At 40.6% G+C, this 72,089-nt stretch overlaps 2 protein-coding genes across 6 annotated transcripts; both read left to right on the top strand.

Annotated features, from left to right (window-relative positions):
* Positions 1-27,398: 27,398 nt before the first annotated feature.
* On the top strand, positions 27,399-29,960 carry LOC147638027 (protein FLX-like 1). Of its 2 annotated transcripts, none has more exons than XM_086797613.1 (6): positions 27,399-27,538; positions 28,288-28,849; positions 28,972-29,111; positions 29,189-29,274; positions 29,352-29,462; positions 29,558-29,960. In XM_086797613.1, exons 2-5 carry the CDS (start codon positions 28,296-28,298, stop codon positions 29,445-29,447), a joined length of 876 nt encoding a protein of 291 aa, XP_086653739.1. In that variant the 5' UTR covers positions 27,399-27,538; positions 28,288-28,295; the 3' UTR covers positions 29,448-29,462; positions 29,558-29,960. The 2 variants fall into 2 exon arrangements, with proteins under 2 accessions (XP_086653739.1, XP_086653733.1); XM_086797607.1 differs by having other exon boundaries at positions 27,409-27,538; positions 29,555-29,960.
* Positions 29,561-44,317, top strand: LOC147638026 (uncharacterized). Of its 4 annotated transcripts, none has more exons than XM_086797647.1 (3): positions 29,561-29,626; positions 43,178-43,253; positions 43,341-44,317. In XM_086797647.1, the coding sequence occupies exons 1-3, from the start codon at positions 29,564-29,566 to the stop codon at positions 43,493-43,495; spliced, it is 294 nt and encodes a 97-aa protein (XP_086653773.1). In that variant the 5' UTR covers positions 29,561-29,563; the 3' UTR covers positions 43,496-44,317. The 4 variants fall into 4 exon arrangements, with proteins under 4 accessions (XP_086653773.1, XP_086653764.1, XP_086653784.1 ...); XM_086797638.1 differs by lacking the exon at positions 29,561-29,626 and adding an exon at positions 30,304-37,233; XM_086797658.1 differs by lacking the exon at positions 29,561-29,626 and adding an exon at positions 33,083-38,042.
* Positions 44,318-72,089: the final 27,772 nt, after the last annotated feature.

The following is a 72,089-nucleotide window of genomic DNA, read 5'->3' as shown; positions in this document are numbered from 1 at the left end:
AAGCATACATATCCCTCATAAGAGTGAAATCTGTATGATAGACTATGGAGGTAGCATGTATCTGGGGTCTTCTTGATAGGCATCAGGTGCCTTATTTCTTTACCAGGTGTGTGCATAATTTGAAAACAAAATTGTGCTAAATACTTGGCCCATCTAAGATGCTTTTCAAAGATCTTAGGCTGAGATAGAAAATACCTGAGACTTTGATGGTCTGTTTTGATAATAAACTCACCACCTAAGAGGTAATGCTTCCAAATATTCAAAGCATGGATGATGGTCATTAACTCCTTTTCATAGGTGGGAGCATTCTTTTTTGAATTCTGTAATCTTTTTCTTTCATAAGCAACTGCATGCCCTTCTTGGTTTAAGGCTGCACCAATACAATCTCTTGAAGCATCACATTCTACAATAAACAGCTTTGACAAATCTAGAACAATCAATACCAGTGTTTTATTGACATAAAACTTCAAGGCCTCAAAAGCTTCTTTCTCCATCTTGACCCACCTAAACCCCATTGCTTTCTTTGTCAGATCATGCAATGGTCCTACAACCAGTGCAAACCACTTGATCAACCTTCTGTAGTAAGAGCATAGTCCCAAAAAGCTTCTAACTTTATGCACACTCGTTAACTCTAGCCATTTCATTATAGCCTTGACCTTGTCTCGATCCATCCGAATCCCATCTTTTAACACTATATGGCCCAAATAATGAATTTCTGACAACTCTTCTTGCCATTTGCATAAAGCTTCTACTTTCCCAATTCTTGGAAAGCAATATCCACATGCTTGTCATGTTCTTTCTCATCATTAAAATGTACTAAGATATCATCAAAGAAAGCACCTGTGAATTTTCGATACGCTTTGAAGATTCTATCCATCATCGTGTTAAATATAGCACGGGCATTGGTGAGACCAAAGGGTAACACAAGAAATTCGTATAGCCCAAAGGTAGCCTTGAACATTGTTTTGTGAACATCCTCTGGAGCAATCCTTATTTGATGATAGCCACTCTTCAAGTCTATCTTGTTGAACACTTCGGATCCATCCAACCGATCTAGGATATCATCAATCATAGAGTTATGGCTCACCCTAATCCCCCTTGAAACACAGCTAGCAAGAGATGACCTAGTGAACCGCAACTGTCGTGAGGATCTTTCCAATGGCCAAGCTTGTAACCCTTGAGGTCTCCAAGCTCTACAACTCCTTGAGAAGCAATTCCATCGCACCTCCGGTGAGCGTTGTCACACCGTCGCGTTGCACTACTGGTACTCGTCCCTCCTCTCACCTCACTTCACTCACACACTGACTAGCATGCATTAGGGAGAGAGATTAGCAAGAGGATTAGCAAGAGCAAGACTCAATTGCACAATGGGAGAGTATGTTGTATTAGGAGAGAAATTCACTTATATACATGGCCATAAGTGTTCACACTAACTTAAACTGTTGGCCTGTTGGCCGACCAGGTATTTTAGGCTCATAAGAGATCTAATGCTATTATAATGACTACTCTTATAATATATCCATGAAGTACATCACTTGGGACTTCATCCTAACTTGCTACCACACGCTCTTGAAGCGGGAATCGCCTTAAATACTCTATCACACCATTACGGGCGCCCGTCCAAATTATAGATTTGGACACCATTGCTTCATATCTTGAATGTATGACCTTTTGGTATATGTACCTTGACTACATCACAATGGCTTACATTTCCATTTCTCATGATTTACATACTCCCCTATCTCAATCCTAAATTTCTCGAGGATAGGGGTGATCTGAGATTGCATCCCTTCAAAGGCAACACTTGACGTTTCTGGAGTGCCAAACCTCTCCTTAGGTAGTTTGAGAGCTTTAATGATCCGAGAATGGATATAATGATGAGAGTAGCACCATTATCAAAGTGGATAAGAACAGGCTGATTGGCAACCTTGCCCCAAGCCATAAACAGCTTCCTCTTCTCTGAGGGACTATCATCCAGTTGCAAGAGTTCATCAGGGAGAGCATTCATCTGAGGTGATTTTTGCGGCTGATTATCCTTCTTTGGCTTGTTGGGGCACTCTCCAGCCATACATCCTAGTTGAAGCATTTTTCTTCCTCCTTGATATACTCTGCCAACTGTTGATACGTCAGCTTCCTTCTGGATGGCAAAGGTGGTTTACCACCATTCTTTGGGTTCTGCTCTTGTTGTTCTAAATTCTTTTGGTCAAACACCTTGGCCTTCTTCTTTTGGGACTCTTCTTTGTAAGACTTCCCAATTTCCAAGGCATATGCAGTCCTTCTGTTTCTATGGCTGTATCTTGAGCTGCTTTCAAGGTGTCTGATTTTGTCATTCATGACTTCCCATTGAAGCGCTTGATGTAAGCCATTGATAAACTTCCTCATCTCCATATTTGAGGGAATTTCATTGAGAGATGTAAATTTGAGAGAGGTTTGCAGTAAACTTATTGATATAAGTTTCAACATTCTCCCCTTGATTATGCTTCAATTCATCCCATTCTTGCTGCACATCAGCTTTCAAAAGATGAACCTAAAAACTTCTTATTGAACATCTCCTTGAAGTCCTTCCATGTCTTCGGTTCTTTCTCTTCATGGACAATCCCGAGCCACCAACATCCTTTAAGTGCATTCTCGCCATCGTTCACTACCAAAATTAGCATCGAATTGCCTAATGAAATGTTACATGCACCGAAGTTGATCGTGGTAACGCGCAACAGGGCCTTCTTTATACATTTATGTGTTGAGAATATGTAGCATCAATCTTGAGAGAATGGGGAGAGAGTAGAGAATTTATAATTTAGAAGACGACACCAGATTGGGTCCCAATACCCACTGAAGGGGCCCCCCTGCAACAAGCAGAAGTATTTGCTTATATTATTCTTTGGAGAAATGTTGTAGAATGTTGAGTACAAATGATATGAATGCCCAATGCAAGGACGAGGAGGCCCAAACATCAGCGGAGTATCCAACTAGCCCGAGGCTCTGCTGAAGACTTTCCTTGGCCACCACTGATGCAAGTCCATATGACTAAAGGACTACACATATGCTAGCTCAAATATAGAGTGACTTCCTTGCTATACCTGGAGATGAGGAGGATGCTGCAAACTGTAGTCGCTTTCTGCTGAATACCTTAATGTTGAAATGGGAAATAACTATATGCTTTTATACCCCCCTCAAACAACAGTCGGTTGGTGCAAAAAGCCTCCACGATTAGGTATATACCTAGTTGGTTGTTGTAATTATATCCCACAGCTGATGAAAATACCCTCATGCTACTGAACAGCCAGTCGGCCAGCATTGAATGTTGGTCGGGTACTGTACCTTCAATCGGTTGGCTCATAAATGCCCACGACTGCCCTATGCACAGTCTGCTGCCCACCATACCTGGTCGGGCATTGCCCGACTGTGAGGCAAGGCCATGGTTGCCTTGGGACTGGCCTTAGGGTTAGCCCCCTTCTATGTGAATGCACCTAAAATGATTTATATGCAACTACTGCTAAGGTTGACACCTACATGCTCTTGAATGATGCTTTTCCCAAGTGGGTTAAGAGGACTGACCTACGTAGCTCGTGCCTGACTGTCCCTGGACTGAGGGCTCACAATGGGGTCACAATGTATGACAAATAATCCTAGAAAAGGTTCTACTTCTGTACAAATGCTACACTAAAGATCACGCCAGTGTGTCATTGTGTACCCCAGTGCAGGGTGCACGTGACATTCCTTCCTGCTTAACTTGGTGGTAGGTTTAGAGCTTCCAAGTAGTCCGCCACAACAACTTGGGGTACTCCTGAAAGAACTCTTCATCGAGCCAAACTGCTTCATGGGTTCTGCGGTCTTTAAACTTTGTATAGAATTGTCGTATTCTTCAACTGGATCCATGCTTCCATCTGTGGAGGAGAATCTGTTCTGGTGCTATAACTTCAACTTCGTCAATCATATCTGGTTGTTGCTCTTCTAAGATATCCTGCAATGCTGGACCTACATATGGCTTCAACCAAGAAACTTGAAAGACATTGTGCATAGTCCAACTTTCCAACAACTTTAACTTTAAAGAGACGTCACTTTAACTTCTGAACGACTGGAAATGGGCTGAAACTTCGGAATGAGAGTTTGGGACAATGCTTGCCCACTTGCTTTAGCCATTGTTTCATGATGCAAAGATATACCCAATCCCCTTCCTTAAAGTGGACATCTCGCCTGGATTTGTTGGCTTGGCGAGTATATGCTTCCGGAGCCTTGGCAAAGCGTTCCTTAATGGACTCCATGATTTCTGAGAATGTCTCTTTGGTTTTATTGGCCTCAAGAGATGGTGACACATGTCTCGTCAAAAGAGATGAGAAACGGCGTCCAAATGTTGCCTCATATGGCATCCGGCCAATACTCAATGAGTGAGTATCATTTAGGATTGCCTATACCACCAAAGGAAGATATTGTTTCCATTTCGACTGTGCTGGTCATGGTAGTATGATTTGAGAATGTCAAAGGCTAATTGATTGTAAATTTCTATTTGGCCATCTGTTTGAGGATGGAATGCATTGGACAACTGCAACCTAGTCCTAAAATTGTCAAACAATGCTCTTCAAAAGTGGGATGTAAATTTTGGATCTCTATTTGATGTGATAGTCTGTGTGGTGAACCTGTGTGTGGTGAACCACCAATGGGGTACCAAAACCGAATGAACAAGCACGCTATGTCCTCATGAGCTGTCTGCTTACATGGAATGAGCATGCAAAACTTACTGAATCTATCAATAATGGTCATACACTGTGTTTCTAGATCCAGCTAAGGTGGGAAGAGGGCCTACGAAGTCCATACTGATGTCATGAAAGGGTCCCTTAGGAATAGGCAAAGGCTATAGCAACCCTGCTTGTTTGGTATGAGGTACTTTCACTTTTTGACATATCTGGCATGATTGGACATGTTGGTAGACATCCCGGCGCATCTTAGGTCAATAAAATGACCTCTGTAACTTCTCCAAGGTACTGTTAGATACCCCTATGACCCCCCCCAACCAGAGAATCATGGGCATCATGGAGAAGGACTTGACGCTTGTCTTTGAGTACACAAAGGCGGTTTTTGAAAAACAACCAACCATCCTGTATACTGTAATGGCCTGGATTGGAGTTGAGGGCCAACTAATATTGAGTCCCGAACTCTGCCGAATCTGGATATTGTGCCTTCATACTGTCTAAGTCTTTGCCTTGAATTTCAAGCATAGTGGACTCCTGCAATGTCTAAGTAGTGCCCTTACGACTAAGAGCATTGGCAATGGGGTTATGCTTGCCCAGAACGTATTCAATCATTCCCCCAAACTGTTGGATCAATTGACTCCATCGGGATTGCCTGTCACTCCATTGAGCACTAGGCATGGTTTGCAACCATTTAAGTGCTTGGTGATCTGTCTTAACTGTGAAGTCCCTCCCGTAAAGGAAGTGCTTTCAATGCTTAAGAGCGGTCATCACCCCCAAGAGCTCTTTGTCATACACTAAATAATTCTTCTCAGCATTATTCAACTTGCGGCTATAATAAACCACCAGCCTACCATCTTGCTGTAAAATAGCTCCAATGGCAAGATTACTGGCATCGGTAATCACCTCGAAAGGATCATCCCATGATGCCAACTTCAAAATAAGCCACCAGCCTACCATCTTGCTGTAAAATAGCTCCAATGGCAAGATTATTGGCATCGGTAATCACCTCGAAAGGATCATCCCATGATGCCAACTTTCTTCATGGCCTGGAATGCCTCTAGAGCCTTGCCTGGACGGACACTTTTTGACGACGATGAGTCTTCACGCCTTGAGCAAGTCAGTAAGAGGTGCTGCAAGGTCAAAAAACTTGTCCATATGTGTGTTGTAGGCCTAACAAAGGCCCACAAATGAGTGGATTTCTTGGGCTGTAGTGGGGACATCCCAACTGAGAATGGCCTGTACCTTTTCAGAGTCAAGGCTAATACCTAAAGAACTGATGATGTATCCTAGGTAATGGATTTCTTGTACTCCAAACTCACTCTTCTTGGCATTGATAAACAACTCATTGTCCTGCAAGAGTTGCAAAACCTGTGCCAAATCTCGCTCATGGTGCTCTGCAATCCCTGAGAAGATAAGAATGTCATCTAAGAAGATGAAGACGCATTTGCCAATGAGATCCCAAAAAACCCGAGACATCATTTTGTTGAACGTTGCTGGTGCATTGGTGAGACTAAAAGGCATCACCACAAATTCATAGTGGCCATGCTCGGTCCTAAAGGCCGTTTTTGAAATTACAGCCTTGAAGATGTGAACCTGATGGTAGCCACTCTTAAGATCTATCTTAGAAAAAATCTTTGCACCATTGAGTCATTCTAGGATGTACTCTATTATGGGCATGGGAACCTATTCCTGACTGTTAGCTTGTTGAGCGCCCTGTAATCCACACATAATCGTGCAGACTTATCTTTCTTTTGGACAAAGAGAATGGGAGCAGCAAATGGTGAGGAGGATGCTTGGATAAAACCGGATCGGAGTAACTGAGCTAACTGCTATTCCAGCTTGCTCTCCAATGCCTTAGAAAGGCAGTAGGGAAACTTGCTGGGAGGTTCTGAACCAGGAACCAACTCTATGCAATAGTCCTCAGGTCTACTGGGTGGGAGAGTGGGCGGGAATTCGTCTCACAACATGATGTTGCTGTATTGAGACAAAAGACCAGCCATCCGCTGCTCCCTTGCGGGTGCTACTTGAACTGCATTAGACTGAGAGCGGATGTACAGTAACGCACACTTTGTTCCTTTTCTGATCGCTCTTTGGGCCTGAATGTGGGAAATGAGTGGAATGCCAAGAATGCTCTGATCCTCGCGAATCATGAGAGGCTCAAGAAGGCCTTCAATGATGGTGAAAGTGTCTTGCCTCCAATCAGGAATGGGTGTATACTGTCTAAACCACTGGATCTCGAGGATCATCTCACACCCTAAGAGAGGGGAGATAGTGAAATCCCGCTGAAATGTGGCCTGCTGAACCTAAAACTCAAATTGTAGGAGCTATATGGTAATTACCAACTCACATATGGAACAGTTTTGAGGAAGACAGTGATCAATTTGAAGAACAAAGTAGGAGGCTAGTTACATTTATTATGCTTATTCCTAACATGACTGTTGAAGATGTTGCTAGGTTGTTTATCCGGCATTGGTACCCCATAGGTGGCATACCTATGACCATTATATCAAATCGAGATGCCAAGTTTACAAGTCATTTGTGGAGGGCATTATTTGATAACTTTGGAACTAAGTTGAATTTTTCCATTGCATTCCACCCAGATGGACAGCCAGACAAAGATTTACAATCAATTGACATTCGACGTGCTAAAATGTTATGTTCACAACCAGCAAAGTAAGTGGGAATAATTTTTGCCTTTAGTTCAAGTTGTGTTGAATGACTCTTTTTCTTCAACTATTGGTAGGACTCCATACGAGGCAGCATTTGGAAGACCATTCCAGTCTTTTCTGACCAGGACGTGGTCCTTAATGCCTGAAGTTAATAAATTGACGAAGTCTTACACCAGGAGATTTTGGAGTATGTAAAAGATAGGTTTGCTTAAGTGCAGGGGACATACACTCGATAGGCCAACAAGGACAGAAGAGATGCAATCTTTTTAGAAGGAGATTGGGTATATCTCAAGATAATGAAGTAAAGGTTGAAACATGTGGGCAAGCGATGCCAAAAGTTGTCATTTCGGAGCTTCAGACCCTTTCCCACTCTAAAGAAGATCAATGAGGTTTCCATGAAGTTGAAGCTACCTCCTAGTTCGACCATGCATGATGTGTTCATGTCAGTTAGTTTAAGCCTTATATTGGGCCTCCTCTCTAAACAGTGAATAGAGCTCAAGGGGTGACTAAGTACTAACCTTGCTACCTCGGTCTTGTCCTAATAGGAGAGACTACCATTGCATGAGAGGTGCAAATGGGGAGTCTACTCTAAGGCAGTAGAGATGGGATGGGTGGTAGCAACTTCTTTATGTTGGGCTCTCACCGCACCCCACCCACCCCTTATTTCTTTATATTGTCATAGGCTAGGCTTTAACTCTATTATCATGGGTTCATCCACCAATCCCTCTAATAATACGATGTTTGCAATCATCTTAAGTAAAGCTCTTGCATCTTTTATGCACCTCAAAGAAAAAGAACCAAGATCATATGCCCTTATGGAAGCATGGACAACATCTGAAGTCCAAGAGCTCTACAAGAAGCCCACAACAGAGAACGTGGTAGACCTTGTAGACAAGAACATACTAGAGGTGAAAGAGGCAACAGCCATTGGGATGTGGAGAGCCTTTGGCATCATTGAAAAGGCAAAAGAAGATCCTCTTCAAGGGGAAGTTGCCACCTTCATTGCAAATTTAGGGTAGATGGAGAAGGTCAAGATGATAGTTGAGGTCCCACATGCTTTTATGTATTGTTGCTTGTGTACAACATCTCACAGGTGTTTATCATAATATGTTGTATTATTGTACTTTTGCTTTAGAATATAATGGAAGTTTTATCTCTCTATGGTGTCTTTGTAAAAAAGTAGCAATGATAATAGCCCATGTGTACATGCTTTCATGTATTGTTACTTATGTTCAATATCTCGTAGGTGTGTCATAATATACTATAGTCTTGTAATTTTGCTTTATGAAAGTTTCATCTCTCTATGGTGTTTGTAAAAAAGTAGCAGTCATAGTGGCCCATGGTGTCTTGTGCTCAACATCTCATAGGTGGTGGTCATAATATGCAGCAGTCTTGGAATATATTGGACAATATTGGAAGTTACGTCATTATCCGTTGTCTTTAAAAAAAACATGCTATGAAATGAGAGAGAGAGAGAGAGAGAGAGAGAGAGAGTAGAGAGAGACTCAAGAGAAAGAGAGAGAGCAAAACAATAGAGAGAGAAACCACTCACCTCCTTAAAACCAAAAAGCACTCACCCAAAAAACACTGGGGGGGTAGGATTAGGCCCTAACCTTCTCCCCCACGTCCCCCTTATCGCCCCCTCCTGCAACCGCCTCTCACCTGGCCCCTTCCTCGCCCCTCCCACCAGCTGATGGGGAGCGATTTGCATGGCGTGGTGAAATCAGAGAACTTGTGAACATGGCTTTTGAGATAGGAATGTGCGTGGCTAAGAAAGATAGAAACGTGCCTGGTGAGGTGAAATCAGTGAACTTACATTCTGAGGTAGGAATGTGTATGGCCAGAAGTGAGTTGGGAATATGCATGTCTAGATCCCAAGTCTTGCGAACGTGCATTCACAATTTTAGGAACGTGTGTGTGGAGATATAAGAACATACATGGCTAAGTTACGTCAATGAACTTGTATTATGAGGTAGGAATGTACATTCCCACTTTGGCATATGCGTATGTAACTCTAATAGGCCTACCACTTAGAGTGGTAAAATGATGGTCAGTTTTTAATCATTCTTATCATTATAAGTATTTATGGGGAAAGAATATTATATGACCCTTCCTTAATGAGGATATTGTGTAGGTCTTCCCTATCAAACTTAGGAATGTGCTTACACGATGATGCAGCCCGAGTCGACGAGCATGTACGCAAGCAAACCGAAGGTAGTTTTCTATGTTTTGGTCTAAAAATCCAAATTTTGCCCTCCAATTTCTCCTCGATGGTGCATGTTTTAGATTTTTAATTTGATAACATGATTTAGCTTTTCCTAACATATCTAATGATGTGCTTGTAAGCTAATGGTTTTTCTACCAAGATTAATTATGAGATTAATTCCTAAAATGAATAAAAACTCAAAAATTTGTAAATGCAAGAAGGAACTAGCTAAAATCAAAGGAAATTGAATCGAACACTTACTAATAATCATGCAACTCAAGCTCAAAAGGTTGATCCATGCTCCATTGCACCAAGGTGGGAAAAATAAACCATAAAACAACAACAAACAAAAGTTAAATCGGTGGATTTGTGCTCCAATTGGGCTATGTCAATACTCCAAATGCAAAGTATAGGAAGGGAGACCTAAGCAAAGTCACTTCCTTGTTGGTAGGGGCGCCAAAGATGTTCATTAATTAAGAACACTTGAGCCTTGTAAGATAGAGAGAAGGAGAGGAGAATGCAAGGGTCATACCAATTTGCACCTCATGCCACTCTTGCTAGAGTAACTCTCACTTGTGGAGAGCTAGGGTCCTCAACCTTGCCTCCTTATTCGTTGTCACCAACAAAGGAGCTTTGCAAATAGGTGGGGAGCAAAGAGAGAGAGAGCTATGGAAAGCTCAACCTCTACTGCGATGCCACGGTGAGTGAGAGCATAAGAAATTAGGCAAGAGAAGGGGAGAAGAAGAAGAGAACATACATCAACACCATCACTCACCCATACAATCCCTAAGCATGCATGCAACAAAGAAGAGAAATCATACAAGCTACTTCAACCACAAGAGTAAGAAGAATCAAACTCATAATACCATTCTCAATTGTGAGAATGGTATTATGTGTTTTCTCATTAGTCAAAATGTCTTATATATAAGACTCATTTGTACAATGCTGCAAAGACACACAAATAATGTTGAAGGACCCAATAAGTTAGTCTAGGCTAATTTCCTTGTCTGAATGTACATTACCAGCATTACACTAGTCATAAACTTAGTGTTTGTTGACTATCTTACAGCATTACACAAGTCGTAAGCTCGGAGAAGAGGTGTAGCAGAATAAAAATACGAATGCTTTTTGCACTTTATATGCATGTATGCGATGACATGGAGAAATATATTGGAAGAGAATAACCTTTGCAGGGATCTAGTGTAGCATTTTTACCATGAAAGTCATACTTATTTTCACCATGAAAAGTATACAAATAGATTTACTTGTACCTTGTAGTTAGCAAACTATAAAAAGGAAATTCAATTTGTACTTCTTATTTAATGATAAATATGACCTTGACCCCAATGATTTCTAGTGGCAATATTCCAGGGGCTCTTTAAAGTGAAGGATTATGTCTAGGGGAGGAGAAATACGAGGAAATGTCATTTAGACTAAAATAATAGGTTTTTTTGTGCCTTGTGCCCAAAGTGTGATCGAGGCTTTGGTGTATCTTAGTTGCCCAATTACAACCATTTTCTTTTCATTTATCTAGATTTAGCCCCCAATTCTCCTTCCCTTTTTGCATAGTCTCTCATTTCCCTCCTAGCTCAGCCCAACAAGTCACTTCCAAGCCTCTTCTCCAATATCTTAAGCTTCCCTCTATCTCCATACCTTATTCTCATCTTCTACACTAGTTTTGAGCTCTCGTTAGCATAGTCTTTTATCTCCCCCAACCTCCAAACAAAAGTCTTATTCCACGCTTCTAAGTCCTACGCCAAGGACACTTTGAGCTCTCACGTCTCCTTCCTTTTCCAACAACGATTTCAAGTCTTTCTTTGCTATCCAATGACACTTTCAACTCTCTCTCATGTCCTTAAGCTATCTTCGCTCCGTCTCTTCTCTATCATCGCTTTTCAACTTCCAGCTAGCTTTATTATCTCTTTTCAACTTCCAGCTAGCTTTATTATCTCTTTCTTAGCTTGGCAATAACATATAGAATGTCTCCATTTGGTAGTAGAAGATCCAAAGCTATCATTGTTTTAATGTCTTTGAGTGGCATTCAAGGTAAAGTGGAGAGAGGATTTTTATGTAGTTTGACAGGTTGATGTGGATAACCATGCAACCTTCAAATCGTCGAGACTGGTCTTTTGAATCATTCATGCCATGTACGTCAAATTAGGGCAAGCCCTTTTAGCCATGTGTTCTACTTACCTAAAGGCCTCCATAGCTCAAATCTTGTGGCTAAAGGCTTAGTCTACGCACCGAGAGCATTCGTTTTAGCAGGTGCCAAAAACAATGAAAATCAACCATTTTGGGCACTTTGAGGTGCGTTTTTTTACATGAGCCTTTGACCCTCATCAAAGGCAAGTTAATCAGTGGTATTAGCAAAAAATTGAGCTGAATCAAAATCAAAATTAGAAAATTAGAGTACTATTCCACAGTGGGAAACATCCTCTTGCATCAAAATTCACTACATCCTCTTACATTACTCAATTGAAGAGAATTTGTTTCATTATCATCCTTGTACTGGGACTAGACACTGGCCGTGAATCATTATCATGTGCAAAGACCTCGACCTTCACACTACAAATTTGTATGAGATTAAACACTGTTAATAAAGCAAAATAAAAGCTTATTTAGTAAGACCTTCTCATTATGGAGCGTGTTGAAGTTGTTTCAAGATTTAATGGTGATGGTTTTTTCACATGGCAAAGTAAGACCATGTACTTGCTTATGGCAAAGTAAGACCATGTACTTGCTTATGTGTAAGGGGCTTTGGCACCTTATTGAGGATGAAGAAGTGGAGGTTGAGCCACTTCAAAACAATAAGCATTGGGCCTCATCGCTCAAAATCTTGATGATGATTAGTCACATTGCTAGCATCAAGGATGCCAAATTGGCATGGCAGGAACTCAACAAGATTTTCAGCACCGACTCAAAGAGCTCAAAGATCAACCTTCTCATGCAGTTTTACAAGCTCGACAAGAAGGATACCGAGACCATGGCACAACACATCAGTAAATTCAAAGGTATCAAACAACAACTTAGTGCATTAAAGAAAGTCATCGAGGAAGATAAATGTTGCCATATATATATAGGCAGTGATGTGTGTAAACACACTTAGGACCACCGGGGCACTTTTTCCCTCTTTAGGAGGTTTTTTCCCCCGGCTTGTATATACGCCCATCCTTCTAGGACTAACTTATCTTTTGTACATTGACACAATCTAATACACTTTGTGTTGTGTGCATTCTTGCTTCTTCTGCTCCAAGCTTTGTGTGCTTTCCTGCAACCCTAATTCCAACAATTGGTATCAGAGCAGGCATCGGCTCCCAGGGTACACCGCCAGCACCCTCCGACTCACGTTCTCCGATTGAGGTGAGCTTTCACGAGCGCTTCCAGGTCCCTATACTCTGCAAATAGACTCGTAGGGCTTCGCGTTCTCAAAAATCGCATCTGAGGTCATTTCGGGCTCCGTTTTTGCATTTCAAGTTCTGCACAGGTGTTTTTGTCATTTTCTGCAGAAATTTCGACAGTGCAGTTTTCTGCAAAACCGGCATACTTATTGTGGACCGTGCTACATAGCACGAGTTGTTTTTTTTTCAGTGTTTGCTTCATTACAGGTAGCTTGATCTACTTCGGGCATGGCACTCCCCTATACATGAGTGCCAGCTCTCGTTCACACCATCACTCCCAGGGGGGATTTGTTGCCATATATATATAGGCAGTGATGTGTGTGAACACACTTAGGACCGCCGGGGCACTTTTTTCCTCTTTAGGAGGTTTTTTTCCCCGGCTTGTATATACGCCCAACTTATCTTTTGTACATTGACACAATCTAATACACTTTGTGTTGTGTGCATTCTTGCTTCTTCTGCTCCAAGCTTTGTGTGCTTTCCTGCAACCCTAATTCCAACAATAAATCTATTGTTGTATTGCTAAAAAGTGTTGACAAAGAACATTATGAATCAATTGTTGCTACACTTAAAGAATGTGTCCAACACTAAACTTCAAGATGTAGAATCATCTCTACTTGAACAAGAATCCAATTTCAAAGATAAAGAATCATTCAAATCACATTCAAGTGAGCAAGCACTGTATACAAAGGGTGGGAGATTTCAAAGGACAAATCAATCATCTAAACTTCCAAGATACTATCGCTGTGGAAAACTTGGTCATACCAAGAATGAATGTCGCAATAAAGATAAACCAAAGCTTGTTTGTGACTATTGTGGAAAAACTGGTCACTTAGAAGAAGATTGCTATCAAAAAAAGAAGCAGGCAAACCATATCGAGACAAAGCTGTCCTAGCTGAAGACGTGCTCTTGTAAAGAAAGAACCATTGTACTTTTCACCTCTCTTGTCTCTACAAAAAGTGTGATATAATCAGCATTTGAGGCCAGCTGAAATTCATAGCCAAAGTAGCCTAGCATAAGGGGAGAGAGAGAGAAAGAGTGAAAGCCTAAAAATTGTACCCAATCTAGCATCAAGGGGGGGTGTTGAAATGAGTGATACTAGAGTGCCAAGTCACCTAGCCAAGTTATCCCACATGAGCTATCATAGCTTTGTTGTACTTTCCTCATATAAAAGGAGGACATTTCAAGCATTAGAATAGAAGCACAACATCTCAAGTCTTTTTTACGAGTACAAGTTTCCATCTTGTAACCTAACTGAACTTGAGTCTAAACTTAATTAATAGCACACACTCATCACCATGAGTATCGTTCATTTTTATCCACCTTAGATTAGTGTTATCATTAGATTAAGATTAAGATCTAATTAGATAGTTGATTGTCATTAGAGAGCTTGATCCATGAATTTCAACAACCTTACACGTGGGACACGTACACACTGATACGTGAGATTTACATGCCAGTAATATGTGGGACATGCGGCATTGCATGGGAAAACCAATGACGGCATACTATTACACAGCATCACTTCTATTAATAAGTGTGAATGGGTAATGTTCATGGTGGGTGACGATTGTAGGCCAAAGACCGAGTGATGTGTAACATGGGTATACCAGCAAGGGCATAGGGGCCACGTGAATATAATATGTGGTTGGTAAGGTACACACTAGACGCCTAGGATCACTAGTATATATAATGGTTGGGTAGTTAAACATGGTATGCCAAGGTAGGGTTATTTTAGCTACTCTTGAGTTCTTCTTCTCTCTCACATTTTAGCATGAAGCTAGTTTTTTGACAAAGCTAGGTTACCTTAAATATGGAGGTATCAGAGCTTAGACTTTTATTCTTGGCTAAGGGGAAGCCTAGCTACATATTTTACTAAGCTTGAGTGTGCAGATCATCAGTTCGTTGTTCCAACCATCTGTCCGTTTCTTTTTTCCCGTCATCACTCCAGTTCGTTCGTCGCTGCTGTTTATGTCCGTCGATGCCGGATTGTCGTCATTGTTGCCATTCCATCGACGTTCTAGCGCTGCCGTTGTTGTGGTGCTGCTGACCGTCGCCTGCTAGGCCACACCTGGGTGTGGTCCTTATGATCTCTTATACACAGCCAAGCCTTCTCTCTCGTCTCGCCCTTGCCATCGTCAACAGAGAGGGAAAAAAAAAAACAAAGCCCACGATTTTAATTACAAGAAACCCAAAAAAAAAGCCTAAGGTTCTATAATTTAAAGGTTCCAAGAGTAGGGTCATGAGGGCGTAGTGCATCTCGGAAATAAAATCTTTCCTTCCGATGGTCCATTGATTGCAACACGTGACATGATCTTTGAAGATGTAGCTCTACATGGCTTCCACTTACATTGGCTTCGACAACCATATGACCATGGGGCTCACTTATCCCTTCTCCTTCTATTTTTCGTCATTTGGTGCTTCTTGCATATTATAGGTTAAAAATGGAATCAGATTGCTGTGACCCACAATCACTAGAATGTGTCCCTCTTCGCCAACAAAAGCATGAATTGTGAGAGCAAATGAATTTATTTATGTATGATATCCGCACTATAATAACACCTATATAGTACCTCAGCTAGCTGCTGCTGCTGTCGACTTCGATTACCCATCGCTTGGGTAATCATGAGGGTACACGAAAAAGGGATTAAAGCCAAAACTTGCATTAAAGGATTTGAAACTACTAAAGTACATTGGCACTTTACCTTCTCACACGGCTGATGCAGTAGATGAGTGGTTTTAAAAGGGAACAATGCTTTACTTTATGTGATATCACATATGAGCACATTAGAATCTAGCATGCTGCATATAATTTACAGGATGTGGCTCATTGTTGCTGGAGGAAAATTCAAAAGAACAAGGTAATCTTGAATACTTGGGAGGAATTTAAGGATATATTTATTCAAAATTTTGTGCCACTAGATGAGCAAAGTAGAGCCCTTGATACTTGGTTTTTATCTCTCAAAAAAATCTTACAATTTAGGAGCATATAGACAAGTATTGAGAGGTGCTTATGAAAATTCTGTAAATTTTACTAGATTTCTTATTACAGGTTCATAAATTTGCCTTGGGGTTAAATGATAAACTTCGACTATTATAGTGTGCTGTGAGAAGTGTCAAACCTTATCCAAAGATATAGAAATGGCTTTAATTTATGAAGATGGAAGGGTCAAAATCAGGCTGTGGGTCAAGTTTCCAAGTCTCATTTTATGTCAGGCAGTGGACCAAGTTTCCAAGTCTCATTTTACGTGACCTACTTATGACGCTTCGAGTTACACTAGTGGGCAAAAGGGAAAGACATCTATGTCTAGTGTACATTCCTCTACAAAAACTCTTGCAGGAGTTAAGAGAAAGGTGTCAATGAAGAATGGCTACAAATCTCCTCACTCAAGAACAATTTGAGAAAGCAAAAAGTGAAGCCTTACGCTATGCTTGTATGGGCAAGTGTCAAAGGCGTGATTGTCCATTAAAGAAGCAGCGCATAGCTGCTGCAAATATGACCACTGAGTCTATAGATTTAGATCACGGGGATGATCTAGAGAAAGATTTATTGGATGATACTCCAAAACAAACACCCCAGCGTTCTACTAGGATTTTCTTTGTGTCAATTGAGAAACGAGTACCCACAACCACAGATATAGCCTTATCTTCAAAGGTTAGTCACCGGTTACCAGTTTTCGGTTACAAAACTTGTTGTCATGAAGGGTTCGATTGAAGGGAACCCAATGAAGGTACTCTTCGATATACGAGCTCTAGTCATATTGTGGTTAGTTCTCAACTTGTCAAGAAATTAAAGTTGAAGACTCAACCATCGCCATATTAGTAACACAGTTGAGCTAGAAGATGGCAAAGGAACAGAGTTTTGGGATACAGGTTGTAGGCCTTAGTCTCACCATTCAATCCTATTTTGAAGAGCTCAACTTTGATATTACTCGACTAGCACATTTTGATATTGTACAAGGGAAAGAATGGCATGCATGGAAGAAGCCTCTCATCGACCTTGTAATGCATGTCTATCAATTTATGCATGAGGGGAGGACGTATCACTTTAAAGGTGAGCTAGATCTACCCAAGAATGTATTAATTATTGCTACACAAATGCTTAAAAATATCTTGTAAGTCTTTCTTTTTAGATTGGGTTCAAAAAGTTCCAAGTGTTGTAGACAGGCCCTCTTTCTGATGTTTTCAAATCTACCTTGCCCTCTTCTTTGCCTCCGAGCAAAAATATGGAACATCAAATAGAGCTTGTGCCTAGTGCAACTCTGCGGTAAATAGACCTCTATACCGGATGAGTTTGGTCGAGTAGAATGAGGTGTTGAAGATCGATATAAAAAATGGATATCATCAACAAAGATGTATCTAAGACTGCTTTTCGTACTTATTTTGGTCATTATGAGTACCTTGTAGTGCCATTCGGGCTTACTAATGCACTAGCCACATTTATACTATTAATAAATGATGCCTTTAGTCCATTCATGGATAAATTTGTGGTGGGTTTTATTGATGACATTTTGGTTTATAGTAAATCTTTATTGGAGCACGAACCACACTTGTTTAGTGTATTTGGCGTGCTTAGGGAAAATGTGTTATATGCCAATAAACAAAAGACTTTCCTATGTCAAGAGGAAGCTAAATATTTGGGATGCATTATATCAACGCTAGGCATAAATATGGATCTGAAGAAAGTAGCAGTAAATCTTGGCTTGGCCTATTCCACAGGACATTACTGCACTCAATCTTAGGACTATTTGGCTTTTATATAAAGTTTATTATTTTCTATTATTAACTGACTTGCTGCAAATTAACTGACTTGCTGCAAATTACCATTGTTTATGTTTGGACTGACATTCAACATCAATATTTTGATAAATTAAAGCAGGCAGTTGACTACACATGTGTTGAAGATCATGGATCCATCATTAACTTTTGTCACTAATATAGATGCTAGTAGCATTGCCGTAGGAGCTGTGTTGAGCCAAGAAGGCTGGCCAATGGCTTTTGAGAGTAAGAAACTCGGTAGTTCGTAATGCAAGTGGCCCACACATGAGCTTCAATTGTATGCAACTATACATGCACTCAAGGTGTGGAGGCATTACTTATATGGAGCTGAGTTTAAGGTATACACTCAAGGTGTGGAGGCATTACTTATATGGAGCTGAGTTTAAGGTATACACTCAAGGTGTGGAGGCATGCAACCGGACCTTTAATTTTCTTGAAGAGAATAATCAAAAGACTCATAAAAATTATATCAAATATCAAAACAACTACTTGAATTAAATTGAAAATTAAAGCACATATCAAAACAAAGAGCAAGAGAAAGAAATACATCACCATCAACACAAGGCAACACAAGACTAGGTGCAATCTTCCCCCCCCCAACGTGAGTGGCTTCTTCTCACGTGGGTATTTTTATATATTCCAAAAAGCAGGCTTTAAGCCAAAAATAAAGTATACATCCATATTTGGACTTTGCCATTTAATTAGCCTTTGTCCTCAATTAACCTTTGTCCTCAAACCTTCTAAGGTTTGCACTATTTTTTCTAATTCAATAATCTAACTTGTGCACATATGCACATTATAAAATAAATCAACTAATGCTCATACGCACATTGTACAATAAATTGACACGTGCATACACACACATCACACTGATGTCAAAATAATATCAAACGCCATAGTACAGCCACAAAATATTGTGAGATCTGTCCACACGCCATGACTCAATCCACCATCCGTGCGACACCTAAATCGGTACCCTCGCACTGTGCAACACCTAAATCGGTACCCTTGCACACCTCATCACCTAAACTCATAAACATATAAACCACGTCAGTAGTAACAATCAATTGACATCACATCAATCAATCCTAACGTGTTCATGATGAGAAATAGGCATCATAAAAAATATAAATCAAATATTAAATGACCATGATTATTATTCAAATAACATAGGTCATAACAGTCCTCCCCATTGGGAATCAACTGTCCTTAGTTGCGTAATCAATGAGTGGATGGCTTCATGGTACAAGTGGAGGACAAGATCATCACATCAAACAATTTCTGAAAATAAAACCAAATAAATGAACGCATGTAAAAGGGATCTAAGTGTCCCATACCACAGAGGTACCTTCCACATACAAACACTCGTTGGTGAAAGATAGAAGACATAGATACGCCTGGGGTAGGTATGTAAAACCAATCTAATGTCCCATACCATAGATTAATTCCACACGACACTACCTTAAGAATAGAAGTTTGAGACGGAGTAGCTAATTCCCTCTGAAACTTTCATTCCGACATAACTTTTCTCTATCCTCAAAATTAAACTACAAGTCTTATTCCAAAAATGAATTAGGTCGAAATGGAAATTCTTATCAACTTAAGATAATCACTTACATTACTGTCAATAACTTGATGAATTATGGGGATTTGTTCTTGATCTTCATCTTCTAATTGTCTCACTAAATTCTCGGGATTTGTTTTTGATCTTAATCTTGATGAAGTCTCGAGAGTTAATTTTTTTTATCTTAATCTTGTAATTGTCTGACTAAATTTCAAAAATTATAATCTTTGAATAGGTCTATAATTCTTGAATTTGTGAATCTTACTTGTAAACAATGAAATCCAAAGAGAATCTTGATCTTAAGCTTAATCTTAAACTTGAAATCAGAACTTGAATAAAAATAGACATCTTTCACCCTAATTGATAGCAAGAACTTGATATACTAGTAATGCATCTTGGCTTAGATTAAAAATACTTGAATTGACGAAAATTGAAAGATTAGTCTTTAATTAATCATAATTGCAATTCTTGAATAAATCTTGTTCTTAAGGGGTTTAAATCTTGTGATTAAATATATCTTTGACTTAGAGCAATTCTTGGTTAAATCTTGTGGTTGAATATATCTTTGACTTAGAGCAATTCTTGGTCTAGAAAGAATCTTGTACTTGGATAGATCTTAAACTAGAATACTTGAAAATTTAGATAAAACTTTACTTGAATTGGTATAAACTTCGTAATTGTGATTGGTATATAACTTAAGCTTGGTTTCTAGTCACTTGAGAGCTATTTCTTTACTTTTCTCATTATCACTAAATTCGATGGTGAAGCAATTGATAACTTGAATCAAGATTGGAGAAACTTGCTTGGATCTTGAATCTTCAAATTGGTCTTAATCTTCTATGAAATGTCTAGCAATCATTTTTACTTGAATTTGGCAACAAGATCTTGAAGATAACTTTTGCTAATCCTGTCTCGATCTTTCTAGTTAGGTCACGGTATCTAAAATTCTTTTTAGGAACTAAAGTTTTCTAACTAGGTCTAGAAGAAAAGAATATTCAGAAAACAGATACAAAAGCAAACAAGAGATTGTGTACAATAAATAATTTTTAACACATACCTCCACCTTTGGTTAATGTGTCGGGTCCGTTAACCTCTTCGGTGTCAACCTGTTCCTGAATAGTACGATGGTACGGATCTTCACCCATTTCTTGACAATTAAAAGAATAGAAAAAATTTAAAACAAGAGAAAAGATAGGGTTTCTTATCTCATATGGAATGTCGAACTAGATGTGAATCCTGCCAAGTTAGCTCATAACACAAATGCATAATTTCTCAAGAAATAATCCATTAAGACTTTATTAATTAAAGCTCAAAGAGTTTCTTAATTAAGCTTAATAAATAAAAGCTTTACTTAACATGATTTTCTACTAATTTAAATCCAACACACAGTTAAATCCAAGCTTAATAAAAGCTTAAACGAAATGATTAAGTGAATTCAATCATCTTGGAATTCATGAAGTTCAGGACAGATTTGTTAAAAAAAAGCTTTGGAGAAAATTATAATTAGTGCATAATGATTTCAATATTTACAACTTGTATATATATATATATATATATATAGCTTTTATGCTGATTAATAAACTTTTAATTAAACTTATTAAACTTAGTAAAAAGCTTTTGAAAGCTTTACTAAAACTTGTAATCTGGACGATGCCCAAGGAGAAAAAAAAAATCGCCCACAACAGCATCAAAATATAAAAATAAAAATAAGCATTTTAAGCATCATGAAGCTTTTAGCTAATTTAAGCTTTTGTAATTCAAAGTTTTTAAGCATTATTAAGCGCAAATTCTGAAAATTGCTAATATAAGCTTTGTAAATCAAAGCTTTTAAGCATCAATTATCTGAAAATTCCTCAATTCTCAGCGCTGGCCGCTCGGTTATGGAGGGAGAGAAAAAAATTACAGTAAAAAAAATATATATTATGCTTTATAAATTTAAGCTATCAAACCTCTCCTTGACACTACCCGCGCAGCGCGCAAGGAGAAGAATAAAAAAAAGAATTCAGCGCACGCCTCCTGCGCAGCCTGAAAATTTTCTGCCCTCCCTGAATTCGCAGCCGTCGCCAGTCGGATGGAGAAAGAGAAGCCGCTGCCCCTGCAGCCCGGGTACGAAGGAGGGAGAGAGAGATTGGGAATTATATATATATATAACTTTAAGCTTACGCCCACCCAGCGCAGCGGAGAGGAGGAGGAAAAAGAAAATAAAACAAAACAAAGTAATTTTTGAAAGACTAGAATATTTCTCAACCGTCTATTATAGATTGCTTCCTCCCTCAATGGTTTAGCAATTGGAAAGCTAAGCTGGATTAACTATCAATTTTGAAACCCATCCATACAGACAGATCACAAAGAGGTCAAGAATTTAGCAAAACCGCTTTTCAATTTTGAGAGAGGTTTCATGGTTTCTGAGAATGGTTTACCACCTTTATTTTATCCTTTGGGCAATAGGTTGATGGAGATTTATTAGCCAATGGTTAAAAACAACCTTTATTTCATCCATACATAATCAAAAATCCCTAAACGTGTTCTTCTTCAATTAAAATTCAAGAAAATTACCAAAATATTCTTCTTCAATTAAAATTCAAGAAAATTACCAAAATCACCTCTGTTTTTGTCTCTTTCACCTCTTTTGATCGCCTTCAAGAAAATTAAATTACACCAAAGCTCTGATACCACTGCAACCAGACCTTTAATTTTCTTGAAGAGAATAATCAAAAGACTCATAAAAATTATATCAAATATCAAAACAACTACTTGAATTAAATTGAAAATTAAAGCACATATCAAAACAAAGAGCAAGAGAAAGAAATACATCACCATCAACACAAGGCAACACAAGACTGGGTGCAATCTTCCCCCCCCAACGTGAGTGGCTTCTTCTCGCGTGGGTATTTTTATATATTCCAAAAAGCAGGCTTTAAGCCAAAAATAAAGTATACATCCATATTTGGACTTTGCCATTTAATTAGCCTTTGTCCTCAAACCTTCTAAGGTTTGCACTATTTTTTCTAATTCAATAATCTAACTGGTGCACATATGCACATTACAAAATAAATCAACTAATGCTCATACGCACATTGTACAATAAATTGACACGTGCACACACACACATCACACTGATGTTAAAATAATATCAAACGCCATAGTACAGCCACAAAATATTGTGAGATCTGTCCACACGCCATGACTCAATCCACCATCCGTGCGACACCTAAATCGGTACCCTCGCACTGTGCAACACCTAAATCGGTACCCTTGCACACCTCATCACCTAAACTCATAAACATAAACCACGTCAGTAGTAACAATCAATTGACATCACATCAATCAATCCTAACGTGTTCATGATGAGAAATAGGCATCATAAAAAAATATAAATCAAATATTAAATGACCATGATTATTATTCAAATAACATGGGTCATAACAAGGCATTACTTATATGGAGCTGAGTTTAAGGTATACACTCAAGGTGTGGAGGCATTACTTATATGGAGCTGAGTTTAAGGTATACACTCAAGGTGTGGAGGCATTACTTATATGGAGCTGCGTTTAAGGTATACATTCAAGGTGTGGAGGCATTACTTATATGGAGCTAAGTTTAAGGTATACAGTTATGAGTTTAAGGCATTACTTATATGGAGCTGAGTTTAAGGTGTACGGTTATGTGGAGCTGAGTTTAAGGTATACACTTATGTGGAGCTGAGTTTAAGGTATACACTTATATGGAGGCATTACTTATATGGAGCTGAGTTTAAGGTATACACTCAAGGTGTGGAGGCATTACTTATATGGAGCTGAGTTTAAGGTATAAACTCAAGGTTTGGAGGCATTACTTATATGGAGCTGAGTTTAAGGTATACACTTATATGGAGGCATTATTTATATGGAGCTGAGTTTAAGGTATATGGAGCTGAGTTTAAGGTATACACAGATCATGATACACTAAAGTATTTTTGTAAACCAGTCAAATTTGAGAGGCCATCAAGGAAGATGGGTCGACATAATGTAAGAGTTTCACGTGGAAATCTTGTATAGACGAGGAAAAGAGAATGTTGTCCGATGCATTGTCTCACATAATGTATCAGATGAGTTTTAGTATAGTCGAGAATGAGATTACTCATAGAATACATGAGCTCAAAAGACAAATCCGTATGTTCAATCATTATGGAATAAGGCCAGCCAAGTAGATGAGGAATCAGCCCCATCTGATTTCTTATCTGGTAAATGTAGATTTACCATTGAGAAATGGAATTCTCAAGAAGAACATCAAGATATGCGTTCCAGCCTCATATAATTTGAGAGTATTAGAGACACAAGAATTTCACGTAGTCCATGTTCTAGACACCTGGGAATTAAGAAAACCATTGAGCTCATTGAACATTTCTATTGGTGGCCACAATTAAAGAAACATGTTTATGATTACGTGACACTATTTACAGTGTCAGGTTACTAAATTCGAGTGTGTGAAGTCACCCGGATTATTACATCCATTACCTATTCCCAAAGAGGAAATGGCATAGTATTTCCATGGATTTCATTATGGCTTTATCCCGAACCAGGAAAGGTTATAATGCTATCTTTGTTGTTGTGTGGATAGATTATCCAAGATGGCACATTTTGTTCCTACTACCAACAAAGTTGAAGCTCTGCAAGTAGCAGAATTATTTATTACCAATGTGTTTAGACTGCATGGCTTGCCAGAATCCATTGAATCAGATAGAGATCCGTAGGTAATTTTTAGCAACATGTTTTTAGTAAACTTGGCATGCAACTTTACATAAGTAGCAGTGATCGTCCATAAACTAATGGTCAAATCGAGAGAGTCAACCAAGTCTCGGGGGATATGTTAAGAGCTTATGTCGGGAATGACAGAGCAATTGGGAAAAGTATTTACCTTTATTGGAGTTTGCGTATAATTCGCGCAAGCATTCCTCTATAAACTTTTCTCTATTTGAATTGAATTATGGGTATAATTTGTTAATGCCAGATACAATTGGATTACCTCACAAGATAGCAAGTGTAGCTAAATTTCTATCTTAGATGTTATTAAATTTAGCTGGAGCTCGAGATTATATCCCTCGAGCTACAGATCGAGCGGTTAAGTATGCTAATCCCAAGCAGATAGCTCGTTCTTTTACAAAGAATCGAGGTATTGAACTGAGAGTTTCTCTTGCTAGTAGCTACTTTGATGTAGAGGGACAATCCCTATGTAACTGTGCCTTTTTGGGTCACAAGTTCTTGTGTTTCTATAGTGGGCTCTTTACCCTTTTTAGAGTAGCTATTTTATTATAAGGCTCATAGATTCTTGTGGTAACTTACCATTTTTGGGTAAGTGTTCTTGTGGAAACTCTCATCTCTTGATTTAGTTATTGAAGTCCTTTGTGTCACAAAGTTGACAGCTTCTTTGAGATCTTTGAATCTGTCTAGGTAAGCAAATAAAAAGCTTGAGCTCGAAGTACATGTTTCGATATCTACCTTTATTGGTTGGACCACCTAATTTGACTCTAGGTTGTGTTAGTTCCATGCTATTGATTGGATGAGTCTATGGAGTACAAACTCAAGTTTTTAGTGCCCAGATCCGTTTGTTACCTTCGTAGTAACCTTATGCAAGTTCTTTGGTACTTTCCACCATAGGGGTTGCTTTTTGGTGTGGATCTTTTGTTGTTTTTTGTGGATTGTTTCTAAGATTACTAATCGATGATCTTATGAGACTAGAAATTAGAATAGCCCTCGTAGTAAATCCTTGAGTGCCCAATATTGGTTAGGTTTTGACCATGTGTGGAGGGATGGTGCTCAACTTAGGAGAGTTGGATTGGATATTTTCATGGTTTTTTTGGAAAATGGTGGTTGGCTGTCGATGATAAGGGTTCCAACTTCCTTGAAAGAGATAGATTTTGATATTAGGAAACTTCTTTACAAGTTAAGATTATTGTGGTAGTAGATGTTGGGACTTGAGTTTGATTGGTTGTTTTGATGACAAAAGGATTCCAACTTCCTCAAAGAGGTAGATTGTGGATAATAGGGAATTTCTTCACAAGTTAAGATTGTTATGGTAGAGGTTGGGACTTGAGTTTAAATGTAAGGTTAAAGAGAAATTTTGTTCCTCATGGAGCCACTCTATTGTTAGTTCCTTCTTTCCCTATTAAAAAGTCATAATTTTATCTCTTTTCCCCCAACCTGGGCTAGAACGGAAATACAACTATCGTTGAAAAGCCGATTCCATCTTTCCCTAATTAAAAAGTCATAATCTTCTCTCTTTTCCCCCATAGCCTAGGCTAGAATGGAAATATAACCTAGGCTAGAAAAGTCAGTTCCTTCTTTCCATGTTAAAAAGTCATAATCTTCTCTCTTTTTTCCCAACCTAGGCTATAATGGAAATACAATTGTCGTTGAAAACTTATTTATTACTTGCACCGAGCTGAGCTCCAAGGTGCTACTTCAGTTTGGTCACTCCTTTGATGTGTCATTGCTTCAACAAATGATCACTCTCTCATGCACACTCACAAGTAAGAGGCATAATGCAAATGCATAACCTAATACACACACACACACACGCACACACACATGCACGCACGCACGCGCGCGTGCGCGCACACACACTCACACACACACACACACACACACAAGCTGGCTCAATAATCTTTTTAATTATGCATGTGTGTCCAATACTTATATAATTGGCCATATGTTATGCTTATAGCAGTTGGGAACCAACCACAACTGTTATAATGTCTACCTTTCCTTAACTACTTTTTAGCTTTCTTTAATGGCCCTCTAATAAGGGATCCAGGTTTCATTAGTTTGCTTATTGCATGTCAAAGAAGGGCTTTTGATGGTCGAGGGTCTTGCTTCAAAGATAGTTATTATCGGTGAGGTTTGATGGTGATGTTTGATCTGTATTGAGAGGGGATGTTGACATTGACACTCTAGAATTTTTTCTTGGTGAGGCTTGTTGAAATTCATGGGAGGCTTCTTCATAGAAGGGGATTGCCAATGTTAAAGATGGGGGTTGATTTGGAGGGGTAGTTGATGGTGAGGTTAGATAGGATGGTTCTTCTTTATTGCACCATTGTGTACCATTGTAGCATCACCATTTTGGAGCCTAGTGTTAGTTTTGCAATGTGTTATTGCCAATTGAGATGGTGATGAGGTGATTCAATCCATCATTGTCTAAGCATAATTATATCTTGGGATTGCACTCACACAAATCACAAAATATATGTATGTCCATGTGTATTATTTGCTCAAAAAATTGAACATAGGCTACTCTCACTTCACGATTAAGAGTAATATAAGATTCACAAAAAGTGAGGGCAATCTTGCCTAAGGCTTTCCAAGCTTCCAAGAACATAATGTTATATGCTAGATGTGGATGGACGATAGATCTTTTTTTAGCATGAGACTTGTATGGGTATAGAGATTTCATAAGCACCAAATTCTAGATCTGGATGGATGATAGATCTTTTTTTAGCATGAGACTTGTATGGGTATAGAAATCTCATAACCACCAAATTCTTATCATGAGTAAGACTATTTTCTTATTGTGGTACATTCAGAAAAGTCATAATTATACTCCACTACTTCTAACCTTGCTTTTCTTGTTGTTAACGACTTGCTTATGACCTTTTCCATGACAAAGACCGGCCTCGGAAGGTAGAACACATCCAAACTACTATGGCAACTATGGACCTCAGAGCAATGATTCAAAAAAGCATATTTAACCACCTAAAGCGAGACCTAAAGTGAGAAGGGGGGGAAGGGGGCACAATTGTAAGAATGCACAAGGTGAGGATGGAGAATGGAGACAATTGCATTTGCATAAAGTGTGCCCCCACCATCACTTAAAGCTTGTAAGGCATCGTTAGTTAGTCGATGCCTTACGGAGTTGGCACATATGTTGAGGTTGCACCAAGTAATAAAGTGGGTTCTTGCCTAAAGAAAGAGTGTGTGGTGGAGAGAAAAAGGGCCTTCCTGTAGAGGGGCACCTTGGTGAAGGGTACTTTTTTTGTGTGTTTTTTTCTCTATCAATTTGATTGATGATGCCAGACTAAGGTTACGGAAAGGGTGGTCACGGGTGAACAGGACTATTAGCTAGTGTGAAGAGACTTAGGGTTAGAAGAAAAGGGCATTTCTATTCGGTTGCCGTCGTTCTTGCGTGTGTTAGTGCTCGCTCTCCGCTGCGGAGCTTGGGTCTCGCCATAGACATACCAGCTCACCGTCTGACTAGCGCAAGTAAGTGACTTTTGTGCTAGCTAGTGTCTCTTGAACAGGATTTTTTGTATTCTGATGTTTCCCTAGCCTTTTTTCCTGCAACAGTTGTTGTATAATGTTTAGCGGGCACTTGTAGGTCTAGTCTTGCAAATCCTTCGCTTGTTTTTGTGTGTGTGTGTGAAAATTCCGGGTAATTTTGTTTCAGAACGTCCTTAGTTTTTTCTCTCAGCCTAATGTAACGGCCCTTCGGAGGTTTCAGTGCCATAGCAACTATGTGGTACCTGCTTTGCTATGGAGCTACCATCCTCATGTCATGTGTTCCTCTCTGGTGAGGATGCATGTTTTTTCTTGTTCTACAGACTTGGAGCCTTGCACCGACTGGAAATTTTGATACTTGGTGCACTTTTTTTGGGGCTTCGTGTTGTCTTTGAGAGAATTTGAGCAGCAAGATTTGTTTTTCAACATTTGAGAGCTGATGTTGGCCTCTAGGGCTTGTATCCTTTTAATTTATATCATTCTTATCCTTGTTAAATGACGTCGGTACTTCTACCACTAGCCTCAAACACCAACAAGTAGAGGGCTAGTTCACGAGATGTTTTTGGATTTTCTCACAACTGTATGTATTTCTTTACACCCTTTATCTTGTGTACAAGAGTATCTGTTCACCACAGCCATAACACTTGAAGTATTAAGTGCCCTCGAAGAAAGCTTGTATTTTCCTGATAAGGTCTAGGGGGCGTGTAAATGTGCTGGTGGACTTTTTTTTGCAGGGGTTTTAATGGCTGGCAGAGGTCGTCTTCCTCACCCCATACTTCCAGCCCGTGGTCCTATTGCAGGTGGGGGTCTGCGTGCCGGCCCTGGAGGCTTTGGTCCAGGGATGCGGCCTGGCTTGGATGGTCTTCCTCCATCACCGGCCTTGGTGGAAGAGAAGCTTGCAACACAACATGCTGAAATACAGAGGCTTCTGACTGAAAACCAAAGGCTCGCCGCCACTCATGTTGCTCTTAGGCAGGAGCTAGCTGCTGCACAACAGGAAGTGCAGAGGTTGCAGCAAGTCTTAGGCGGGATCCAGGTTGAGAAGGATCAACAGTTTAGAGGACTGGCTGAGAAGATGGGCAAAATGGAAGCAGAACTTCGAGCTCTCGAGCCACTGCAAGTAGAATTGCAGAGAGCTCAAGCAGAAGCCCAAAAGCTTATTGGGAGCCGCCAAGAGTTGAACGGACAGGTGCAGCAGCTGACTCAAGAAATGCATCGGATCCGGAATGAGGCTCAGCAGGTTCCTTCTCTGAAGTTGGAAATCGATGGATTTCGTCAGGAGATTCAACGTGCCAGGTACTGTTTGCATTGGATAGAGGTAGTGTGGTATTACAGGTCAGCTCATCAGCTATGATGCATATAAAATTTTCAGGAGTTTACTGCTGCTGATTTAAATTTTGGTGCTGCTGCCTATACAGGACTGCTTTTGAGTTTGAGAAAAAGGCAAACACAGAGCTTCTTGAGCAGAGGACTGCCATGGAGAAAAATCTTGTGTCCATGGCTAGAGAAGTGGAGAAGCTGCGGGCTGAGCTGACAAACTTTGAGAAGAAAGCCCGGAGTAGGTCTTGTTTTCAATGCAAAGGATGTTTATTTGAATCGGGTATTGTAGCAAAGTTAACTTGAATGTGCCTGCAGCTGGTGGATATGGAGGAGCTTATGGTCCTGAAGCTGGATACCCCTCAGCAGTACCGGCATATGGAGATGGATATGGCATGACGCAGGTACTTGACTGGTCCAGGCATACCGTTTCATTCTCGATTTTGAGTTTTAGTCTGATGGTAGGTTTGCAAATTTTCAGATTGGCGCAGTTGCTGACAATGGTGCACCTTTTGGTGCTGGAGCTGCTCCCACTTGGGGAACTTATGAGATGCAGAGGGGAGGTGTACGTCGTTGAGCCCATCCCTTCAAGGTGCAACGCCTGCCTTTGTAGAATTGGTTGTTTAATTGTGTGCAGGTGAGAGGTGTATTGAATGGCTTTCTTTTTTTGGTTTTTATATCCAGCAGGTTGCGATGCTTAGGCCCTTGTCGTTTGGTGGAAATGTCTGCATGATGTATGAGATTCTAGTGAAGAAGGTGGAGTGTGATCTTTGTCCAAGGCTTATGAAAGGGATCTTTCTAGAAGTTTTTGTTAGTAGAAGTTTGAACATGACAGATGATAGATCTGAACATACCAAAGTGCTGTGGTTTAGTTTTAAGGTAGGCTCGAGTGTTATTTCTATTTAGTGCAGTGACAAACTTTTATCCACCCTAATCTGTTAGGAGATGCATGCCTTTCATCTTGGTCACAAGTCGCACCCTCGTGCTATTTTATGCAAGGTTCTTTCTTGGCAACTGGTATTGTTAAATACTCCGTATGCGCAAGTACAACGTTATTTTGTTGTTCTGCAAAGAACTTTTTTCCAGTGTCATGATTCAAGTAACAATTTGCTTGTGTTGAGTGTTCTTCAAGTTGTGAATAGATCTATTGTGAATGCAAAGATAGTATTGGGGGTAGAATAGGGAGCTGATTAGCCTCTTTCACATAATCTTATCATTGTGTGACCTTTTAATGAGAGAATTTAGGTTTTTAAATCTGGATTACAATGGCAAGACTTCTGAAGAGGCAGTGAGACAAGATTCGGGGTAAGGATTATAACAAACCACGTTTGCCCATTTTTATGGGTGTCATTTGTTGCGTCATTTTTTATCGATTATATGTAGAAATCAGATGTACGTCTTAGAGCATCCACGTGTGTGTTATCATCGCTTTTACTTGGTTTTCTTGACATTTGAGGGTTGTGAAGGTCAGAGAAGCTTTTTAACCTTGTGACAAGCTGCGTAGTGGTGGGCACAGCTGTTAGGTGAATGGTTTTGAATGCGAGAGTTTTTACAGGCTTGAAAGACGGGCCCTAGAATTGAAAGGGTCCCAGTAAGCCCACGAATTGATGCACTATGGCCTTCAAGTTGAAACTGGGCAATTGTCTTTCCTGTTTAAGACATAGCCTTGTTTTTGGCAAAGTAGGAGCACATAGAAGTTTATGTCATGGTCAGTTTCTGAGCTGATAATGCGACCGAAGTCGATGATCAATTTGTTCGGTGCAATTTAGGTGGTTGTGCAGTGGACTGACCTGAGTGGAGACAAGGTTTGGTGAGCTCTAGGTGGTTGTGCTGTGGTTTGAACTGAGTGGAGCCGAGGTTGGATTCACCTTCAAAGTTAACTTCTATCATTAGGCATGTTAAGAGGTTGAAGCTGGTTTAGTTATTGTCCGCTCTAAACTGTCTTAAGGGTTCTCTGAATCTGGTTTGATTAGTCACATAATTATTCAAGTACTATGCTACAAGTGAGTAGGGGTCCTTTTGGGTTGAAAATTAAGCTCCGTTTGGCAAAGTAGTAGCTCCCAAATAAATATACAAGTGTCATTGCTTAAGACTTCCCAGAATCCACGCGGATTGTTTGCGGAGATTTAGGTGGTCTTGTAGTGGATTAAGCTGAGTGGGGTAGTTATCAGACATGCTAAGAGGCTATGCTAGCAAAAGGGTCTTTTTGAACCTGGTCCCGTTGATGCAATCTTGCGATAGTGTAATAAGAATCCAATTTAGATCCTGAATGTTGTTAGAACTGCGATGGCTCTACTGCAGTATCTGATCTCTGAATCCCTTTTAAACCCTTTGTAGTTATTGGTCAATCTTTTTGCAGCCTTATATTATATGTATGTGCTGAATCATGATGTGACCTAATGATGGGAGGGTTGCACGTTATGTAGCTAAGTCTGGTTTCTTTGAAAGATGAAAAGGTGCCTTTAGAACTTGTCCATTTGTAGAGTACTTTTTTTTTCGACTGGCCTTTGTTTCAGGATCCTCATATATTTACCGATTTTTCACTGCCCGTAGGCGCCTCTGCCCATAGGAGCTTAATTATCTGCCTAGAGGCGATGCTGCCGAGGAAGCACGAAGGGGGGTTTTGAACCTAGGACCTCTTTGTCCTAGGCAAACACCTTCACCACTCGAGCTATCACCTCATTGGCATATGTAGAGTACTTTTGCTTAGGTTGCCAATGTATTTTGATCTCAGTATTGACATTTTGAGTTTTCATTTGTTTTTTGTTTATCCTGGCTACCATCTCAGAGTGGCGGTGAGCCAAGGAAGAGACCTTGGAATGTTTGCGAATGCTGTCCAATTCTTGTGTTTGATGTGTTCATTAGACTATGGTTTTGATGTGCTTGTTTCATTTAAATATTATATATACGTAAACTTTCGAGTGCAATGCTTGAAATTTGGGGTTAATTTGCTGCTAACTCAGCTGGAAGCCATACTTTATATTGCATGGTGCTTTGAAAAGTCTGTAGGGTTCTATTCCATGTTGCCTCGTATTTCAATATGGAGGGGCTTTTTTAATATCTTGTCCCAGTAGTGGCTTGTGCCTGATTTTAGATGGCCTTTCTAGTTTTCTTAGCTGTCAGCAACACTCCTTCACGGTGAAGCACACACACAGTTAGGAGTCTGATGTGCTGAATTGAGGTGGTTATGCAAATGTGAGATTTGTGGATAGAATTGAGGTGGTTATGCAAATGTCAGATTTGTGGATAGTGATGGTTTTGCTAGTTAGTAATGTTGGGTTTCCACTTTTCTCTTAATATAACGGTCAATAACACCTGCCTGTCCTTAGTTTTGTACATGTGGGAGTCCGATTTATGTGTGTGGAGGTGGTGTAGAAAGAGCTAAGCTGAAGTTTGCTACTCTCAAAGGCTGTACACATTGTCATGCTTCCTTCTTTCAAAGGAGATTGAAGTGGAGGTTTAGTGTGAGGATTGTAAGGAACTAAAGAGAATCTCAGTTACGATAGGCTACGTTTACCCTTCTATTAGATTGTTCAATTGTGTGGTCATCTCGTTCATGAAAATAGGACCTGTCTTCTGGTAGCTGGTAATTTGTTCCCTTGGGCCTGGAGCAAAGTTTTCAATGGATAGAGCTGTATGCCAGGTTAAGTAGCATTGTCTTCAAGCATAGAAAAAGCTCCTTAGACATCAATTGAAGTGCACTGATTCGTTTAAATATGTGAAGGAATAATATTTGGTAGAGCTGGACTTTTAGCTTGTAGCTTTGATCGTTTTGTAGGTTTTTATTTTGTACATACTTGGATTATAACTTTATTATTCCAGCTAGTCAAGTATTATTTGGTGTGTGCCTCTGCTTGGCACAAGGGAAGCCTGGCAGTAAATGTTTATTAAAGTTGGTGAGTAAAGGCAGCTGGATTCCTTGTCTTCAAGATCTTCTCTATCAATGGAGACGTGGTTGCAGTAGCTTTACTGTATGAAGCGGAAATGTTTGTTAATCAAGATAATGGATGCAAGAGCCTCTAGTAAATTGAGTTAGCAATATAGCTTCATCTGCTCTTAACTTCTCACTCGAGTCTATTCCATGAGACTACGCATGGAGGTAGGCCATGTAGGCGCTTAAAAAACAACTTTACTGGTTTGAATTTCTATAAGGCATCTTGTTCAGGGAAAAAGATGCAGATTTGGCAACGTCGCTACATTGTCCAAGTAGTTGAGGTAGGTCTAACATCTACAATAGCCTTCAAGGATGCAGATATTATGGCTACAAGATTACGTTTAGTCATGATCATGTGACTCACCTATACTGGTGTCTCATGCTGGCCATATCAGTACACTTGTGTAGTTTTTGTTTCAAGCTAATCTGATATCTTTTTCTAAGCTTGAAGCTTTTCAATATTGGCAGGCAATCTGGATTTGAAGGATATCCGTTTTTTCTTTGCTGCTTGGTTTTCTCATGGCTCAAGGGAGAACGATGATTCTGACCCTTTGATTACAAGAATGTAGTATCTAGTATTATTACAAGAATGCAGTATGTAGATATTATGAGGGATTATTGTACACATAGTGGGGTGTGGCCAGATCCATATTTGCTTGCTTAATAACCCCCTGTTGCGCACAGTAAGTATCGCACTGTCTGTCCTGAATTAAGATATTCTTGTGGGTATAAACAAGTATCTACAGGGTTAAGTTCTGTATTTCTTGAGTTTACTTCGTAAGTGTATCTATCTGAGCAATGAGCTTGTAGAAAAGGTAGTGTTTCTACTGTACTTATCATAATCAGGACTTTCATACGACCCCCTAGTGCGTACAGTACAGTACTATCTGTGAACCATTTGGAACCCTTTTTTAAAAGGTTTCCAACTTCGAGATCAAAATTTATGCTTCATCTCGATGATTCAATGATCAAATCGTATGAACTTGAGCCTATTTCTTGAAATTATCCATTATACTGTTAGCATCTAAGCAAGAAAATGTACTGTTCCTAATATATGCATGTATTTAAGTATGTATGCATTTGTGTGGATTCCCCTTAGTGCTAGGCTTCACTATGGCTGAGTTTGCCCTGCATCTCCGGAGGTTTGATAGAAACTCAGTACGAAGGGCTTTGTGTGAATATATGCTCTTATGTGTGTGTGTGTGTGTGTGTGTGTGTGTGGAGTGCGTGTGAGAGCGTATCTTGATACAGAGTTCTACACCCACTATTGCGCACTGATGACGTTAGTGGGGATGTCGTAGTATCTAGTCCATACTATGCATAATGGAGTTGATAGTTATATAGTCTTGTGGGTTGACTACCATGAGTATGTAACATGCACGTTCCTAAAAGGTGAATTTGGGCATGTTCTTGGATTCATCTAGGTATATGTATAAGAAGAGAATGTAGGGCATGTAATAGGATGTCCTGGAGGTCCGATGTCCTGTTGTATGTTCATTTATTGGTCACTTGCCCTTACGTGCAACATTGAGAATTGTTCATCATCTATAAGCCCTAGTTTAAGTGTGTATGCATTTGTGTGGATGTATAAGAAGAGAATGTAGGGTATATAATAGGATATGTCCTGGAGGTCCAATGTCCTGCTGTATGTAAGGTTATCATTCATTTATTGGTCACTCACCCTTACATGCAGCATTGAGAATTGTTCATCATCTATATACCCTAATTTAGGTCTTTTCTTCATAATTCATTTGAGTTCCTGCTTGTTGTGTGGAGACGAATTAAGAAGCTAGAATGCATTTGTCCGTCATGTTTTTGAACATTTAAGGAAGAGATTAATTAAGTGACGAAGGAATTTTGCAGTGAAGATTAGGTTCCGCAAGTGGAAGGCCTGAACTTCTGTTCAGAGAATCGTTAGAGTCTGTTAAACTTGCAAAAAAGAGGAGTTGGTGCAAGGGCTTGTAAAATTTGTGCCGGTGCTTACGTGTGAGTAGATATTCTAGCAAGTGGTGCTCATAGAGAGGAAAGAAAAGAAACTGAAGTTCGAGTTTAGGAGATTGTGTTCAGAATATAGTGTGAGCTGGTCCATGGAGTGTGGAACTAGTGAGCTTAAATGGAGTTATCCATGGATGTAACTGATGATCCCTCAAAACGGAATCTGATTGCCTGCCTAAAGATCTGCATGTGCTAGAATTGGATTAATCAAAACCTCTTTATGGGTCGAAGATCAGAGAATTTGGATTCCTAGTAGCATGTGAAGTTGAGTCTTGTGTTTGCATTGAAAGACACATGTTATGGGTTGCAGAGTGATAATCGTATTCTTGCAGTGATGTAGTGCTTCGCAAGTCTGACAGTTATCTAGTAAGCAGTTTTTATCACATTATTATGCTGGTCTTCTTGTGGGAAATTTAGTAGTCTTTACCTGTAGTGGCAATCTCTAGTGCCTGTACTAGGACGAGCAACAGCATTTACAGGGCATCTGGTAGTTGTAATTGTAAGACCTGGGTGTTCTTTAAACTAAGAAGGTAACATGGTGCTACAAAGTGAGCAAACAGATATTCTGATATGGTCAAGGTATCGGGGGCCGAATATTCACTTTATTGTGCAAACCATGCTTATGTGTTTGAACCATTTTGGAGACTGTTTGCTTGTATTGTATGCAGGCAAGCTTTTATCAGACCTGAAATAATCAAACTCTGCACTGCTGGTGGGGCCTTTGATACTTTAAGCTCTCTGTTTGAATTAGCATTCTGTTTTTATGCTGGGCGTGCCTCATTATTTCCTTTTTCCCGTTATTTTACACCAAATGAAGTGGAAGTCATCCATAGCAATTGAATTTGTGGTTCAAATCTTTGGCTTACCTGGCAGTAGCCAAGTAAGCACATCTATATGGTACAATATCGTTTGGCTACCTGGCTGCGGCCAAGTATGCACATCTTTATGGTACAATATCTGACATTTTTGTCATTAGTAGTTTAGATTATTCAAACAATTCTTGTAAGTCACTAGGTTTACTGGGTCTTTTCGATTAATCAAACAGTTCTTGTAAGTGGAAATTTGCAGTTCATAGGTTGGATTAAAAGATCTTAAAGTAAGCACATCTTTAGGGTACAATATTGTTTGGCTGCCTGGCTGCGGCCAAGTATGCACATCTTCACGGTACAATATCCGGCATTCTTGTCATTAGTGTAATAGGTAGTTTAGAGTATTCAAACAATTCATACATGTCATTAGGTGTTCTGTGTTAGTGAAAATTTGCAGGTCATAGGCTGAAATAAAAGGTTTATTCAGTGAAAATTTTATGTCATCAAAGGACTCCTTTATTTACATGGTCATCAACAGAGGAGTTGAATGGCATGAACTTTGCACCAGTAGGAGGCTGGCATTGTTGGATAATTTGACTGATTAAAAAAAATTTGTGGGTCCTTCCAAGAGCTTTTCCTCATCCACAATTATAGCCTTCTTTTTATTCTTAAATCCACTAGCTGAATAAGAGTTTTCTCCTTGCGGATAGCAGATATTAGTTTGGCTATTAATCACTGGTATACCTACTTCGGTTTCTCTGCAAGGTCTTCAATTAAACTAGGCTAAACTGCATTAATAGCCACAGGGATTTGCCAATGCCTTTACTGGTCTCGGTATTTTTCCCTGCCATCTGTTCAGACCTGAGGAGGATGTTTATGTAGTCTTGCTTGTTCTTATTGAGCAATCCTTGTTGTTCTTAGCTGTGTGTTCCTAGCATGCAGAGCCAGTTGAAAACAAAGCCCATGTTCTCGCCATCAGTCATACTTGAGTACCCTTGTGGTGTCATTTCCTTTGTTCTTGAGGGTCAGCTTGCTGCTTTTACCTTTTAAACATTTTGTGAGCTTCTCTCCATGGGTTTCTTCTCCGATCTTTTTTAGTTAGCTTCACCTCGATTGCCCAAGCTTCCTTTTTGAATTTGTGTGTGTGAGGATAGAATTGTTGTGTCATTCTCTTGGTTAATATCAACGCCACCTCTAAGAGCTTGCTGCTCTACCTTTTGCTTTTGAACCTTTTGTGAGCCTCAAGTGGGGGATTGCCTCCTTTGTTGTGTTTTTCTCTCTGATGAGTTTCACTTCATCTTCATTACCCATTCCAATTATTTTGTGTAAGGATAGCAGCTGTGCTTTGAATTTTTGCTTCTGTTGTCTCTGTTTAGGTTGCACCTCCCTATTCCCTGGACACTTGTGTAACGGTTTCGTCTTAGTTGAGACTATGGCTGTCATTTTATCCACTGCTCCAGCTGGCAAGTTAGGCTTTTATCCGTGGCTGCCAGAGCTCTATGTTTTATTTTTGTTATCAGTTTATTGTTCTGAGGGTTGGCATCCAAGTTCAAATTGTACATGCCATGGTGCGGCCTTATGGAGCTATGGAAAGTTTTGGAGCTGGAAGGTGCACAATCTATCATGTAAGGTTCCTTTCTGTTACCATGTACTAATAGTCTGTAATAACGTCGGAAAAAATGTAAATCGACATGTTCGTGTTGTTCAAGGAAGCGCTAATGTATAGTTCTGGGAATTCCAGTAGCCTGCTGGTCCCTAGTAAGAGGTTAAAGCTTTCATATAACACCTATGCAAGCATAATTGTCAGTGGCGCTGTATTCTTCTTTGTTTCTAGTCTGAGTGCTGCGAGGTAGATCCAGATTGTTCAAGCTTTATGGTCAGTCTCTGTGTTCTTCTTTGTTACTAGTCTGAGTGCCGTGGGGTAGTTCCAGATTGTTTGAGCTTAATGGTTAGTCTGTGTTCTTCTTTGTTACCAGTCTGAGTGCTGCGAGGTAAGTTCCAGATTGTTCATATAACACCTATGCAAGCATTAATGTTGTATTCTTCTTTGTTACTAGTATGAGTGCTGCGAGGTAGGTCCAGATTGTTCGAGCTTGACTCCATTAAATTTACCACCTATTTATATTCCAGACATCACAGTGAAGATTTTGTAACTTTTGAGGCTTGTTCTTAGACTTCTTCTCACAGTTTCAGGTGGTAGGTCTGCCCAATATGTAGCTCATGGCCAGAAGCTGATTAGGAGTTGTGGTAGGGATGTAATAGAAAGACTCTATTCAAGCTTATGACCTAATAATGTGTCGCTTATACCAATTTTGCTTGAAAGCCAGCTAGCATTTCCGAATTCTTTACTCAGTTCTTTTGAGAACAGGTTGAGATGTACTTGTTGTTGAGTTTCTGGAAAACTCTTGGAAGTCAACTGCAGTGCTTTAAAGAGGTATCGAATTTGAATGTAAATTCTAGATGTACACGCTTATTATTCGATTATATGTTGGGATGTCAATAGTCCTTGAATATCAATTCTTTGTTGCTCTGCGAGTTAATCTTTTATGATTAAGTTAGTCAGAGGTGGGAGGGCCTTGTAATAAAGTTTGTGTTACAAGGCAGGATGGAGTGGTTCTTTTGAGATGATATGTCCGCTATCAAGTTGTTTTGGCTCCTTGTTTACACTGGGAACTCGCGTAGCTTTTTTCATGAGACTAAACAGTGGACCTTAGACAGACTACTTAAACACAGAAAATACCAAATCACTATCATGTATTTTGTGGAAACTAAGGGGTCATGAACAGCTCCATTCAGCTGCACAAGGCAGGATGTGAGATGACAACAGCGAACTCTACAATGAAGAGAGGAACTTCCGTTCTCACCTCTTCTGCTTTCAAATGGCTGGTTGCTGCCCAGGTGTATGCCAACAATGAGGGATTTTATAGATCTAGCAGTGCAGTTTTGGGCTGTGATTACCAGTTGGCTTGCATAATGGGCTAAATGCTGTCGGCTGCACCCATCTTGTCCATGTTTTTGTTCTTTCTTGACCAGCAATAATGCTGGGGGGACTGAATGCTGTTGTTTAATTGAGAACTGGGAAACCTGTGTGTGAGCTTGGTAAAGGGTAGATCGACAGCATGTATATGATAAATCCCACTGCACTTTTCCACATCAGACCTTGATTTTTTTTTCTGAACCATCGATTTGGTGAACAAATCGTTCAGACCCACACTGGTAATAAGTTGGGAGTGGGAGCCATCCCATGTAAACACTCTTTGGATGCCAGAAATTTCTCTGTATACTTTCCAAATAATGAACCCCCATTTCCTAGGCACTTCCTGGATTGCCTTACGCAGCCTGCCATGTCAGCACGTTTTGGTTGTTTCATAAGTTCTGGCACCAGGAAAATATAGAGCATTAAGATCTCTCTCTCTCTCTCTCTATGTATACATATACATATACATATACATATACATATACATATACATATACATATACATACATACATACATATGTATGTATGTATGTATGTATGTATGAGAGAGAGAGAGAGAGAGAGAGAGAGAGAGAGAGAGAGAGAGACCCCCGTTAAGCATGATCATAGGTGGTTGGTCAACTTTCCTCCCTACAACCCACCCTTGAAGCAATCAAATTTCTCTTTGAACACCAAGTTCAAACCTTAGGTCAATTAGAGGGTAATTCTAATCCATGAAAAGTCAAGGGTTGAAAGGTATCACCATGTTGACACCCCAATCCTTCTCCATGGCTTCTATAGTCAGCTCTACTGGTTGTCTATAAGCCATTGAGAAATTTTGGCCTACTCATGTTGGATAATGACCATCACCACAAGACTGCTTAACTTGGCACCCTGTCGTGGGTTATGCCAATGTCTGACAAGACTGCCTGCCGCCTGCCACTTGCCACCTAGTGGCTATCCGGATAACAAGAAAGGGCTCATGGTAAAACGTGGTATGTTCTTATCACCGTTTTGCCTTGGCACCCTGCGCGCTATGTTGTTGCACTATTGTGCAGCCTACACGGCTTCTTGTGCCTTCTACTGAGTGGCCTCTGCCTTAGTTGGCCCCTTGGCTTGATGCTCTTAGCTGGGCTGGGCTGGCGGCTTTGGGTAGACCCCTCATGGCTGCCCTTGCCTTGGCTGAGCGGCTTTGGGGCCACATGGCTGGTCCTAGGGTTGGCTAGGGACTGACCCCATGCCACCCTAACGCTAACGTGCCTCCCTCGACACTGCACCATGGCTGCCCCACTGCCCGTCTTCTTGTGTGCACATCAGTCCTTATCCCTCTGCTGTTCGCCCTTTGTGGCTGCCCCCATCTCACATGAGCCCGTCTATGCTCGCTGCTGGTCCTCTGTTGAGAGGTTCCTCACCGCTCATGGTGAATTCCAGGACTACAAACCAAAGTCCACTACACACTTATCTTGCAGGCTCCCAAGACCATCACAAGGAAAAAAGTATAGCTTTTGTGCGCTTTAAAGCTGCTGTCCAGCATGCACCAAGGGTACACTTATATAGCAACAATCCGGCTATTACTGGCCCTTTGTGGCTGCCCCGTCTATTTGCTCGCTGCTGTTCCTCTGTTGAGAGGTTCCTCACCGCTCATGGTGAATTCCAGGACTACAAACCACAGTCCACAGTTCCACTACACGCTTATCTTGCAGGCTCCCAAGACCATCACAAGGAAAAAAATACAGCTTTTGTGCGCTTTAAAGCTGCTGTCCAGCATGCACCAATGGTGCCACTTATATAGCAACAATCCGGCTATTATTGGCCCTTGTTTACCTATAAGCTTTTAGCCATTATTAGCCCTGGGCCCTTAGCCCAGGGCGTGAGCCCTCTGGGTCTCCACGCCCTGGCTAAGCCCTAATCCAGCCTGGTTTAGTCCATGTCGCTAGCCCTAGCCCTAGGCCTGTTGGGATGTATCACCTTGCTTCATCTCCACCACCAAGATCCCCCAAAAGTCTTAACCAATCAAGATATTCTTGAGCATAAAAGACCATAGGGAATAGTTACGCCCCTCAAGCTTGTCGTCTTGAAGAACAGCACGATTTGCTCTCACGTGCCATGAGACTTGCAAGAAGAGTATTCCCAATTGTGAGAGGAACAAATATGCGTGGATATGTATCTTTTTCAGACTGAGAACAAAATCTACAAAGTGCGATGATTTGCTGTGCGCCATTACTAGACCTCCTCTGCTGTTACTCTCTAAGGTCCCCTCTACAAGTTTTGTTCTGCCATGTTATTGTGTTTTCTGCTGGCTGTGGTTGATAAGCCCATGATGCATCTTAAGATGCACTGCTGAAACACTAAGAGGTGTTGTGCTGTTGAGCCAAGATGCACCTAGGCTGCTGTGCCTCAATGCCTTGTAAAGATGAAAGCCACCTGTCTGAAGATGTGTGCTCGAGCATGACAAACAAGACTTTACTGCGTGTGACCCACTTCTAAAAGAGCTTTATGGTGTGGTTTTCTTTCAGAAGTCTTAGATACTAAGGTTCAGAATCTTTACAAGAAATTCGAGGAGAAAAGAACGCTACTGCATCTGACTGGACCTTGAATGGGAATGCTTATCACTCAAGGAGTAGCTACTTGCAAATGCAGCCACTTGCGATGGTGATTTGCTGTGCGCCATTACTAGACCTCCTCTGCTGTGACTCTCTAAGGTCCCGTCTACAAGCGTTGTTCTGTGATGATGTTGTGTTTTCTGCTGGCTGTGGTTGATAAGCCCACGATGCTCTTAAGATGCACTGCTGAAACACTAAGAGGTGTTGTGCGGTTGAGCCAAGATGCACCTAGGCTGCTGTGCCTCAATGCCGTGTAAAGATGAAAGCCACCTGTCTGAAGATGTGTGCTCGAGCATGACAAACAAATAACACCACTGAGAAGCCAAGATGGCGCTGCTATCAATCGTGGCGAACATACAAGTGAGGAGAGAGGAATCGCAGCTTCTCTGTATTATTGCAGTCATAGAAAATTGCATGCTAAACAAGATAATCAAAGCTTGAGTTTAAAATTAGTAACCTTTGCCCTAATAAGGTTATTAATCTAAGGCTAGTTCCCATGTGAGATATATGAAAGCACCATCTCCTTAAACATAGCAAATGTTCTATTTTTTAAGAGGTATCAGGGTCTCAAACTCGTGACTTTACTTGGGTAGGGTGGAGAGAAGTGAGCTAACAAGGCTCACCAACATAGTGTAGCCATGTTGATGCATATTGCTCTGATACTATAATACTTCATTTACTTAGTGCAGAGTACTGTTTCAAGCTGGGGCTGTTGCAAATTTCCCAATCTTGAACTTAGTGGTACTTGATAGTTTATTCATTAGATAGGTGCAATGCTAATGTGATAGAGGTGCCCTTGCTTGATGAGAGGGTCATGTGATGAAGATGTAACCAATGCAGAGTTTATTGCTTTCAGTCCCTTAAACCTAAGGGTACCCTGTGGATTCTGTTTGAACACCCTACTCAGGTGTAATGGTACGCTTGGTGTCAAGGTGTTCGTGGTTATAGTCAAGTGAGCATGAGTGAGTGATAATTTCTTTGGTCTCTCAAGTTTTGCATCTTCTCAAGGGTTTGGTATGGCCTGTCATGAGGCTTTGTCATGTTCACCCTCATGTCAAAAAGGAAGCTCATCTTGAAGCTTAGGTGTGGCATGTTCGAGTTGTGATGCTATGCTGCTTGTTGCTATTCAGCTTTTGAAGCAAGCCCAATGCCATTTCTCCTGTGTGGATGCCTCACTGGTCTTAGTAAATGGAGTCCATTTGTTTTGGCCAAAATTGTTGGAGCCTGTAGTGTGCTGTGGTGCCCAAAAGTATGCTTGTAAACAATACCGTTGTTCAAAGCATTTGTATGAGAGCCATTAGATGTAACAATCATTTGCTTGTTGCTATTCAGTCTTTGAAGCAAGCCCAATGCCATTTCTCCTGTGTGGATTTCTCACTGGTCTTAGTAAATGGAGTCCATTTGTTTTGGCCAAAATTGTTGGAGCCTGTAGTGCGTTGGGGTGCCCAAAAGTATGCTTGTAAACAATACCGTTGTTCAAAGCATTTGTATGAGAAAGCCATTAGATGTAACAACCACTGGAGTCAATTTGTGTTGTGCTTGTAATGGATGCAATAGCTCGAGGAGGGTGAAGCTTGCTATACGTCCCGTCATGTCAGTCCGCAGCGATTTCAAAGAGATAATTACTTAGATTGAAGAAATATCTAGCTTGAGTGGTTCCATTGGGAAATAAAAACAGCAATGGGAGGCCAGTATAAACTTTCCATCACCCTCAACATATGGCCCAAAGCCATGGTCTCATGGTCACAGCTGGAATATCAACTCTTTAAAGCATTATCTAGTGAGACAGATTGTCTGTAATCATTATCTCTTTGTAATAATCTTACCTTCTAGTTAGTGTTAGCTTACATACAGTTCACCCCAGTTGTACTTAACACATGACTTGATCTATTGGTAGTTGTTTCATTTGTTTATAAAGCTCTACTGTCTAGTTGGTTGTTCTTGAAGTTATGTTGCCTGTATTTAGAGAATGATTAAACTGAGTGATTGTTTTTTTCTTCACTGTTGCAGTGCTCTTTTGCCCCAGTGGGGCAATCTCGTCGAACTCTCAATAATCGCCAAGCAGTGGTTCCTAATTGGAGACCAGGTGAAGCCTCCAGCTCTTGTATTCTTTGGGGAAAAGTTTTTATCAAATGCTTAAATTACTGTTTTTGAAGAATTTTTCTATTTTCAGGAACCAAGAGAACAGTCTGCTTTGACCAAGATGGGACATGCGTTTCAGTCCACACTTTGGAAGGAGCAGAAACCCTCTACAAACAAGAAAGTAGAGCACCACAAGGTGCAGAACCTCTCTACAAACAAGAAACAAGTGCGCACCACCCCATGTGAAGGCCTTCCACTACCAACAAGATAGACGGTGAGAACACCCGAGGCAAGAGAAGGCTTTCCACTACTAACTAGAAAGACGGTGAGACCACCCCAGGCAGGAAGGGACAATTGTGCCGACAGTGAAAGAGCTCTCTGTGCGTCGAATCGCAGGGCCAAGGTCCTAGCCAGTTGTCTGAGCCAAGGGGTCAACTCTTAGCTACATAAGCCTTGACTTTTTCTCATCTTAACTGCTTTGATTGTTTCTCATCCATGGCAAATGACATTCAACAACAGAAACATGGTCAACATCCCTCTCTCCCTGAGGTGGTTATGCAAAGTACCATAAATACCATTGCCCATGAGAAAGCCTTTCAGTACCAACAAGAAAGACAGTGAGACCACCCCAGGCAAGGAGAAGGGACAATTGTGCAGTCAGTGAAAGAGCTCTCTGTGCGTCGAATTGCAGGTCCAGGGTCCTAGGCAGTTGTCAGCCAAGGGGTCAACTCTTAGCTACATTAGCCTTGATTTTTTCTCATCTTAACTTCTTTGATTGTTTCTCATCCATGGCAAATGACATTCAACAACAGAAACATGGTCAACATCACTCTCCCTGAGGTGGTTATGCAAAGTACCATAAATACCATTGCCCATGTAGTATTGTGTGTACATTGCTCTTCTTGGGCAAACCCACCCATCCACAACAGTGTCCATGGGTATGTCCTCCCTCCCTCCCTATTTGCATATTATTCACGTGAGAATTAAGGCCCCCAGTGATCATCGATATCTATAATGTACCCGTATGGCCAACAATAGACTTCAATGGTTTATCATGACATTCTTCAATCTTTTTCTTTCTACAGTCTTCTAGGTCTAAGAGTGCATGCTTTGCCATTCCTCTTGAAAAAACCTTTAAAGGGGGCTGATCTGTTTGCCATTTTGAGACCTTGCTACTATTCTCTGTTTCTTTGTAATGGAAGTTCTGAGTGAAGTTTCTGCATGTACTCACGTAGCTTGCCAGGCTTAGAGATCCCTATGTCGTGGTTTTTAAATGTTTTCAAAACTTTGTGGAGGTTGTTGCCACTGTGTTTACACTGCGAGACTTGTATAGGTGATCGCAAACACTCCTCCTAAAAAATTGTGAAGCCTATGTGCCCCATATGCTCGTATCTTGAAGTTTACCCCAAGTTCCACTTGAGAATACAATTAGATGAATAATATGGCATCAAAGTTAACTCGAAGTTCCACTTGAGAACATAATTAGATGAATAGAATGGCATCAAAAGATTGATTATTTAACAACAATCCCCATGTCTGCAAGTTTTTATGACCTACTCACATGAGTGAGGTAGAACAGGAAGTTGTTGACCATGTAGTCCAGTAGTAGTGGCTTCTCTTCTCTCCCTAACAACCTTCGACTCATATTCCATCTCCGTCTCCCGTCTCCTGTAAGATCCTACAGGAGGAACAAGATCAACACCTTTGCAAGTGGTTTCTGCTAGAGTATTCACAACTTACGCCATCTCTCTCTCTCTCTCATCCTCTCATCACTCGCGTTGTCTCCCTCTCTCTCACCCACACCTTCCTATTCCTATTTACTCACGAACCAAACCCCCCATACCCTCTAACCATCTAACCCCACCCATCCACCCCCTCACATACCGCCCCTATCCCCTACCTAACACACACATATACACACATTTACACACCCAATCCCTGCTTATTCAAAGCCCCCTCTCCATTTTACGTCTTCACACTCCGATTAAACTCTCCCATTTCTATCTATGCTACCCCTCCCCTGTAGCATTCCTCTCTTATCAAACAACTTTGTTGTTGATGTCTTCCTCACCATTATGCGGATGTCAAACGATATAGTGCATAACCGATTGGTAGCATTAGCTCCGAACTTTAAATTTCAATTTTAAAGCCTTAAAAAGGTTGTCCACCATCCTACTCAAGGATGCGTGGCTGGCTGTAGCCCGTGCTCGACATTTCTGTTTGCATCATGGCTAGTAGTATGGTGGCCTCTTTATTTGTCGTGCTATTGTGAAAGTTGGCGTGTCTTGCCCAATATTTTAACTGTCATAATGCTGTTCATTTACTGTGCTTGAGTGGAGAATAATCTGTGAACAACTTGCTTGTCAATTTGTTGGCAACTTGTTCTAGATATTCATTTTGTTCATTTTGCTGGCAACTTGTTTAAGATATTCATTTTGTTTATTGGGCTTATTTCTGATTTTTGAGCGTCTATTTCTAGCTCTTCGTTAATGGTGGCTATGGGGAGGGAGTTAACTTTCCCCTACACATTGGTACTTTTTCCAGGGCATTGTTAACTAGTCACTGTTAACTTAGTTAAGCATATGAAATGAAACTTGGTCATCCCAAAAACTAACAACTAGGCTATAGGTTTGGCACATAAACTGGGCCATTTCGTCATGATTACCTTAACAATTAATCGTGGAGACGCATAGGATATTCCCTATTACAGGATCGTTGAATGCTTTGAGCACAGTTTCTTGGGTACGGGGGAACAGGCTATTACAGATGAAACTGTGCCCACTTCGACACAAGAAAGAGCTATGGCATGAAGCAAAAGCCTCGTGAGTCGTAGGTGACTTTGTGTAGCGATAATGGCGATGAAGGTAAAAGTTTAGCCCTGCAAATAGTCAAGGTTCAGCTATGGGAGTTTCTTTCGTAGATGTCTGTCAAAGCCTGGCTTCATAACTGCGAAGGTCACACGGGGCCAGCTAAACCACGGCCCTAATCCAATCTTAATCTTAGTTTTGCTGCATGTTGCAGAGGGTTTCCATCTTCTGTAGCTGTGGATTTGCCAAGCAAGGGATTCTGTGCTATGCAGAGTCTTGGTTTTTTTTTTGCCATTCAGTCGATCTAGGGCTTCAACCTCTCCCTGGCATTCTGTCACGTTTTGCAGACTTAGGGGGTGTGCAAGGTCTGGCCTAGGCTGCATAGCATGCAGAGGAGATCAATGTACAAGTGCGTGCTGACATGCTTGGGATCCCTCCAACAATGGCCTTTTGGAATACTCCCATTTTGCCCTATTTCATGCAGGCCACTACAAGGCACCAGACAAGGCACCAGGGAGATGCAGGATGACATTATGGCCATAGTAATCCACCCGAGATTCCCATGCTCTTGGACCACAACTTTGATGTGTCTTTAGGAATTTACAAGCTCCAAGAGAGAATTCAACAAGACTCAATTTCGTCTTGATGGTTGCTCACTTACCTAAAAGAAAGAAATGAAAAAGGCAATGATACGTTTCACTGTGAGACCTATATGATATGCGTGATCCCTTGGTAGGAGAGATGGTTTTTGATTGCCAACTCCAAATTAACTTCCTCACAAGCATTACTAATCCAAAGTAGCAACATCAACATGAGGAGTACGAGTGCCAAGAGTGGTTAGACGTTGTCCTAATGTCCACATCCAAGGAAATGGATGCATTCTAGAAGGGAATGATGTTTACCAACACTCCTCTACTGTCTGGTGGAAGGTAGCTGGACGATCCACAAGTCTCATACGGTTCACAGATTTGCTCATTAGTATAAGTGACTAATAGAATGAGGGAAAAACTAAGGTATAAGTGGATTATAGGCTAACAACAAGTGGGGAGTATCCTCAAACCTATCACTTTTCGTATAAGCCAATGACTTCTACATGCTTGAGTCTTTCTCTCTCTCACCCTCTCGTTGTCAATTCTTGTTGCCCTTCATTGTGGTATGCTCTCATTGATCTGCAAGTGCTATTTAGTTTGGGAGTCTTGAAGCTCTTTAATGAGCCTTCGCTGGTTGAGTCGATAAAAGAGATCTCTCTATGGATGTGACTGGAGTCTTATGGAATATTGAAAAGCTTACATAGAGCTTCTTCCTGAGCTAAAAGATAACCCTCTTTCTTGAAGTCCTTGAATTGAGTGGAAGGAAGCATGAGAGACAATAGTTGTGAGAGACTAAGCCTAGTGTATATTGAGAAACTAGATTGAGGAAATGAAGGGATTGGGTTTATCGCATGTAATTTAGACAACCTTCTATGAAACTAGGAAAGCTTTCTATGGTAAATTTCAACTTTATTTGGTCTTTCTATATTCTTTTAAGAATGAAGATTTGCCACATTTAGCCTATAAAGTAACTTTAGATGTATGGTAATTTACATGATGTTTGGCTCTAATTTATGACATGTGATATGACATGCCTTCTTTTATGACTTAGGTGGTTATTTCCAATAACAATCTATAAAAAACTTATCGTTTGCTTGTATGAATCCTAATAGGAGAGCAATCTTACTTAGATTTTCATTGCATGGGAAAACACTATGCACAAGTCATGTACATGCTAATCCCACAAGGGGCAACAAATAAAGACCAAAATTTGGACCAGATTATGGAGCTGTAGAAGCTATTTAGGGCATGGAAGGCAATGGGTCTTGTCGGCCAGTAGAAGAGGGATTTATTATGGTGTTAGCTGTAGGAAGGTGCTTTTGTGTCCGACCGATAGCAAGTTGGCCAATCCACAAGTCCTTCAAAGGCTTATAGATAGCCATTGGCTGGGTTCATTGTGATCATTCAGTCCCTTATGGGCTAAGTCAGTAGACTAGGGATTAGATAGGTGTTTTCCACCTTTTCAAGGGTAGCCAATGGCTAACCATATTGTACACCTCTTTTTCTATGAATGTATTGAAACTCATCAGGTTATCCTAGGAAGGTGTTTAGGGTTGAAAGAAGACTCCTAGAGCTTCCGCATGTGACATTGGTATCACAGCAAGGCTAAACATTGATTCAATCCAAGACGAAGGCGCACAGTCCAAGGAGAGTAACATAAGATATGGAAGAAGTTCCCAGGAGGTTGGTTGGTGGTGTCCCACAAGACCCAAAGGGAATGGCAATCATGTGAGTCGGATGCCACTTGGGGCATACACGGAAAGGCTTTCAGGCACAGCAATGGTTTCAAGGGAGGATGATCCTCAAGGGGTGGAGTGAGAGTGCCAAACTCAATACACGAAAAGAAGACCAAAGATAGTGTTTAGGGACAGGGCAAGAAGGAAAGTGGACAACGTAGACCAGATGCACAGATCTTCGTTGGATTTGGACCGGGTAAGATTTTTAGTGAAAAGGTTGCTAGGAAGGGAAGGATGACAGGTTTGGGAGTCCATGAGGGGACAAGGGCATGATGATAGTCATCCACGGTCAGAAGTTGGAATCCCATCATCAAGTTTAGCAAGGGGGATGTCATGTGTATGACATGTACATGCTAATCCCTGAAGGCAAATGCACATCAGATTTGGAGTGGAATTGGAGATCGGGCATGGTTTTCACTGAGAAGGTTGCCAAGAAGGGAAGGATGACATGTTTGGGACGAGGAGACAAGGGGATGATGACAGTCATCCAGGGTTAGAAGTTGGAATCCTGTCATCCAGTTTAGCTGGGGGATGTCAAGTGCATGACATGTAGATGTTAATCCCACAGCTAATCCCTGAAGGGGCAACAGATAAAGACCAGATTTTGGACCAGATTATGAAGCTACATCAGCTATTTAGGGCATGGAAGGCAGTGGAATGGAAAGAGTCATGTTCGCCAGTAGAAGAGGGAGGCTGTAGGAAGGTGATTGTGTCCATGGAACTCGCTGACAGAGGTCGGCTATCAAGCCTCCATGCAAGGCAACCTAGCTCTGTGAAAAACTAGCTTCATGCAAAAATGTGAGAGAGAAGAAGAAGAACTCAAGAATAGCTAAAATAAACCTAGCTTGGCATACCATGTTTGACCATCCAACCATTATATATACCAGTGACCCCGGTGTCCAGTTTGTATCTTATCGGCCACACACCATACCCACGTGCCCCTTGTGTCCCCGCTGGTACACCCATGTTACACATCATTGGGTTTGTCTCTTGCAACCGTCACCTACAAACGTTACCTGTTCACACATTAATATAAACGATGATGTGCAATAGTATGCGGCCATTGGTTTTCCCATGTAACTCTGCGTGCCCCATGCATTATTGGGATGTAAATACAAAGTATTAGTGTGTACACGTCCCACGTAGAATTCTTTCCCCTTGTTAGGAATCATCATCCTTGATGACAAACTGAGGATAACGCTTACAAAACAGAAACTTTGTTTCCAAGTTGCATATGACAAGGGATGTCCTTTCCATTTTACAAGGAGCTCCTGAAGAATACGATTTCACAATCGTCTCTCTTTGTTCCAAGATCTATTCTAGTCCATGATCTTCTTGATTAGGTTCTACAAACTATCACCGTCGTGAAGATAATGCATCAATAGACTTGCATGAAATACTGGGTGGAAACGACAGTCTTGTGGGTAAGTCTAACTTATAAACCACATCTCGAACTTGTTTCAAAATCCTCCATGGCCCACAATATCTAGGCGACAACTTAGTAAATTTACTCGAAGCATCTCAATCCTTCGAGGAACAGTAGAAACACTTTCTCCTCCTTTGTAAAAGAACGAGTTTATTGCTTGGGATTAGCATACTTAACTGCTCGATCTGTGGCTCGACGGATATTATCTCAAGCTATAGCTAAATTTACCTACATCTGAGAAAGAAATTTAGCTGCATTGGGTGTCTTATGAGGTAATCCAATTCTACCTTGCATCAATGGATTATATCCATAATTCAATTCAAACGGAGAAAAGTTTGTAGAGGAATGCTTGAACGAATTATGCACAAACTCCAGTAAAGGTAAATACTCTTCCCAATCGCTCTGTCATTCTGACGTAAGCTCTTAACATATCCTCCAAGACTTGGTTGACTCTCTCAGTCTGAGCTCAATGGTTTTCTTAATTCCCGGGTGTCTAGAATATGGACTATGTGACATTCTTGTGTCATTAATACCCTTAAATTATTTGACTCCGGAACGCACATCTTGCCATTCCTTTTGATAATTCCATTCTCAATGGTAAATCTACATTTATGAGATAAGAAATTAGACGGGGATAATTCCTCATCTACTTGGCTAGCCTTATTCCATAACGATTGAACATACGGATCCATCTTTTGAGCTTCACATATTCTATGAATAATCTCATTCTCGACTATACTGAAACTCATCTATACATTATGCGAGACAATGCATCGGCAATAACATTCTCTTTTCCTCGTCTATACAAGATTTCCAGGTGAAACTCTTACATCAGTTCGACCCATCTTGCTTAACAGCCTCTTACATCTAGCTGGTTACAAAAATACTTTAGTGTATCATAATCCGTGTATACCTTAAACTCAGCTCCATACAGGTAACGCCTCCACACCCTTGAGTGCATGTATAGTTGCATACAATTTAAGCTCATATGTGGGCCACTTGCATTGCGAACTACAGAGTTTCTTACTCTCAAAAGCCACTGGTCAACCTTCTTGGCTCAAGACAGCTCCTATGGCAATGCTACTAGCATCTGTCTCAAAACGACAAAAGGTAATGTTTGATCCACAATCTTCAACATAGATGCAATTTCAACTACCTGCTTGTAATTTATCAAAAAATTATTGTTGAATGGTGGTCCAGACATAAACAACAATAACATGCAGCAAATCACTCAATGGTGCTACTATTTCAGAATAGAAATTAATAAACTTTGTATGAAAACCAGATAGTCCTAAGAAAGATCTGAGTGTAGTAATGTCCTATGGAACAGACCAAGCCAAGATTATTGCTACTTTCATTGGATCCATCTTTATGCCTAGTGTCCCAAATATTCGACTTCCTTTTGACATAGGAAAGTCTTTTGTTTATTGGCATATAACACATTTTCTCTAAGCACACCAAATACAGTAAACAAGTGTGCTTCATGTTCTAGTAAAGATTTACAATAAACCCAAACGTCAACAATAAAATCCACCACAAATTTACCCATGAATGGCCTAAAGGCATCATTCATTAATATCATAAATGTGGCTAGTGCATTAGTAAGCCCAAATGACATTACAAGGTACTCATAATGACCAAAATGAGTATGAAAAGCAGTCTTAGATACATCTTTGTTGATGATATCCACTTTTAAAATCTAGTTTACTGAATACTATCCTTTGGCATCGGATATTGATGTTTTACATCAAATTTATTTAAGGCTTTGTAATCAATACACATTTGATAAGAACCATCTTTCTTCTTAACTAGCAAAACTGAGGAAGCGAATGGTGAGAAACTGGAGTGAATGAGTCCTTTTGCTAGGTACTTCTCAATCACCTTTGACACCTCGTTTTCCTCGACCAAACTCATCCAGCGTGGAGGTTTATTGACCGCAACTGCATTGGGCACAAGCTCTATTCGATGCTCCACATTTCTACCTGGAGGCAAAGAATAGGGCAAGTCAAATTTGAAAACATTAGAAACTTCTTTCACTATTTTCTCTTACAAAGATTTTGTGGCATTACAAGTTAGATTTCCACTTTCATGCGTGTCTATAGCACTTGGAACTTTTTGAACCCAATCTAAAAAGAGAGACAAGATACTTTACGCATTTGTGTAGCAATAATTAATGCATTCTTGGGTGGATTTGGCACACCTTTAATGTGATGCGTGCTCCCCTCATGCATAAATTAATGGACATGCATTGTGAAGTCGATTAGAGGCTTCTTCCATGCATGCCACTCTTTCCCTAGCACAACATCAAAATCTTGTAGTCGAATAATATCAAAGTTGAGCTCCTCAAAAGAGGATTGAATGGTGAGACCGAGGCCTAGAACCTGTTGATACCAAAACTCTATTCGTTTGCCATCTGCTAGCTCAACTGTGTACTAATATGGCGATGGTTGAATCTTCAACTTTGATTTCTTGACAAGTTGAGAACTAACCACATTATGACTAGAGCCTTTATCGAAGAGTAACTTCATTGGTTTCCCTTCAATCAAACCCTGCATGACAATAAGTTTTGTAATCGAAAACTGGTAACCGCGACGACTAGCCTTTGAATATAAGACTATATCTGTGGGGTTGTGGATACCCGTTTCGCAATTGACATTGAGAGAATCCTAGTAGAACGCTGGGGTGTTTGTTTTGGAGTATCATCCAATAAATCTTCCTCTAGATCCTCGTGATCAGAATCTATGGGCTCAATGGTCATATTTGCAGCTATAAACTGGTTTTTAAATGGACAATCACGCCTTTGATGCTTGCCTATACAAGCATAGCATAAGCCTTCACTTTTTGCTTTCTCAAACTGTTCTAGAGTGAGAAGATCTACGGTCATTCTTCATTGACACATTTCTCTTAACTCTTGAAAGAGTTTTTGTAGCGGAATGTACACTAGACATAGATGCCTTTCCCTTTTGCCCACTAGTGTAACTCGACGAAGGGTCATAATTAGGTTGCATAATGAGACTTGCCACTGCTTGATTTTGACCCTTTTGACCATCTTCATAAACTAAAGCCATTTCTATATCTTTCGATAAGGTTTGATACTTCTCACGGCACACAAATGGTCAAAGTTTATCATTTATCCCTAAGGCAAATTTATGAACCTATAAGAAATCTGGTAAAATTTGTGAAATTTTCATAAGCACCTCTCAATACTTGTTTGCACACTCATGAACTGTAAGATTCATTTGAGAGATAAAAAACCAACTATCAAGGGCTCTACTCTGCTCATCTAGTGGAAAAAATTTTTGAATAAATATATCCTCAAATTCCTTCCAAGTATTTGGGATTGCCTTATCCTTTTGAATTTTCCTCCACCAACGATGAGCCACATCTTGTAAATTATATGTAGCATGCTGGATTCTAATGCGCTCATCTGTGATATCACATAAAGTAAAGCATTGTTCCCACTTAAAAAGCTACTCTTTTACTGCATCAGTCATGCGAGAAGGTAAAGCGCCAATGTACTTTGGTGGTTTCAAATCCTTTAATGTAAGTTTTGGCTTTAATCCCTTTTTCGGTGTACTCGATTACCCAAGTCATAGGTATTTGAAGTCGGTAGGCAGCTGAGGGACTATAGGTGTTATTATAGTGTAGATATCATTCATAAATAGATTCATTTGCTCCCGTAAATCATGCATTTGTTGGCAAAGGGGGATAAATTTTGGTGATTGTAGGGTAGAGTGATGGGATTCCATTTTTAACCAATAATATGCCTGCACCAAACGATGAAAAACAGAAGGAGAAGGGAGAAGTGTGCCTCCTAGTCATATGGTTATTGAAGGCAATATAGGCGAAAAGCCGTGTAGAGTTACATCTTCAAAGATCATGCCAGGTGCTGCAATCAACGAGGCACTGGAAGGAGAGATTTTCTTTCCGAGATTTACTATGCATGATCCTCCTCTTGCAGACTTTAAACTACAGAACCTTAGCCTTTTTTTTTGTTAATAAGTTTTCTGTAATTAAAATCGTGGGCTTTGTTTTTTTCTTTTTCTCTATTGATGAGATGGTGAGGGTGAGATGACGGCAATGCGACAGGGTCGATTGGAGTTACAGGCCGAGGGGGGGTGCTTTTGGAGCTCTCACGCTTTTGAAAAGGCTGGTCGGCTGAAGACATATACAGACAGGTCGGCTGGAGTAGTTCTTACGCTTTCTCTCTCTCCTGTTTATAGGCGGGCTGGACTATACGAAGGCTGGACAAAGAGCAAGCTGGACTGTACGACGCTGGTTGGGCAGGTAGTGCACAAGGGCTGCATAGGAGATGTTTTCATTCTTGTATCTGGTCAACAGCTGCACGTTTTCCTTCTCTCTCTAGGTGGATGGCTGGACTGTAGAGAAGTACATCTTTGGTGGCCTGCAGGACTGTTTCTCTCTCTTGTGGAGGAGAGGCATTGCTGGACAGAGACAACCGACTATTGTTTCTCTCTCTCTCTATCTCTTTTTACAGGCTTGTGGGCAAGGTACGATGCACACGGGTTCAAAATCCTCTTTCTTCCGGATCGTGGGGGTTGCTCGGGAGAGTCTCTCCAGGTCCCTTGTGAGAGGAGGGATTTGGAGCCTAAGAGGACAGAAACAAGAATAAATTTAACATGCTTTTGGGAAGAGTTTATAGGCTGATGTATGGCTATGTGCATGGGCTAGTTAGATGCGTAATTCAAGGTCTCATGGATGTACTATCTTGGCTGATTAGAGGTGAATAACATTGTGGTGTTTTGGGATAGAAGGCTGTGTGAAACCTCTATGCTAAGAGCTCCAGAGGTTTGGCACATTGGACATGCATATGTATAAGCCATGAGTGGCCATGATGTATGCAGTTAAACTCTTCCATTGAATTTGAATAAAGAAATACCGAAAGGGGGGCCAAGCTTTGGGGCCAACAGGTATCGTTCTTTTTTGTGTAGGAGCACTCTAGCTCCCTTTTTCTGTCTTATTTGCTCGACTACAACTATGTTTGGGTGACTGTTAGTCTACCGCACTTTGGTTTCTACTAGAGACCGGTTTCAAGGTTCTGTTGACGAGAGACCGGTTTCAAGGTTCTGTTGACGGGATATCACCAACTTTCTTAAGGAGGTAAGCTCGTGGTTGTCTCGAGGAAAGTTGCTGAAAATTTCAGTAAGATGTCAGATTATGAGGATGACTATGACTATGACGATGAGGAAGAGCAGGAGACCACTTCTGAGAGGACTGAATCTGAGGATGTACTTGCAGGAGAATAGGCTACAGCGCAGAAGATGCACGTTATGAGGATATAACGCAGCTAGAAGATATGCCAAGTAAAGAGGAAGATGATGCTGTTATGGGCTACCACACGTCCAAGAGGGAACTCAATGCATTCACCTAAAGGATGAGCAATAGATTACAACCGTTGTAGGGCACTTACCAATGCTTTGAACTTGAGTCCCTAGAGGCCTCCAAGCTCACTTGTTAAGCTCCAAACCTCCATGCTGCCACCGTAGAGTCGCTCACACCGTCGCATAAAGTTATCACTCTCTCTCTCTCTCTCACACACACAAGCATGAATCATACAAGCATAGAAAAGGCATAATGCTAGAATACCCTCTCTCTCAATCTCTCTCAAGACACAAAGAAGAGCTCTCTATAGCACAAAAGGGGATTGTGTCTTTTCATTATGAGAAAATGCCTTATATACATTTGGCCCTTATTCACACTTGGGTGCCCAAATCTTACTTAACTAGGCCTTGGGTAGCCAATATCTCATAATGTATAACTTTTATAGTGCTATTTCATGACACTTACTAATGTCCTCAATTGGAGGAGCATGCTTGTTAATCCAAAATGGTATTAACATCCCCCTCTTCTTGATGTAGGTTCTGTCCTCAGAACCTGTTACCGAGGTCTAAAGACCTGGTCACCGAACTTATGCCGGTAGAAATTCCTTAGTGATTGAAGCTTCTTGAGTGTGCGTCTGAATGTTGAGTGGGAGCATCAGAACCTTGTGTCCATGTCCTCGATCGTGACATGCTTGTAAGCCAAAAGACACCTTTGGCGATGGTAATACAACATCATGCCCCGATCCGATGGGCCTTGATTCATGTTGAACTGCAGGTGCTCAGCGTCATGGCCATCATAGGGATCTTAAGGTTGGTCAATAAGGACCATTAGCAATTTCAAAAATCTAACACTTGCCACGATCACTGGGTCCGAGATACGGCACCATGCTTGTATCCAAGTAAGCATTTGTTTCCTTTACTCTCGTATGTCTGGAAAGGTTGCTGGCATGAAGATTGAAAAGTTTTCACAGAAATGGGAGTCGCACCGCTTAGCCTCGTGAAACTCTAGTGGAGTCCATCTTCTCTTAAGGGGCATGTACTTCAAGCTTTTCATTATGACATCCCGATGTGTGGCCTCTACTGTTGCTAGCAGGTGGTCCTTTAAGGTCTGCAATTGTGTGTTTGACTCATTAACCTGCTTCCAAAGGGCAGTGTTATGATCATGGAGCATGTGTGTTCTGATGAGGAGGTAGCAACACTAGACTTTTTTCTCCTGCTCACATGGTGTACTTGTGCTTGTGCTTTCTTCTAGTCCCGCATGTGGTAGGCTTAACAATTCATCCAAACCTTCCATTGTTTCTTGCATGAACTGTTCATAGTCAATGTTTTGTACGAAGGACAGCTGGGGTATTCTTCCCTCATCTTCCAAACGCCTTATTTTACTTGGGCTTGATGGTTCTGCACTTCTTGGTCTTTTGCTAGTATCAGTATGGGCTGCTGGTTCATGCACTTGAGCCATTGGAGGTGCAAGGAGAGGCAAAGCACGGACCCATGGTAGGCACCCTAGGAACGCACTCACGCACCGGGTAGACACGTTAGGCCTTCCCGGGTGCCGGTGAGGTTCGTGGGTGCCGGAGTGCCCCGGGGTTGCTCTCCTCACCTTGAGGGTGATCGGATCGAAAACGATGATCGGATGGAAAATGGTGGAAAAACGGTCAAGACCGGCAGACCGACGAGCCGTGCCGTGCCGACGGGCCGACGCGACTGACTGTGCCGTGCCCGACCACGCGATCGGGCCGACAGATCATGGATGGAAGGCAAGACCCGAGACGAGGCCGAGGGAGCCGAACCGGGCATGAACGCAAGTGATCGGTGAGACTCGCAAAAGGAAAACGCGCGAGACGGGCTCGACGGGCCGATGGAGCCGTTTCATGAAGCATGGACTGTGGAAGGCCGCGTGCGGCAAAGGCGTCGCGGGACCATTTTCACCGATCTCGTGACACTTTTGCTACATCAATGCCTTGTGTTTCCTCAGCTTGTATTAGAATTGATGCTATCTGTTCGGGCTCTATCTCTGCTGGTGTGTCTGCCAAAGCTGAATCTTTAAGTGGGGACAAGTTCGTGAAAATCAGTTGTGCCAGGCTCGTCGGGGGAGTAACTTGCTGCGGTTGCTCTCTTGAGTGGCTTGGCCGATTATGGCTTCTTGCTTTGTCAATGCTTCCTGTTACTTTCTGATTTCGAGTGCCACCACAGCCTCTAGTCTTTGTGATTCTGCAGCTATGTCTGGGATGATGCCCTGCATTTTCTTATCTGTCTTCTTCTTTCTCCCTTTCCTTATCTCCTTCATAATGGCCTGGGTCTCCATGAGGATGGCTTGGCCCTCTTGCATTTCTTCAGCTGGTTAGTGGTGGTTGCTCTGGCAGCAGTCCCAGTTGCAATTGCTCTACTGGTTTGGGCTCTAGGAGAGGCCTTTTTGCCACATGATTTAGGACTTGGGTTAGCAAGTATGGGTTGCATATTTTGGACTGGTGGGCCTTCATATAGTTCTCCATCTCTCTATGAATATAATAGGCCCAGTCGTCCTCCTTCTCTTCATGTACCTTAGTGATTCTGTTCAACGGGACCGTGTTGTATCGATCCACTGGCTTGACCTGCATTATCAGTGACATAGCCTTGCAGGCTTTCTCTGTAGTAGCCTCATCTTGGATATTCACGTACTCTGCCCCATTGGAGTTATAAGAACTCTTCTTTAGCATTGTATCTAGAGGTATTTTGTCGAATGCATGGGCGTGGACTTTGACTGTTGGTGGGAGCTGCAGAGCGTCATGAATGAGTTCTTTCGTGATGATCACTGTTGTGCCGTCAGCCTTCGTTATGGTGCCACGTTTGGTGCGTTTGTCATAGGTCTTGATATACTTGGCACTCCGTGTTGATGCTCCTTCGAAGTATTTACACCATTCTCCCTAAGCCCACTTTCTCCAGCTTCTCCTTGACTTCTGCCTCTTCCAGGATTTGGAGGCATTATGGGCTGTGGTAATGCAGTGTGACCTTTCCATGGGCCGTAAGGACTTCCTTGTTGATGATGGCCCCATGGAAGGCTTGGGCATTGAACATAAACATTAAAATCAAAATAAAAAAGGAAAAAGAATACGAAAAGGAAATGAGAAATGGACCAAGCTCCCCTCTTAATTGATGACTGTCGATTATGGTAGGAAAATTTGATACCCAATTTACCTTGTACCCATTGTGCAACAAATGGATACCTTCATCTTTTATTGCCATGAAAACCAAGGTGACACCTTGGCACTTCTGGGTAAGTGTTGCTGCTCTGCAGGGGTTTTAGCTCCGTGTGGGAGTTTTTGATTCTTCCTTCCACCCAACTGAACAATGTTATTACTGGGTCCTGTGGTGGTTGGGGGCTTTTATCTGTGTCTCTTTGCTGAACTTCTTTGCTGAACTTCTTTGTTTATACCTTTAGGGTCCTTGTTCAGTTCTGTGATCGAAGTGGTTTGTCCCCCTCTCATTTCCCTAATATTTCTAACCGTTTAATGCTCATAACGTGATTACCATTCATCAATAGAAGACCATGTTTTGCAATACCAGACCTACTTAAAAATGCATAATTAATAGGTGGTGAGAGGGAGAAGAGGGAGGGAGGGGGGAAGAGAAATATAATGCACAATCAAACCTTCTACAATGAGGTTGCTTGCCACTGAGGCTACAGGACACGAACATGAGAAAATTTGGCATGTGAAATTCGATGCATTTAATGATCTAAATTAGGGTAGGTTCTGCTACTACGAGACAATGCATTGTAGAGCTCTAAGTCTGATGGGATAGGTTGGTGGATGAACATATTATCATCCTATCTCATGCCGAGAACATGTAAATAAGTACAAGTGCTTACATGCAAGATACGGCTTCTTCTTGGATTCTCTATCTGCAAAATCTGCACACATACAACACGATTCTTCTTTCATGTAAGATTTCTCTCTCCGGCTTTTTGAGGTGTGCAGGTGTAAAAACCTCCCATTCTGATCTTATAATTACTTCCCTCTCTGAAATAAAAGAAAGATCTTGTTTTACCCTGTTTTGGCCTAGAGAGAGAAAATATCTAGAGGGAGGTAATTCAAAAAATCCTCCTAGTATCTAAAATGGTTTTCCCTGAAACAGATATTCAAAAAGAAATTTCCAATGTGCAATTGGAATAAATTGAAATAAGGTAAAAAGGACCTTAGCCTAAGGGTCCAGATTTTCTGAAATTTTTGAATTAAGGTTCCTATGGACCAATTAGATTAATCCAAATGTAGGGAGGAGATAAATTGAAGAATAAAAGAAAATTCCCCCAAAAATGAGTAAATACTCACATAAGATGAAGAGTTGACTAAGGACAACGTTATTAGTTAAAAAAAGAAGAGATATTTAGAAGAAATGATGCATTTTTGACACCTCAGTGTGGCCTAATGATGAAGGAGGTGCCTATTTTGCATGTGTGGTTGAGTTTTAAACTCACAAATAATGAGATATTTTCATCTCTCCTCTCTCTTGCTTCAACTAGATCCAAAAAGTAAGCTAAACTGAGCTAAAAATGGTAAAAAATAGACCAAACTGATCTCGAAAATTCTAGAATCAGTTTGCTTGGTTAGAGGCTCACTTTTTCCTATAAATGAAGCCTCCCTCTTTGTAAATGGTTAATAGTGTTTTATGCACTGTTACTCTACTCCTCCTTAGAGCCAAAAACAGTTTTTGACCATTTCCTCTTCAAAAGAATTGGTGGCCACTCTTGTTGCAAACAAGAGTAGATCCCTCAAACCAGCAAGCCAAAGGAAAGCTCAGAAAAATTCATGTAAGCTAGAAATCCTACTTTTTCTTTATTCCATTTAATGGTTTTCTAATTTTTGTTTTCTATAAAATGAAAAATGATGCTATGCCTTGTTGGAAAGGCTTTTCCCCTCTCTTTATTCTTGAATTCAGCCTTTCTTTATCCTAGATGTGTAATCAAATTATTAGAATTAAACTTTTCATATTGTTTCTCTTAAAAAAGTGGAATTTGATTAGTTTAGAATGCTTTGAACCATTTGGGATAATTTCCAAGTAACTTGAGAATAGAAAAAATTGAAAAATGGTCAGCCATACAAAGGAGGTTATGGTAAAATTTTCTCAAATTTTGTGAAATAAGTTTTATCATTTATTATTCAAAAAGAGTAATCCCCACCGCTTGTGTATTCTAAAAGTGTTGTTTTTATTCTATGCATAGAAAAATGCATATTAGAAATATTTTTATAATAAAAGTATTATTTTCATTAGAATTAATTTCTATGCATAGAAAGATGCATATTGGAAATATTTTGATTATAAAAGTGTTACTTTCATCACAATTGATTTTTATGCATAAATAGATGCATAAAAGATTTTTTTATTATAAAAGTATTACTTTCATTAAAATTAAATTTATGCATAAATAGATGCATAAAAGAATTTTTTTAATAAAAGCATTACTTTCATCAAATTTTGATTTTATGCATAATAGAAAGATGCGTAAAGAAATTTATTTTTAATTCAAAAGAGTTATTCTCATCAATTTTGATTTTATGCATAGAAAGATGCATAAAGAAATTTATTTTTAATTCAAAAGAGTTATTCTCATCAATTTTGATTTTATGAATAGAAAGATGCAGAAAGAAATTTATTTTTATTTCAAAAGAGTTATTCTCATCAATTTTGATTTTATGCATAGAAAGATGCATAAAAGATTTATTTTTATTTCAAAAGTGTTATTCTTGTTAAAATTGAATTTATGCATAAATAGATGCATAAACGGATTTTTATAAAAGTGTTATTTCCCACACTGAAGTTGTTCTTATTCATAAATAGATGCGTAAAGAATCTTTATATCAAAAAAAAGAATTCTCTTACATTCTATAAATAGATGTGATGATATGTGATGCGAATCAGATAGATGGAAATGAATTGATGGTGGATGGATATGATGAGAATGAGAGGTAAATAGATGTGATATAAATCAGATAGATGAGAATGAATAGAGGATGGATGTGATGAGAATAGAAGTGATGAGAATGAAAGGTAAATAGATGTGATAATATGTGATACGAATCAGATAAATGTGAGTGAATCGATGAGATGTGATGTCATGTGAATCAGGATGTAAATGAATGATATAGGATGTGAATGAATGTGATAACATGTGAATCGGGATGTGAATGAACGATAAGGGACGTGAATGAATGTATTAGCATGTGAATCGGGATGTGAATGAATGAGATGTGATGTGAAATGGATGTGATAAGATGCGATGTAAACTGGATAGATGTTAATGTATGTGAAGTGATGAGATGTATGGGTAGATGCAAGTAGATGTGATCTGATGAGGATAAATGAGAAAATAAGTGATGAGATAGAAAAAGATGTGATTAGATAAGAATGGGAATACTTATGAAATAAATGTGGATTGATGTGTGGGTAATGTGGATTGACGTGAATGGATGTATGGAAGATGTGGATGGATGTGTGGATAATGTGAATTAATGTGGATGGAAGAGTGGATAATGTAGATTGATGTGGATGAATGTGGATGGATGAGTGGATAATGTGGATTGATGTGGATGGATGTATGGATGATATGGATTGATGTGTGAGTAATGTGGATTGACATGAATGGATGTATGGATGATGTGGATTGATGTGTGGATAATGTGGATTGATGTGGATGGATGTATGGATGATGTGGATTAACGTGTGGATTGATGTGGATGGATGTATGAAAGATGTAGATGGATGTGTGGATAATGTGGATTGATGTGGATGGATGTATGGATGATGTGGATTGGTGTGGATGATGTGGATGGATGTATGGATGATGTGGATTGATGTGTGGATGATGCGATTGGATGTGATTTGATGTGGGAATGATGTGATGTGATAGGGATCGATGAAGAAAAAGAAAAATTTGTGGGAAGATGAGAAAAGATGGGGACTAATGTGAAAGGATGTGGAGTGATGAGAGAAAAAAATGGAAATATTGTTGGAACTGTATTTGTATGTGAAATCTGTTTTTAAATGATTGTTTTATGTCAAGAATGCTAGGGAAGCATTTTGACCGTCTTGTGAATGAGGTCGTGGAGACCTATCTGTTAAACGGAGGACTTCTCGCGTAGCAAGGTCAGCCGAGGTCTTGACCAGCCTCGGTTTGATTTAAATGGTGAGCTTCCGCGGTGTACAGTGGGTGAGGGACCAAGGAAGCGGCCTATGAGTGAAGCATTAGGTGACCTGCGAAGGATCCTAAAGGAGGGTGCTGACCATACGGTGCTCGGGCTCTAGGTCGCCGAAGATACCCACACGTACGTTGGGGAAGATATTGGAACAAGGAGTAAGAGTTGTTTTCTGAATTCAGGCATGGATCTGGTTGGTTGACCTTGCTGGTCCTCAACGGATGAGTCCATAGCTCTTTTATATGGATCAGTTGGTTGATCTTGTTGATCTTCAACGGAGATTCCATTTTTATATGTGAGTATATTGCCGGTTACTATGAGCTAGGAACTATCGAAAAGGCCCCTGAGTGAACAAGTGGTGAGCGTTCTGGTTGCCAATGATGCCATAGGTACACCGATGAAGGAATGATTGAAAATAAGGATTCAACCGGAGATTTTGAGGATTGTGATCAGTGACACAATGGTTTCATTAAATGATTGTTTTAAAGATAGCTGATGCTGAGAAAAAGGCAATTTCATATTGGGTGTGTAAGTGGTGTGACTAGTTTTAAGTTTACATGAATATCCGGCTAGGGGCCTTGGGAACTCTTTTCCCTGGTACTCGGGACAAAACCTAACCAAATTCTTAATTGGATCCCATCACTACAGTGGTTGGGCGGTTGGCTAACCCACGGGACTGGATGGGGTTAGGCTGGACTGATTGATCCCTAAATTGAGACTCAATTATGTTCTGGTTTGATAGATGAAGTAAATACTGGACAAAAATTGTTCTATGAAAAAGAATCAATGGCTGTGCCTCTCAATGAGGAAAAAAGCGTTGGTCTCTATGATCCAAGTACAATCTTTTCCCTGATCTGACTATTGGACTTACGGGTTCGGTCAGATCAGTTCAGTTAGTTAAGGCTTTTGACTACGTTAGAGAAAAGTTATCCTGAAGGAATCACCTGTGCTTTCCAGGCAAGGGAAGTTTTTTCGGGTTTGGTTTTGTAAGAACCGATGGATTAGTCTCTTGTCCGGATATCCGTGGGCGAGGCCGCGAGTGTGGGACCCTGCCCCACACAAGAAGTGCTACTTCCGCTGCTAGCACCCCTCAATTCGTTGCGCGGTGGGGAGAGGGACCTCACAGCTGGTATCAGAGCGAATTGGCTAATGAGGATCAACCGAGAAGCCAAAAATGTTAAAAATTGATGAAGAAGCAGTAAAAGGTTGTAATTGTGTGAAAAAATTCATACGAATTGATATTCAAACTGAAATTCGTAAATTGGTAATTGGGTCTTCAGATGGAAGTACCGCAATTGTATGGAATCCCTGACTTGTTTGAGGCCTAGACATGATGGTATTTACCTTATAGTTCCAAGAACCGTGTAACTACCTGTATATACCGAGGGTATAACAGCTCTTTACTGGCAGTATATACGAGTAAATCTAAGACTTGAAATTATAAGCATTCATACTATCTAGATGATGAATTCGAATGTGGTTGATATGATTTTAAATTCTGGTTGAGAACTGATGAGTTGATTTGGATTCTAATTGAAAAATGAAGATTCTTGAATTTTGGTTGAAATGTAATAAACTAAGCAATTGAGGATGAATGGGACGAGTCCCTATGATGATGTTCGTAGCTGGAATGACGATAATGACTTTAGCAAATCACTATGAGATTAGTGGATTGTGCTGGCAGATTGCTGCTGTTAACATTTGACCCAATGAATCAAGTTAAGGGATGTCAAATTAAAAATCTGTATAATTGAAAATTTCCATGAAGGACTGTTCAGATAGAAAATTCAGTCTAATGGACCATTATTATGATAAGGATTTGAATGATATAATCTAAGTGAATTATTATCTGATGATGAGTTTTATATAAGGGATATTTATCCCAAGATTCTATTGGGTTCACCAGACTATAAGGAACCCCAGAATCAGTTGGATCTTAAGGAAAAGAGTTCTCCTCTAATTTTGCGAGATGAGGACATCTCGCGTTTTTTAAGTGCGGTAGGATGTAAGATTCCTCCCTCCGGCTTTTTGAGGTGTGCAGGTGTAAAAACCTCCCCTTCTGATCTTATAATTACTCCCCTCTCTAAAATAAAAGAAAGATCCAATTTTACCTTGTTTTGGCCTAGAGAGAGAAAATGTCTAGAGGGAGGTAATTTAAAATTGAGATATTTTTGGATATAAAAATCCTCCTAGTGTCTAAAATGGTTTCCCTTGAAACAAATCTTCAAAAAAAGTTTCTAATGTGCAATTGGAATAAATTGAAATCAGGTAAAAAGGACCTTAGCCTAAGCATCTAGATTTTTTGAAATTTTTGAATTAAGGTTCCTATGGACCAATTAGATTAATCCAAATGTAGGAAGGAGATAAATTGAAGAATAAAAGGAAATCCTCCCAAAAATGAGTAAATACTCACATAAGATGAAGAGTTGACTAAGGACAAGATTATTAGTTAAAAAAAGAAGAGATATTTAGAAGAAATGATGCATTTTTGACACCTCAGTGTGGGGGAATTCTCCTCTTGAAGGAGGCACCTATTTCACATGTGTGGTTGAGTTTTAAACTCACAAATAATGAGATATTTTCATCTCTTCTCTCTCCTGCTTCAACTAGATCCAAAAAGTAAGCTAAACTGACCTAAAAATGGTCAAAAATTGACCAAGCTGATCTGGAAAATTCTAGAATCAGTTTGCTTGTTTAGAGGCTCACTTTTTCCTATAAATGAATCCTCCCTCTTTGTAAATGGTTAATAGTGTTTTATGCACTGTTACTCTACTCCTCCTCCCCAGAGCCGATGGCTGAGTGGATAATGTGGATTGATGTGGATGATGTGGATGGATGTATGGATGATATGGATTGATGTGTGAGTAATGTGGATTGACGTGAATGGATGTATGGATGATGTGGATTGATGTGTGGTTGGGTAATGTGGATTGACATGAATGGATGTATGGAAGATGTGGATGGATGTGTGGACAATGTGGATTGATGTGGATGGATGAGTGGATAATGTGGATTGATGTGGATGGATGTATGGATGATATGGATTGATGTGTGAGTAATGTGGATTGACGTGAATGGATATATGGATGATGTGGATTGATGTGTGGATAATGTGGATTGATGTGGATGGATGTATGGATGATGTGGATTGACGTGTGGATTGATGTGGATGGATGTATGGAAGATGTAGATGGATGTGTGGATAATGTGGATTGATGTGGATGGATGTATGGATGATGTGGATTGGTGTGGATGGATGTATGGATGATGTGGATTGATGTGTGGATGATGCGATTGGATGTGATTTGATGTGGGAATGATGTGATGTGATAGGGATCGATGAAGAAAAAAAAATTTATGGGAAGATGAGAAAAGATGGGGACTAATGTGAAAGGATGTGGAGTGATGAGAAAAAATAGAAATATTGTTGGAGCTGTATTTGTATGTGAAATCTGTTTTTAAATGAATGTTTTATGTCAAGAATGCTGGGGAAGCATTTTGACCGTCTCGTGAATGAGGTCGTGGAGACCTATCTGTTAAAGCAACTGCTGACGGAGAGTCAACGGAGGACGTCTCACGCAAGGTCGGCCGAGGTCTTGACCAGCCTCGGCTTGATTTAAATGGTGAGCTTCCGGTACAGTGGACGAGGGACCAAGGAAGCAGCCTATGAGTGCAGCGCTAGGTGACCTGCGAAGGATCCTAGAGGGTGCTTTCCGGGTTTGGTTTTGGAAGAACCGATGAATTAGTCTCTTGTCCGGATATCCGTGGGCGAGGCCCCGAGTGTGGGACCCTACCCCGCGCAAGAAGTGCTACTTCCGCTGCTGCTAGCACCCCTCAATTCGTTGCGCAGTGGGGAGAGGGACCTCACATTTCACATGCACATCATATTTTCCAACGTGTGCATCATCCCTGTGTAATTCAATCTTGAAAACTTCATGCTTGTGCTCTAGTCTCTGCACTTCTTCCACCACCGTAGCTTTCATTTTCAAAGTGGCCTCTGATTCCTCTGATTTGGTATGTATATGACTTCTATAGCTCTTCTCATGATGAGTAGGTACGCTTCAATAGAAAGCATGTGACATGATTTTGAAAAGCATTTTATACTAGGAAAGAATCTTATGCTAGGTTTGGAAATATAATGTTGGAACATCATCTAAATGCTAGGTTAAAGGACAAGTCACATTATGTTAAATTTTTCTTTTCTAGGTTTCATAAGCATGTTACATTATGTTGGAAGAGCATCTTATGCTAGGATTGTTAAATAGGTTGCATTATGTTTGAAAAGCATCTTATGCTAAATTGTGAAGCATATTAAGAGAAATCCTTTATGAAATGAGATGGATCATGAGATGAAATGATTTATAAGTTTAGGTTGATTCGTAATCTTAAGAAAAATAGTTAATGCCTCAATGCTGAGAAAAAGAGATTTTGATTATGGTTGATGCTTGACTTAAATGGTTTTCTACATAGGGTTATCTATATGTGAGCTCAAAGCACTCATATAAGGTGATTAGAAAATCTCCAAAAATGATTAAGCGTTTCTTTTTCCTTTTCATAAATAAATGAAAATGACTAGACTCATATATACATATATACATATATATACATAGATATAGATATGTACACACACACACACACACACACACATGTATATACAGACATACATACATACATACATACATATGTATGTATGTACATATATACATATATACATACACATACATATACACACACACACATACATATATACATACATACATATGTATGTATGTATATACATTTATGTGTGTGTGTGTGTGTGTACATATACATATATATGTATACACACACACATATATATATATATTTATACATATATATAAATTTATACATATATATAAATTTATATTTATATATGTAGACGTGGCACATGCCACGTGTAATGCCAAACGGAGGCATTACACATGACACCAGTATGTGTGTGCCATGTGTAATGTTCGAACATAGGCATTACTCATGGCACCAGTACGTATGCACCACATGTATTGCCCGTGTGGTCGGGCAATACATGTGGCAAGCCATGTGTAATGCCATGTCGAGGCATTACACATGGTAATGCCACGTGTGTTGCCCAAATGTGGGCAATACACATGGCATAGACATGATGCTGCCACCTGTATTGCCTATACACGGGCAATACATGTGGCATGCCATGTGTATTACCTCTGTGAAAGCAATATAGGTGGCTATGCCACTTCAGCACCACGTGTATTAGCCAAGTTTGGGCAATACATGTGGCAGTGCCACATGTGTCATGCATGCAGCACACATGGCACCTACCACGATGATGGCAGGTGTAGTTAGGCTCATCGTCTAACGGCTCACTCAGCCCACCACACACCTCCTATATTAAAGCCTTCACCCTCAAACGTCTTTCCCCTCAAACATCCTTCCCCTTGCACTCTATCGCTCTCTCTCCCGTGCTCAAATTTCCTCTCCCTCAAATGCTCTCTCTCCCTCTCAAACCCTTCTCTCCCACGCTCTCTCACCATGTCAAACTCTCCTCTTCTCTCAAACATACTCTTTCTCCCCTCTCACCCTCTCAAATACTCTAGATCCCCTCAATCTTTTCATCTCAAACCCTCACCTCCGTGAACATACTGGCTCTTTGAATGGCTATTTATAAGCCTTTGAAGAACCTGTGGACCGGTCGAAGTTATGACCCTTACACGTGGGATGCGTACACACTAATACACGAAATTACATGCTAGTAATGTGTGGGACACGTGGCATTACATGGGAAAACCAATGGCGGCATACTATTGCACATTATCACTTATATTAATAAGTGTGAATGGGTAACATTCTTGGGGGATGATTGTAGGCCAAAGACCCAGTAATGTGTAGCATGGGGGTACCAGCAGGACACAAGGGGTGCATGAGTATAGTGTGTGTCTAGTAAGGTACATACTGGATGCCCAAGATCACTAGTATATATAATAGTTGGGTAGATAAACATGGTAGATAAACATGGTATATATATAATAGTTGGGTAGATAAACATGGTATGCCAAGCTAAGTTTATTTTAGCTATTCTTGAGTTCTTCTTCTTCTCTCTCACATTTTTGCATGAAGCTAGTTTTTCATAGAGCTAGTTTACCTTACATGGAGGCCTAACATTTGGTATCAGACCTTAGGCTTTTATTCTCGGCTATGGGGAAGCATAGCTCTGTAGATCTGGAGCAAGCTTGAGCATGGAGATCAACAGTTCTCTTCCGCAACCTTGCATCCGTTTCTTTTTTTCCATCATTGCAGTTGCCATTTATGTCTGTCGATGCTAGATTTTCATCATTGTTGTTACCATTCCATCGACATTCGATCGTTGTTGTTTCCATTCATGGCTACTGCTTCCCCACGTTGTCATTTGATGTGGCACTATCGACCATCACCTACAAGGTGTGGTGGCTAGGCCACACCTTCGTGTGGTCCTTGTGATCTCTCATACACAATGAAACCGGCCTCTAGTAGAAGCTTAAGTGCGGTAGACTAGCAGTCATCCAAACACAGTTGTAGTCCAGTAAATAAGACAGACAAAAGGGAGCTAGAGTGCTCCTACACAAAAAAAACAATGACACCTATTGGCTCCCCTTTCAGTATTTCTTTATTTAAATTCAATGGAAGAGTTTAACTGAATACATCATGGCCAATCATGGCTTATACATATGCATGTCCAATCTGCCAATCCTCTAGACCTGTTAACATAAAGGTTTCACACAGCCTTGTGCCCCAAAACACCACACTGTTATTCACCTCTAATCAGCCAAGATAGTACATCCTTGAGGCCTTGAATTACGCATCTAACTGGCCCATGCACATAGCCAAAAACTAGCCATACATCAGCCTGTAAACTCTTCACAGCATGTTAAATTTATTCATGTTTTGCACTCTTAAGCTGCAAATCCCTCCTCTCACAAAAGACTAGGAGAGACACTCCCAAAAAACCCACGAGCCAGAAGAAAGAGGAGTTTGAACCCGTGTATGTCTGACACCGCCCATAAGCCTGTAAAAAGAGATAGAGAGAGAGAAACAATAGTCGGCTGTCTCTATCCAGCAACACCTCACCTCACTATTTCTCCTGCAACTTGCCACCCTCCACAAGTGAGAGAAACAATCCTGTAGGCCAGCAGTCCTAGCCACGTGCAGTCCAAAGCTGTACATCTTTGCAGTCTAGCTATCTGCCTAGAGAGAGAAGGAAAATGTACAGCTGTAGTCAGCCAGTTATAAGGAGGAAAACGTGTAGCTCTAGTCAGCCAGTTATAAGGAGGAAAACATCAATTGTGCAGCCCCTGTGCACTGCCTGCCCAACCAGCGCCGCACAGTCTAGCATGCTCTCTGTCTAGCCTTCGTACAGTCCAGCCCGCCTATAAACAAGAGAGAGAAGAAGCGTTAGAACTACTGCAGCTGACCTATCTGTATATGTCTTCAGTCGACCAGCCTTTTCAAAAGCATGAGAGCTCCAAAAGCACCCCGCCGCCTATAACTCCAATCGACCCTTTTTTTCCCCAAAGAAAAGAGAGCTCCAAAAATAACATGGAGGCTCCCCAAAAGGGCCACGGCTCCTAAAAAAGGATTCTCTCAGTTTTAAAGGTTTTAAACCTTTGTCCCCTTGTCCCCTCCACACATGGGTTGTTTAAATAAAACCCTTGCCCCCAATTATGAACCTTAAATATATGTCTTGTTCACTGACCACCATGCTCACTCTTACGCTGCACAAATTCACAGGGTCATGACATACCCCCCTCTTGAAAAATGGCAAGTGTCCTCGATTGCATTTTGTTGATACAGCAAGACGTCCAAAGTGGAATTACAGTGATAATATGAAGGCTGCCCAATATAGTAAGATATCAGCCATGTGATCCAACTAAAAGTGAAAAGTACAGTATGGCAAGATCAATGTCCCAATCTCTCTAAGCCATGCATATGTAGCAACATTCACTGCAAACCAATGGTGTAGTAATAGTCCAATTTGTATACCACTGTGAACCATACATAACCATAACATCCAATGTGACTAGTACACATATATCATAGAAGTCCTATAAGCAGATGTATTGTCCGCTGTTAGTACCTTCGGGTGAGACAAAATCTGCACCAAGTGACAGATGACATTTGAGCCTGTCTATATATCAAGGGAGCGGAGGTGCTACCCCCCTCTTGAGCATCAGGAAATGCTCTAGACCTATGATCTATTGAACTTGAATGAGCCATAGCAAGAGTCGGATCCAACTCAAAGGCATCAAGGTAAAGCTACAATACCTGAGGTGAATTTGCTAAGTCACCCTCCTCCATCCACTTTGCATCCATCGGTGAATAGTTCTTGAACTTTACAAGATAGCGAGATGAGAAACTTTACCTCGTACCTTTCTTTCCTTATGCTCAGGAATAAGAGCCTCATTAAGTTCCTCCACTTTCGGCTGAGCCTATTCTAATACATCCTCAGGCACATCCCCATGGAAAGGTCTAAGTAGACTCACATGAAATGCATTGTGAATCAAAGTGGGGGTAATCCTTCGGCAACTTTTCTTCTTTCTCCCACATGGCGTCTTCTAGAGGGAAGAACTTCCACTTTACTAAGAATTCTCTGAGGACTCTGCTCCTAAGAATCCTCCCTAATGTCAAGGATTTCCTCAGGTTGGAGTACCATCTGGCCTTGATTTGGAGAGATCAATTGTTCATCATTAAGAATGTGACTCGGGTTGGGCAAATATTTCTTAAGCAAACTCACATGGAATACATCATGTACTTTGAGATGGGGAGGCAGAAGAATTTTGTAGGCTAGATCCCCCACTTTCTTTATAACAGCATATGGCCCACAATATCTGGGAGAGAGCTTCTTGTACTTTCCTAAGGATAAGGAACTTCTTTTTGGTCGTACTCGAATGAAGACCATATCGGATTCTTTAAACTGTCTCTCTGACCTCTTTTTATCTGCATACTATTTTTGCCTCTCTTGAGCTGCCTTTATATGTTTACGGATTGATTGCATTTGCTGGTCCATGTCATCAACATTTGTCTGGACATTTCGACTCTGATCAATTGGATAGACCAAGTCAACGGTGTAAGGCAATCTTGTCTATACAAAGCTTTGAAAGGACTCATCCCAATGCTTCGATGATAAGACGCATTGTAAGCAAATTCGACCAGATGCAAATGGCTTAACCACTTCTTGGGTTCCCTGCCACAGCATGACCGAAGGATATCTTCAATTACCTAGTTCACTTTTTCAGTCTGGCCATCTGTTTTGGGGTGATAAGCTGTGCTGAGATCCAAGAAAGTTCCTATTGCTTCGAAGAATGCAGTCCAAAATTTTGATGTGAATTTGGGATCTCTGTCACTTACTATTCTCCTCGGTAAACCATGCAATCTGAAGATTTCTTTAAGGAACCCTCTGGCAACATCCACTGCAGAGTATGTTTCTTTCAATGGAATCATTAAGCATTTCCGCACATGATCAAGTACATCCTTTCTGAGTGTAAGATCCCTGTCCCCACCGCGCAACGGATTCTAGGTGCTAGTAGCGGAAGTAGCACATCTTACGCGGGGCAGGGTCCTACGCTCGGGGCCTCGCCCAACGGATATCCAGACAGGTAACTAATTCCTCGGTTCTTCCAAAACCGAACTTAGAAAAACTTCCCTTGCCCGGAAAGCACAGGCGATTCCTCCAGGATAAAATTTTACTCTAACGTAGTCAGGGTCATTACTGACCAAACTGATCCAACCGAACCTAAAGT

This window comes from Cibotium barometz, chromosome 5 (assembly GCF_041138505.1).
Source record: "Cibotium barometz isolate CiBa-2024 chromosome 5, ASM4113850v1, whole genome shotgun sequence".
NCBI classification, from domain to species: Eukaryota; Viridiplantae; Streptophyta; class Polypodiopsida; order Cyatheales; family Cibotiaceae; genus Cibotium; species Cibotium barometz.
This window is presented reverse-complemented; position numbering and strand designations above follow the sequence as displayed.

What these genes read in the sequence shown, in the direction of transcription:
- LOC147638027 (XM_086797613.1), top strand. Translation starts at nt 28,296, where the DNA reads ATGGCTGGCAGAGGTCGTCTTCCTCACCCCATACTTCCAGCCCGTGGT. An exon ending in CAGGAGATTCAACGTGCCAG is followed by an intron (nt 28,850 to 28,971) that starts GTACTGTTTGCA and finishes CTGCCTATACAG; the next exon opens with GACTGCTTTTGAGTTTGAGA. An exon ending in CTTTGAGAAGAAAGCCCGGA is followed by an intron (nt 29,112 to 29,188) that starts GTAGGTCTTGTT and finishes ATGTGCCTGCAG; the next exon opens with CTGGTGGATATGGAGGAGCT.
- LOC147638026 (XM_086797627.1), top strand. Translation starts at nt 41,199, where the DNA reads ATGCAGCCACTTGCGATGGTGATTTGCTGTGCGCCATTACTAGACCTC. An exon ending in CTCTGCTGTGACTCTCTAAG is followed by an intron (nt 41,267 to 43,177) that starts GTCCCGTCTACA and finishes TCACTGTTGCAG; the next exon opens with TGCTCTTTTGCCCCAGTGGG. An exon ending in GGTTCCTAATTGGAGACCAG is followed by an intron (nt 43,254 to 43,340) that starts GTGAAGCCTCCA and finishes TTCTATTTTCAG; the next exon opens with GAACCAAGAGAACAGTCTGC.